At 46.3% G+C, this 72089-nt stretch overlaps 3 protein-coding genes and 2 pseudogenes across 3 annotated transcripts; 3 read left to right on the forward strand and 2 right to left on the reverse strand.

Moving 5' to 3' along the window:
* The first annotated feature begins 29124 nt into the window (after positions 1 to 29124).
* On the forward strand, positions 29125 to 30163 carry LOC136475287 (protein STRICTOSIDINE SYNTHASE-LIKE 10-like; annotated as a pseudogene).
* Positions 30164 to 35393: 5230 nt separating this feature from the next.
* Positions 35394 to 36803, reverse strand: LOC136470781 (RNA polymerase II C-terminal domain phosphatase-like 4). The gene has a single exon (XM_066468512.1). The coding sequence runs from the start codon at positions 36801 to 36803 to the stop codon at positions 35394 to 35396; it is 1410 nt and encodes a 469-aa protein (XP_066324609.1).
* Positions 36804 to 37071: 268 nt separating this feature from the next.
* LOC136475289 (DEAD-box ATP-dependent RNA helicase 1-like) lies at positions 37072 to 44406 on the forward strand (annotated as a pseudogene).
* A 1896-nt stretch (positions 44407 to 46302) lies between these two features.
* LOC136475290 (bHLH transcription factor RHL1-like) lies at positions 46303 to 50291 on the reverse strand. The gene is made up of 7 exons (XM_066472839.1): positions 49818 to 50291; positions 49644 to 49724; positions 49258 to 49434; positions 48823 to 48888; positions 47891 to 47956; positions 47698 to 47766; positions 46303 to 46865 (listed from the first exon to the last, which is right to left on the reverse strand). The coding sequence occupies exons 1-7, from the start codon at positions 50199 to 50201 to the stop codon at positions 46509 to 46511; spliced, it is 1200 nt and encodes a 399-aa protein (XP_066328936.1). The 5' UTR covers positions 50202 to 50291; the 3' UTR covers positions 46303 to 46508.
* A 3412-nt stretch (positions 50292 to 53703) lies between these two features.
* On the forward strand, positions 53704 to 54423 carry LOC136470782 (uncharacterized). The gene has a single exon (XM_066468513.1). It carries the CDS (start codon positions 53704 to 53706, stop codon positions 54421 to 54423), a length of 720 nt encoding a protein of 239 aa, XP_066324610.1.
* Positions 54424 to 72089: the final 17666 nt, after the last annotated feature.

Raw genomic sequence — 72089 nt, forward strand, 5'->3', positions numbered from 1 at the left:
CCCGATTCCTGAACCAGTCCGTTTCTCGCCCAGCCCGACAACTTGGGCATTGGCGCCAGGACGCCAATCCGCTAGGGCCATCTTAGCGCTGGGTGCCTGGGTCGGCTTCGTCCGTTAGATCACGTCTGGAGACGGCCTGATGAAAACCGTGAGTCGGCGGCCGGGAAGGCGGGAACCCAAACCAAGATCGTTTCTACTACCACAGGAGAGAGAGAAGAGAGAGAAGGATAAGGACGACGGCGCTGTCGAGCGCCGAGCGGCGGAGAAGAAGGTGGCGCCGCCGTGGCTCCTTTCGCCGGAGCACGCACGCGGCTTCAACCGCACGCGGCTCCGTCGAGCGGCGCCACGACGGTGCCTTTAACTACGGCACAAGCGCGGGTGGACCTCCACAGCGGCGATGATCCGACGTTGGATGCTGCGCGCACGTCGACGGTGGCGCCGCTGTGCACACTGTGATGGAAACGGTGAATTTAGATGATTGGCCCTGTTGTTGCCCGCTCTCATCTGCCTCCTTGTCCTTAATGCATCCAAATTCCCATCTAGGGATTTCCTTTATCTGCTAAAAAACACTTGTTTGGATCAATTTCTCTCCTTTCAGTGCACTTTATCGTTTTGCTGGTCTAAGTAATCCTTTTGCTGATCTACGTAATCAGATGCCCTTTGCCCCATCGGCCCACACGATTCAGTCCTGTCCATCCACTTTTCTGCTCTGGAGGTGTGGTATACTCTGTCTGAGATGCATGCTAAGTGTAAATCCAAGTTCCTCTATCCTAGGATTGCTAGGTTCTAAGGTTGTTGATGGGCATGCCTTAATGCACTATTTTAGAAAAGTGGTGAAAGAGGCCGAAAGGGGGATGGGCCGAAAGTACTATTACGTCAAATTCGGCAAAGTACTATTACCTCCAAAATGCAACCTCTAATTCGATCAAGCTAAATGTCGCTTCAGCAACATTCTCTGTTGTTTCTTCCACTGGGGCCTCAGCTAGTGGCGGACCTAGGATTTTAGAACAGGGTATGCAACCGAAAAAAGTTTTTATATAATTCGGTAAAAATATATTCTAATTTGGTAAAACCACATGCATTAAATACATTATAAATTCTAAATTCAAAGACTATGCGGTAAAACCACGCCGTAGCAGTTTAGGATCACCCATCATGGGTCGGCGGCTGCCGGTGACGAAGAGGGATCCCTAGGGTTGGTTGGAGTTTCCAACTTGCGTCGCTTCATCTCTGAGAACTCCAGATCAAGAATTCGAGATCGGGGTTTGTGAGCTGCTTCATCCATTCTAGGCAGAGTCCCATTTTCTACCCTAACAATTGCCTCAGCTCGTTTTGTTTTGCATCATAGGCAGTAAGGCAGCAAGGGAATTGGTAATATTTCAAGATTTTCTTGTTTCATAGGCAGTAAGGCAGCAAGGGATTTTACCCTAACAATTGACTCATCGTCAGAAAGTAAGGCAGCAAGGGAATTGGTAATATTTCAGATTTTCTTGAAACTCTGAGTTACGGTGTCTTTTTTGGTTTCATCATTCTTCAATTTCTGCTTACATTGTTGAATTATTGTTGCAGTGATGACTGTGGTTTTTACATGATGTTGTTCATTAAAGAAATGTCTACTCTGGGCCTCCCTGTGGAATTCGATGATGTTAGTTCTATGCCTTGAGAAAATGTAATTGTTTTGTTTCCTTATGCAAGTGACAGAACCTGTTATATTATAATGCAGGGAACGATACTGAAGTTCCGGAAAGAATTGGTGTGGTTACTCCTTAAAAATCCTGAGAATAAGCCATACATTGAGTGCCCGACACCTGATCTGAGACTTGGTTGCGATGAATTTTGCATGTAGACCAATTAATTGTGTTGTATCGACAACTTTAATAGAACGAGGAGAAGGAACTTTGCAGGCATTATAAGTAGACTTGTTTGTTTTCTTCATGTTTCATTTTCTTTTTTCATGAGTTTTTGACTTTACCCTCTTATATGACTCACTTTACCCTTGGTTTGCATGACTTTACCCTCATATGACTCATTTTACACTTGGTTTCCCATGAGTTTACCCTTTTGTATGACTTAGTTTACCCTTCATTGCATGACTTTACCCTCCTATGACTCACTTTACCCTTGGTATGCAATTGTTTTTGCATGACTTTACCCTATTGTATGATTTTACCCTGCCTAAGTCAGATTTTACCCTCCTTTTCCATGAGTTTATGATTTTACCCTCTTATGACTCACTTTACCATTGTTTAGCATGACTGTTTTTGCTTGACTAAGTCAGATTTTACCGTTGTGTTGTTGATAATGGAGGAACATAACGGGTTTATGATGAGATCCGCTTCTGCAGTGGTGGAGGAGGACTCGAGGTCGACTCCATCTTTCCTCACTACCTTCAAATACACATGTCGGTAAATCCGATTCTCATAAGTCGTCTCTGTACTTTTACCTGCGTGCATGGGCTCCGTCTCTGTCGCCACTCCTACAAGGTGAGCATTTTGCTCCCCGAATGTCGCTGCTAATGCTCAGCACTGAGCCTGCAAAAGGATGAAGATGAATCGAACTCTACTGATCTTGTAACAATGTATTTCTTTGAGCTGCTGAGCGCCATGGCGGAGCCGGACCTCTCATTCTCTCTGGGTGTAAATACATTGCCAACATACTGTCTCATTGTTGCTTACTGGATGATACGGGTACTTGGGACTCATTGTTGCTTACTGGATGATTTAGTGATTTTACTGGCTAGGATGCCTGATTGTACTGGTATTTGGATGGTTTTACTGGCTAAGTTCCATGATTTTACTGGATTAGATGCATGATTTTACGGGTACTTGGGATTTTACTGGCTGTGATCCATGGTTTTACAGGTGACAGGAGACTCCATAGTCATTAGTTTTCCCTCAATTACTGATTTGCTCAAGGATTGTGGGGGCAATGAGTGGAATTGTGGGGACAATGACAGGATTCTCTTAAGAGAGATGGATGAAGAGATGAGTCGTCAACGATCCACTATGATTGCAGAAGTTCAAAAACTGCAGAACCAATAGGAACAGAATATTGGAGACTTAAAGAAGATTATGGGAGAGCATATTGTCTTGTCTCAGCTATACAATCATATCATAGAGAAGGCCAAAATTGTAGATAAAGAATTGGTCAAACAGATGAAAAGCAAGGATGTAGTGGACATAGAGGGGAGCCAGCGTATTACCGAGTACTATTTTGTTCGATCCCTAGAACCATAGGGCGACTTATCTAACTTTATTGTGGATTCTCTCTGTTACATTTGGAACAAAGAATGGAAAAATAAGAAGATGATAACTTATTTAGCTGTGGTAAGTACCAATTAGCACTACTACTGCTTTCTAAATGTGATGTTTACTGATCTAATTGCACCATGGCATTTGTTTTTCTAGGAGCAATTGACCGCCGGGGGGGGGGGTCTATAAAGGTTATCTCGAAAGAGAGCTAAGCAAAGAAGTTTTGGAGCAAAACAACATTGTTTGTACTTTTTTCCTTTCTATTTATTTGTATTTGTATTTGTATTTCATCATAATTTGGTTGTTTCATTTTTATGCAGTTTTTTATCCCTGTACTTGAAGGTCGTCACTGGACATTGGTGGTGATAGAACTTAAGGAAGAAGTTATAACTTTTCTTGATTCCCTATCTACTACGGCGCCTAGAAATCATCACATGAGATTGGTTAGATTTTTTTCAACTTAAAATGCCTTGCAACGAGAATATATGAAACTGACCCGTATCCGTCTTGCAGATAAAGTCGTTGAGACAGCATGTTGGTTTAAAAGCTAACAGAGATGTTGAAACACCACCAGTTACAATGCAAAGAAACCTGTAAAATTTTTCACCTATTTGCTAATTTAAGTTGCTAATTTGCTAATTTCATCATAATTTGCTAATTTCATACTTTCACCTATTTGCTAATTTAAGTTGCTAATTTGCTAATTTCATCATAATTTGCTAATTTCATACCTTATTTTTGCAGACATGATTGTGGTTATCATATGATTCTGCACATGTTGAGATTTAAAAACAAAAATTTCAGCAACATTGGTGAGGTTAGTCCTGTAACTTTTCTGTAACTAGTACTTTAACATTCGTGTTTAGAAAATACGAATTTGTGGTTACGAAACATGAATTCGTATTTCGTAACCACAAATTCGTATTCTCTAAACACGAATACGTATTTCATAACCATAAATTCGTATTTTGTAAACACGAATTCGTATTTCTAGACATGAATTCGTCTTTTGTAAACATAAATTCATAATACGAATTCGTGTTTCGTAACCACAAATTCGTATTTTCTAAACATGAATTCGTATTTTTGTAGACACGAATTATTTAGTAAACACGAATTCATATTTTATAAACACGATACGAATTCGTGTTTCGTAACCACAAATTCTATTTTCTAAACACGAATTCGTATTTTCGTAAACACGAATTCGAATTTCGTAACCATAAATTTGTATTTTCTAAACACGAATTCACATTTTATACAAACGAATTCGTATTTCGTAACCACAAATTCGTATTTCTAGACACAAATTCGTCGTAAACATGAAATTCGTCTTTTGTAAACATAAATTCATATTTTGTAAACACGAATTCATATTTTGTAGACATGAATTATTTAGTAAACACGAATTCATATTTTCTAAACATGAATTATTTAGTAAACACGAATTCGTATTTTCTAAACACAAATTCATATTTTCTAAACATGAATTCGTATTTTTGTAAACACAAATTCGTATTTCGTAACCACAAATTCGTATTACGAAAATACGAATTCGCATTTTATACACACGAATTCATATTTTGTAACCACGAATTCGTATTCTCTGACCCATGCCTAGAGCTTCCCGCGTCGACTGCCCTGTTCCGGTAGGCGGGGGGTACATCCGCCGGCGTCGCTCGCGGCGGTGTTTTTGCTTCCATTCCAGGCCGGACGTGAGCAAATCAGCTTGTGTTCCATGCTGCTCCCATGGGCATTGTATACATAAAACTAGAATCTGACTCAGATAACAAGAATCCTTTGTCGAAATCAGGATGTTTTGATCAAAGCAGGTTTCTTACATCAAACAAGAATCCTGTAAATAAAACAAGAATTTTCTGTCTAAAACAGGAATCCTTTGATGAAAACACGTTTGTTTAACAAACAAGAACTCTACAAATAAAACAAGAATTGTGTATATATAACTAGAATCTCACTCAGATAATAGGAATCTTATAAAGTAAGGATTTTTGAAGAAAGCAAGTTTTTTACAACAAAAAAGAATCTTATAAAGTAAACAAGAATCTAACGCATAAAACGAGAATTTTATTTCTAAAACATATGATGAAAACACGTTTAAACGGGAATTGTGTACATAAATAATGAATCTGACTCATATAACAAGAATCCTTTGTCGAAATCAGGATTTTTGTAAACACGAATTCGTCCTCGTAACCACAAATTCGTATTTCTAACCACGAATTCGTATTTTTGTAGACACAGATTATTTATTAAACACGAATTATTTAGTAAACACGAATTCATATTTTATAAACACGAATTCGTCTTTTCTAAATACGAATTCATGTTTCGTAACCACAAATTCTATTTTCTAAACACGAATTCGTATTTTCGTAAAACGAGAATCTAACGCATACAACGAGAAATTTATGTCTAAAACAGGAATGCTATGATGAAAACACGTTTAAATGGGAATTGTGTACATAAATAATGAATCTGACTCATATAACAAGAATCCTTTATGGAAATCAGGATTTTTATAAACACGAATTCGTCCTCGTAACCACAAATTCGTATTTTCTAACCACAAATTCGTATTTTTGTAGACACGAATTATTTAGTAAACATGAATTCGTATTTTATAAACACGAATTTGACTTTTCTAAATACGAATTCGTGTTTCGTAACCACAAATTCTATTTTCTAAACATGAATTCGTATTTTCGTAAACACGAATTCGTATTTCATAAACATAAATTTGTATTTTCTAAACACGAATTCACATTTTATACAAACGAATTCGTATTTCGTAACCACAAATTCGTATTTCTAGACATGAATTCATCGTAAACATGAAATTCGTCTTTTGTAAACATAAATTCATATTTTGTAAACATGAATTCATATTTTGTAGACACGAATTCATATTTTCTAAACACGAATTATTTAGTAAACACGAATTCATATTTTCTAAACACAAATTTGTATTTTCTAAACATGAATTCGTATTTTCGTAAACACGAATTCGTATTTCGTAACCACAAATTCGTATTTTGTAAACACGAATTCGCATTTTATACACACGAATTCGTATTTCGTAACCACGAATTTGTATTCTCTAACCCATGCCTAGAGCTTCCTACGCCGACTGCCCTGTTCCAGCATGCGGGGGGTGCATCCGTCGGCGTCACTCGCGGCGGTGTTTTTGCTTCCATTCCAGTCCAGACGTGAGCAAATCAGCTTGTGTTCCCTGCTGCTCCCACGGGCATTGTATACATAAAACTAGAATCTGACTCAGATAACAAGAATCCATTGTAGAAATCAGGATGTTTTCATCAAAGCAGGTTTCTTACATCAAACAAGAATCCTATAAATAAAACAAGAATTTTCTGTCTAAAACATGAATCCTTTGATGAAAACACGTTTGTTTAACAAACAAGAACTCTACAAATAAAACAAGAATTGTGTATATAAAACTAGAATCTCACTCAGATAACAGGAATCTTATAAAGTAAGGATTTTTGAAGAAAGCAAGTTTTTTACAACAAAAAAGAATCTTATAAAGTAAACAAGAATCTAACGCATAAAACGAGAATTTTATGTCTAAAACATATGATGAAAACACGTTTAAACGGGAATTGTGTACATATATAATGAATCTGGCTCATATAACAAGAATCCTTTGTCGAAATCAGGATTTTTGTAAACACGAATTCGTCCTCGTAACCACAAATTCGTATTTTCTAACCACGAATTCGTATTTTTGTAGACACGAATTATTTAGTAAACATGAATTATTTAGTAAACACGAATTCGTATTTTATAAACACGAATTCGTGTTTCGTAACCACAAATTCTATTTTCTAAGCACGAATTCGTATTTTCATAAACAAGAATTCGTATTTCGTAAACACAAATTCATATTTCGTAAACACGAATTCGCATTTTATACACACGAATTCATATTTCGTAACCATGAATTCGTATTTCTAGACACGGATTCGTATTTTCGCACGAAAATACGAATTTGTGTTTAGAAAATACGAATTTGTATTTAGAAAATATGAATTTGTGGTTACAAAATACGAATTCGTATTTTCTAAATAAGAATTCGTGTTTCGTAACCACAAATTCATATTTTCTAAACACGAATACGTATTTTATAACCATAAATTCATATTTTGTAAACACGAATTCGCATTTTATACACACAAATTCGTATTTCGTAACCACGAATTCGTATTTCTAGACATGAATTCGTCGTAAACACGAATTCATCTTTTGTAAACATAAATTCATAATACGAATTCATGTTTCGTAACCACAAATTCGTATTTTCTAAACATGAATTCATATTTTCGTAGACATGAATTATTTAGTAAATACAAATTCGTATTTTATAAACACGAATTCGTAGAAAATACGAATTCGTGTTTCGTAACCACAAATTCTATTTTCTAAACACGAATTCGTATTTTCGTAAACACAAATTCGAATTTCACAACCATAAATTTGTATTTTCTAAACACAAATTCATGTTTTATACAAACGAATTCGTATTTCGTAACCACAAATTCGTATTTCTAGACACGAATTCATCGTAAACATGAAATTCGTCTTTTGTAAACATAAATTCATATTTTGTAAACACGAATTCATATTTTGTAGACATGAATTATTTAGTAAACACGAATTCGTATTTTCTAAACACGAATTATTTAGTAAACACGAATTCGTATTTTCTAAACACAAATTCGTATTTTCTAAACATGAATTCATATTTTTGTAAACACGAATTCGTATTTCATAACCACAAATTCGTATTTTGTAAAACACGAATTCGCATTTTATACACACGAATTCGTATTTCGTAACCACAAATTCGTATTCTCTAGACACGAATTAAGCGAGTGGTGGGTCGGGCCCCGAGTCCGAACGCAACCGCGGCGCCCTGTGGCGTCAAGGCCGCCGCGGACGCGAAGGTGGCGGCGGTGACCAACTAGCCGTCCCCGAACCCCCCCCCCACCAGATCGAGCAACAACAATGGCACGGATTTATGTCACTCCGCTGAAAACCCTCGCCATTGTTGTTGCTGCTCGATGTCAGAGGGCGTCATGGTCGATGTCAGAGGGCAGCACTGCTTCAGCTCTGTAGGCCAGGAAGAAGGGTGTGCACCCTGTGGATCAGTTTGGGGTCGTTCTTAGGCTCTAGAGGATCGTTGGGACATCTACAACCCATCACACGACGTACTTGTTGAGTCGGTCGAAGATGTGTGGCTTAAGTCCTTGGAGGACCATGCCATTGGCATGCTCGACCTGACCGTTGGTACGTGGATGTCTGACCGAGGCCCAGTTGATCCTGATGCCGTATCCATCACTGAAGTCCAGGAACTTCTTCCCAGTGAAGTTAGTTCCGTGGTCAGTGATGATACAGTTAGGAACGCTGAACCAGTAGATGATGTCGAGGAAGAACTTGACCACCTTCTCCGAGCGGATGTTGGTGATGGGCTTAGCCTCTATCCACTTGGTGAATTTGTCGACTGCTATGAGTAGGTGAGTGAAGCCGCCCAGGCCCTTTTTGAGGGGTCCTACCATGTCGAGGCCCCAGACCACGAATGGCCAGGTGATGGGGATAGTTTGAAGCTCTTGTGCTGGCAAATGGGTTTGCCAAGCGTAGAACTGACATCCTTCACACGTGCGGATGACCTCCTCTGCATCTCATAGCGTGGTGGGCTAGTAAAATCCTTACTGAAAGGCTTTTTCGACCAGCGACCTCTGGGCCGCGTGATGTCCATAGATTCTGGCATGAACCTCGATGAGGAGCTGCTTCCCTTTGTTGGTAGGGATGCACTCCATGAGTACCCCCGATGGACTTCGTTTGTAAAGTTCATCACCGAGCACGACGAAGGTCTTGGCACACTGAGCGATCCATCGTGCTTCAGTCCTCTCAAGCAAGAGAACCTCCTCGAGGTGGTAGGTGAGTAGCGGTGCTCGCCAGTCGGTTTGATCGAGTGCCACCATGGTGACGTCGGTGGGCGATGCCATCGTGGAGGCACTAGGGTCGGAGCCCCCGAGCACTGGGCTAGCATCGGGGTGTGTCTAGATTGGCCTTCCAGGATGTGGGCAAATGGGTTGTGAAGGTCATTGACGAAGACCCTGTCCGGAGATAGAACCCGCCTAGCAGCCAATTTCACAAGAAAATCGGCGGCGTCATTGTCCTTTCGGAGGACATGATGAAGCTCGATCCCCTAGAATTTGTCCTCAAGCTTGCATACCCCCTAGTAGTATGCTGCCATGAGGGGGCTTTTGCAGGAGGACTCCTTCATGACTTGGTCAACGACCAACTCTGAGTTGCCGCGAACGTAGAGTCACGTAGCCCCGAGCTCGATGGCGATGCGTAGTCCATTGATCAGGGCCTCATATTCCATGGCATTGTTTGAGGCCAAAAAATAGAGGTAGATGGCGTAGTGGAGCCTACTCCCGTCTGGGGAGATCAGAACCACTCTAACCCCCGAGCTGGGTGCCATTACGGACCTGTCGAAGTTCATCATCCAGTACTCGTGGGTGATGTCCGGGGTCGGTAGCTGGACCTCCGTCGATTCGACGACAAAATCCATGAGAGCCTAAGACTTAATAGCGGTACGAGGGATATACCTGATGTCATGGCCCATGAGTTCGAGTGCCCACTTGAAGATCTGTCCCACAGCATCGTGGTTGCGAACGATGTCTCCGAGCGGATATGAAGTGACGACCACGACTTCATGGTCGGTGAAGTAGTGCAGGAGCTTCTAGGTTGCCATCAGCATGGCATATAGAAGTTTTTGCACATGGGGGTACCGGACCTTGGGGTCGATGAGTACCTCCTCGATGAAGTATACGAGCCGCTGGACCTTAAGTTGGTGTCCTAGCTCCTCCCTTTCGACGATCAGGGCGGCGCTCACCACGTGGTTGCTTGCCACAACGTATAGAAGGAGGTGTTCTCCAACAAGGATTGGGGCCGACGTGAGTGACGCTTTGAGGCTCTCCAAAGCTTGTTGTGCTTCCTTAGTCCAGATGAAAGCGTCCATCTTTTTGAGAAGCTTGTAGAGAGGCATCCCTCGCTTGTTGAGCCAGGAGATGAACTGGCTCAGGGCAGCCAAACAGTCGATGAGCCTTTGTACGCCCTTGACATTGCGTATAGGGCCCATGTTGGAGATGGTCGTGATCTTTTCGGGGTTGGTCTCGATGCCGTGTTCGGACATGATGTATCTAAGAAGCTTCCTCTTTGGATCCCCGAAAACACATTTTTTGAGATTCAGTTTGATGTTGAACCTTTGGAGGTTTGCAAATGTCATGGCCAAGTTCACGATCAGGTCGCAAGCTTGAGCCATTTTGACCACTATGTCATCAACATAGACGGCGATGGTTGGTTTTGGCCGGTCGACCTGATCAGGTTGGTCGAGTGGGTCGATTTGGTCGGTGAAGCATTGCTGCATGCACCGTTGATAGGTGGCGCCCGCGTTCTTTAGGCCGAAAGGCATGGTTACATAGCAGTATGAACCATATGGGGTGATGAAGGAGGTTACGAGTTGATCGGACTCTTTCATCGCAATCTGGTGATAGCCTGTGTAGCCATCTAGAAAGGAGAGGATCTCGCATCCTAAGGTGGAGTCGACTATTTGGTCTATGCATGGCAAAGAAAAGTGATCCTTCGGACATGCTTTGTTGAGGCCAGTATAATCAACACACATTCTCCATTTCTCGATCTTCTTCTTAACAAGGACAAGATTAGCAAGCCAGTCGGAGTGGTATACCTCTTTGATGAATCCGGCCACCAGGAGTTTGGCGATCTCCTCACCTATGGCCCTACACCTCTCATCATCAAAGCGTCGCATGCACTGTTTGGCAGGCTTTGAGCCTTGTATGAGGCATAGTGCATGCTCGACGACCTCCCATGGTATGCCCGGTATGTCAGAAGGCTTCCATGCAAAGACATCACGATTGGCGCGCATGAAATCGATGAGCTCGCATTCCTATTTGGCCAGGAGCTGGGTCTCGATCCGCACTATCTTGGTTGGGTTAGTGGGGTCGATCCCCACCACCTTAGTTTCCTCATGTGGGTGGAAGGCTATCGAGGAGGCTGGGTTGTTGCAGTCCGAGACTGCTGGGGTAGACGAGTCCCCAAGCCATGTGAGCTCGGACGAGTTGATGACGAAAGTGGCGAGCTCGAAATGCTCGTGGTCACATGTGAAGGCGTGTGAGAAGGTGCTACCTACCGTGATGACACCATTCGGTCCTGGCATCTTCAGCTTAAGGTGGGTGTAGTTGTGGATCGCCATGAACTTGGCATAGCATGGCCGCCCTACGATGGTGTGGTAGGACCCTAGGAAGTCCACCACTTTAAAGGTGAGAACCTCCGAGCAGAAGTTAGCTCGGTTGCCAAATGTGATGGGTAGGTCGATCTGCCCGAGCGGGTATGCATGTGCTCCTGGGATCACGCTGTGGAAGGGAGAGCTTGCCGGTGGGAGCTTCGACCAGGGGATGCGCATGGCGTCGAGGGTGTCGACATAGAGGATGTTGAGGCCGCTACCTTCATCCATCAGCACCTTGGTGAGGCGCTTCTTGTGGACGATGGGGTCAACGATGAGCGGGTAGCGCCCTGGTCTGGCGATATGGGATAGATGGTCCCTTCAATCAAAAGTGATCGGAGAATCTGACCAGCGGAGGAAGGTGGGGACGGCCGTTTCAACGACGCACGCCTCTTTGTAGCGCACTTTGTGCTGGCGCTTGGAGTAGATGGCATCGGCTCCCCCAAAGATCATGATGCACTCCTCAGGGTCAGGAAAGCCATCCCCATCCTTGCCCACCTTGGCTCCTTTCTTGGCTGTTGTGTCCGTGCCCTTTCCTTCTTTTGGCACGCCGGCCTATCACAGGAAGCACTTGAGGAGCTCGCAGTCTTTGTAGAGGTGCTTGATGGGGTAGGCGTGGTTGGTGCACAGGCTCTCCATGAGCTTGTTGAAGTGGTCAGGTAGGCCCTACTGGGACTGCTTGCTCACGCGATCAGCCACGGTGACGAATGCGGAGTTGGCCGGTCGGCGACGATCCTTCTTGTTCTTCTTGCCCCTCTACGTGGAGGGGCCCTTGTCTTGATCCTCGTGCTTGGCCTTACCCTTGTCTTGGCCTCTGTTGAAGACCGCTCCGACTATCTCCTCACTAGAGGCGTGGTTTGTGGCGACGTCGAGCAGGTCGTGGGTGGTTCGGGGCTTTAGATAGCCCAGCTTATGGATCAGGGACTCGTAGGTTGTCTCGGAGAGAAATGCGCTGATGACGTCCGCATCGATGACATCAGGAAGGGAGTTGCATCGCTTTGAGAACCTACGGATGTAATCCCGTAGGGACTTGTTGGGCTCCTGCTGGTAGCTCTTGAGGTCCTAGGAGTTCCTAGGGTGGACGTATGTCCCCTAGAAATTCCTAACAAAGATCCTCTTGAGGTCCGCCCAGTCACAGATGCTGTTGTGTGGAAGGAATTCTAGCCACTCTCGAACATGTTCCCCCGTGCAGATGGGGAGGCACTGAATGATGAAGTGATCATCATCCACTCCCCGGCTCGACAGGCGAGCCGAAAGTCTTCGAGCCATATACTAGGATTTGTCTCCCCGGTATATTTGGTGATGTTGGTCGGTGGTCGGAAGCGCTATGGGAACGACGCTCTCTGGATGCGTCGGCCCAAGGACCATGGTACCGAGCCATCCGGGCTAGGGCTCTGGTCATCTGGCCGGCAACCATGCCTGGGGTGCGTTTCATCGACCCCCTCGATGGTTTGGCCGGGGTCCATGTTGCCTGCCCTCACTACCGATCAATGGATGTCATCATCATGCCAGGCCCGACACCGGTTGTTGATGACGCTGTGAGCGTCTCAGTTCGGCCCGAGCCATTTGTGCACAGGGGGTCAGTGTGGAGCAGGCGCCGGATCATGTCATAGTGCAACTACAACCTCCTGTGCAGCGCTCGGCGGCTATAGCGGTGAGCAAATGGAGTGATTCGTCTAGTGCGTCCCCACTCCCCTGGTGGGGAGAAAGGCCATGAGTCAGTGCCATGACGTGGAGCTCTCCGCCTATTGAATGGCGGTGGTTTCCACCAGCGCCCGGAGGTTCCGGTGGACCGCCCGCTCCTGGGGGTCGACGGGCTCCGGAACACCGCGTAGAAGCATTGCCGCAGCGGCGATGTTCTAGCCAGCCTGAGCAAACTGTGGGGCATCGTTCCCCCATCCATGATGTTGTGCTGGACCTGGCAAGCGTGTCCTGGGCACTACTCGCCGAGTTACGTGCACAGGACGCAGCGTGCGACACCGAGCGCGCCGGCGCAGGTGGTGGATGGTTCTGTCGCCTTTATCGTAGCTCCTTGCCATGCTCCCGCACACACGTGAGGGGTGTGGGTCTGTAGAGACTCCGCTACCACTAGCGGCTGCCCCAGGGCATCCGCCATAGTGCACTCCTAGGATAGAGGGTGGCTAGGTGCCACGACGTTGCCAATGTTGGAGTCGACGCTCTCAACATCATCATCCATGAGGTCGTGAAAAGAGGCGGGGGCATAGCCCGCCATCCCCATGAATTCAGATGCGAGAGGGGCAGCATCAGCATTTTCTAGAGCCCCCATGCATCCGTGTCCGTGAGGGACACGAGGCCATAGGGGAACCGGTCATATGGCGGTCGCGGTAAGGACAGCGGGGTCCCTCCAAAGAATCGGTGGAAGATAGTAAATAGCGAGTAAATAACAGTATGTACGTTACTCACAATGAGGTTTGAGCCTAGCATGGGCTCGGAGCGAAGCGCAGGCGCCTCGTCATTGAAGTCATCGGGAGTTCCGAAGCCGACAGAGGACGCCCCTCCGATGGGTGCCAGAACAAGTGCCTTCTCATGAAGGCACATCATGCTGAGCTGATCGAAGAGGAAGGTCTGGGATGGCTCGAAGACGGGTGGAACTCACATCCCAATAGGTGGGAGTGCAGGAAACTATAGCGAGCCAAAGCGAGTCGTATCGCTTGAGCCCGCCATGGCGAAGATGGCGGAAAAGTGGGCCATTCGATGACCAAAAGCGTGAACGTATGGTGTCTTCCCCACGGACGGCGCCAACTTCCAGTGCGAAAAGTGACCAACAAGTAAATCTTTATAGTTTTACCGTACATTGTGATCGGATGTGGCTTAGCACTCAATGACACATGGTTTATACTGGTTTAGGCAACGTGCCCTACGTCCAGTCTGAGTCGATCGATGACTTTATTCCTGAGCCCAGGTGCTTGAAGTTTGCTATGGGGTTACAAACGAGAGGGAGAAAGATAGGGGGTGCAAGAGGTTCGATCGGACTCCGGACCGAAGGGCCGAGAGTGACGGGAGCTCCCACGTGTGCTAAGTATTCGAGCATGTGCTCTGTGTAGCTTTAGAGTGTTCGAATCATCTAATGTGTGTTCAAGAGTTATCTGAATTGTTCTTATTGAGAGAGAGCGCATCCCCTTTTATAGATGAAGGGGACGACCTTACAAGTGAGAGAGAGAGTGTATGTATGCTACTAAGTCTTGTTGCCCACACCATCGGGTACAAGATGATTGTAGGCGCCCACAACACTATTGATGTCGGACGCATGTGAGAGGTTTCACCGTATTCACCATGTATGGCAAATGATGGCGCCCACAATACCGTTGATGCTCAGAGGTATGTGGGGGGTTTTACCATGTTCGCCTAGTAGGGGAATTGATGGCGCCCACAATACTGTAGGGCAAATGTCGGCAACCACAACACTGCTTGGGTTCTAACATGCCTGGAAGGTTGCATGGCACCCTTCTGACATGTTCTGTCGGTACCATCCTATAGGTGTGCATGGTATGGTTCTTGGTATTGCGGTTGACTTGAACGCCCTACCTTACTTGCTCCGTCTGTTTCATGGGTCCTCACCGAGCGGGCGTCCCGTGGTCAGTTGCTCCCAATCGACTTCGACTACGCTAGTCGGAGAAGAACTATAAGCAGAGGTTCAGTGCATCCCCGGTCAGAGACGTGGGTCGAAGGCGGAGGCAGTGTTGGCCAGGCCTTTTGGTCGAAGAAGTGGGTCAGAGTCATAAGCGAGCGTCGTTCCTCCTTGGCCAGGCCTTCTAGTCGAAGAGGCGGGCTAGAGTCGGAAGTGAGCGTCGTTCCTCCTTGTCTAGGCCTTTCGATTGGAGAGGCGGGCCGGAGTTGGAAGCGAGGCCTTCCAGTCAGAGAGGCGAGCCGAAGTCAGAAGCAAGGCCTTCTGGTCAGAGAGGCAGGCCGGAGTCAGAAGCGAGCGTCGTTCCTCCTTGGCCAGGCCTTTCGGTTGGAGACTGGATCGCCCTTCTGGCCTGTCGTTTAGATATTTTGGGTCGGCCCAGGAGTTGCGTCATTCGCAACATTGTTTGTTGGGCCAAGCTTTTGCTAGGAAGCAGGTCCATGAGGGACCCTGGGTTTATGAACCTAGCAGATAATCTTCATGGCTATTTATATTGCCCATGAATCATTGCAAAAACTACATAGACACCCAATGGTCATGCCCTTACATGGCTGAGTTATTCTCTGATACTATCATTTTTTATGAAACTAGAGGGGTTTTACCCCCTACAGAGCTTTGTACAAAAAACTATACATGGTTTAAGAAACAAAAAAGGAAGAGAGAAAAAATATGTAGAAGCAAAAAGGTAACAACAGATTTTGGATCCATAGACCAAAGGTTACTGAAAATCTTGACTTTGTCCTATAACTTAGCAGGGACAATTCCTTTTTAAAAAGATACTATCATGAATATATTAACTCTACGTACATTTTAACCCATTGTAATGCACAAGCATTTATCTAGTAATTAAAGAAAATGTGCAACATTTAGAATGGAACTTTTGCTTTAAATTACAACAAAAGCAGTTGCAGGCCTTCATGTCGTCCAAACAAGCTGCCGTGCAAGCCGTCGTAACCCCACTACAAAGCAGGAGTGGTAGGCTGGTAGTTGTATCTCCTTCTGAATGAACCATGAAAGTGAACCAGGCCATGGGGATTTTTTGCTTTGCAAATGGACTTCAAGAAAGAGAGTACAATATTTCTTTCACATTGCAATAAAAAAATCTAAAATCATGACTGAGGTAAGTTTGTAAGATAAAAAACTTGGTATCATAATCTCCTTGATAGTCTGATCATTCAATTCAAATTAGTTTGCACAATAAACTTCATAGCCTCGTCCACTCAAACTGTAGAAAAGCGAGTACACACAAGTGGGCAGAGAGCACCCGCATCCACGATTAATCCAAAAGGAACCAAATATGGGGATGGAGCAAGTAGCGAGGGATTGCAAACCTAGAAGCAGTGGCTAGGTCGTCTACCACCACCACGCTCCACAATTCAAGCATCTAGAAGATCCGCAGGTCAATGATGTTTCGCGATGGACTTGCTAACATTATCTATCTCTTGCAGGCATGGAAAATGTTTTTCTCTAAAAAAATTTTCATTTTTTTGAATTCTAGATTGATTAAAAACATATACATATTTAATACCTATATGATGATTACAATGAGTTCATTAATGAACTGGCTAGGGGCAGTCATCTGCTTCTTGTCTTGTTTTTTTGCTGCAAGCACATCTGCACAAAAAGATTTGGGTGTTGGATCTCCCAAGATAATACAAAATGGATATTATCATTCAAACAAATCAAGGCCCGATCTTCCAAAAGGTATGATAGCGTCGATTGGTGGAGACTCGACGTTCACGATCTAGGCTTCGAACCAAGACTGATTCGGACCCCCACAACCATTACACCACTGCTCCGTTGGTTATCAACCACGCGAACACGATTGACCTCATCGAGAAGGCTTTCCTACAAGCGAATCGAGAACACAAGCAAGAACGCGATGAGCACAATCTAAAATTGCAAATAAATATGAGGCTTATGATAACGAGAAGGAGTTTAAGTCTTTATTCGAAAGGACTAATCACCACAGGCGAACAAGATCAAGAACTGGGGCCCTGGTTCACAGCAAGCGGTCTTGGCGGCGATAGTTGCAGCAAAACAACATCTGTTTCACGAGAAAATCAAGAACTAAACAAAACCCAAACCCTAAGGAGAGTGACGGCTGCTATTTATAGAGTCTTGGGCGTCACCCCCCTGGACGCGCCCCCTAATGGGCCCAAACACGATACACGGTCCAACGGACCAAAAGACGGTGTCGCAGCACCCTGGCAGATTTTGGATGCTAACTTGTTTTGACAATTCCTGTTGATTTTGAAGGTCTTTTGATGTGAAACCACTTGGATTGGCTTCCTTATCAAATTATCTTTCCAACCATATGTGGATCGTCGAAAATGGAGTCTAGATGCGTCCTGGGTGACCAGTTTAAGCCAGACTGGTCCTAGAACCTAAGATGGGCTCCAACTTCAGTTGGACTTGGCTTCTACCATGAAAAAGATGAATTGGACGCCCATGCTAGACCTCCTCCTCTCCTTGGCTTATATGCGATGAAGTAGTGATGTCCTCATCACAACTTGCCTGTCTACGTCAATTAAAGAAAGCAAATATACAAGCAAAATGCCAACTTGCCTACATCAATTCACGCTTGTGAACGCCAGATCTATGGTTTGCGCTATGGACACTAATCTATTCATGCATGGTGGTGACACCAGGGCAGCACATACCTATTACTTGAGAATCCTTGACAAGGTCGACTGTGCAGGGAGAGGCGAGGCAGAAGACGCCCAAGCACGCAACACCCACGCGACAGCTCAGGCCCGCCGAGGCGTGAGTCCCATGCGGCGCTCGCCCTAGCCCCTATCTAGTGAGCGGTAGCCTGCCCATGTCCGTGTGGGTCACCGCGTCGGTGCTCGCCCACATGCCGAGCAATTTGCCTTCGCCCGATGTCTATCCGCTTGAACCACCGCCGCATTTACGCTGCATGCTATGTACCGCCGTGGAGGCCACCTTCGCGCGTGCCACAATGGAGGTCACCACCGTGCCGTCGATGCCTAGATGGAGAGAGCAGTCGTGACTGGAGGGCTGCAGCCGATTACTGCATGGAGGGAGCCGCAGGTACGTGGAGGAGGGAGCGGCAGGTATGGGATTTTAGAAGCGTAGCATACTTTTGAAAGGCAGGCACGCCGCACGCCAATCATGCATGCCTGATTGGCTGATTGAACGTGATCTTAGCAATCACAAGATCTGATCGAACCTTGCATGCAAGGTTCATGTGCACAGATGAGAGCAACGTGATCTGTTTTGGGAAGAGTCAGTTTACTACACAACTATATGTTTTATGCAGCTTTAACATATGAATTTTTTTGCACCATAGGATTAAAATCCAACAACTTCCACCCTTTTCTACCTCCATTCTTCTTCTACCTCCAGACAATTACAAATCATAAGATCATAGATCCACAGATCACAGATCACAAGAAATAATTTTTTCTATGGAAAAACAAATCACAGAGCACAGAGTAGGAGGAGAGGCCTACCTAGAGCCGGATCCGCTGCCACCGACGCCACCGCCACTGCCACTGCCATGGATGGCGCGGGCGTGGGGAGGCACACTGGGTGTAGGCGCGGGCACCGTGGCCGCCGCCACTGCCATGGCTGGCGCAGGCCCTAGATGTCATATATGGCCACGCGCAACGTGCGCCCCATGGCCGAGGCGTTCCATCCGGTGAGCACGGGTTAGATGGATAGAGTTGTATAAATAGATGGATAGAGTTATCTAGTTACTGTTACAGCCCTGTATGTTATCTAGTTACTGTTATAACATGTGCGCTATACTAGGACTAGATGGATAGAGTTGTATAAATAGACTACCACGGCAACTCAGTAAAGAAAGTTCGGATTTGCCATCTCCCATACAGGGCTTCGGCCAACGCTGGTGTCTTGTACTATGTGTGTATGCTCTGTTCTCCCTCTTCTTCAACCTCTAGCCATAGTGTGTGGGGACAAACAACGCTTGTTCGTGGTCGGCTTAGCTAGTGGGTGCTCGGCAAGACTGGTGAGTGGTTCACTCACCTGAGCCGGTGATCCTGTGGGCTAACAAGTGGTATCAGAGCCATACAAGCGTCGTCGCTAGACTAACCGCTGGCGATGACGGGTGGTTCGGAGATGGGCGATAGCAGTGGCACTGTTATGGCTGCCTAGCCACGACCGAAGGTTGTTGTTCACACGGTGCGGGAGGTCAGCGGCACCAGTTGGCCGACGTTGATTCGCACCAACTATGGAGAGTGGTCGATGACCATGAAGGTCAAGCTCAGAGCCCGACAGCTCTAGAATGTTGTTGACAAGAGCACCGATAATGAGGAAGATGACATGTCAGCGTTGGAGGCTATCCTCGTTGTTGTACCTGCGGAGTACAGGAAGCCGTTGGGGGTGAAGAGCTCGGCTAAGGAGGCGTGGGAGGCTATTGCGACGATGTGTGTTGGTTCCGACCACGCAAAGAAGATAATGGCCCAGCTTCTGAAGCAGGAGTACGCCAACCTCAAGTTCAAGGATGGTGAAATAGTGGAGGACTTCTCCCTCCGCCTGTAGACGCCCATCAGCAAGCTAAAGAGCCATGGCGTCACCATCGATGAAGAGGAGGCGGTCTCCAAGTACCTCCACTCTATGCCGGCAAAGTACATCCAGATCGCTCTCTCCATAGAGACGATGCTGGACTTGTCCACCCTCATCATTGAGGATGTGACAGGCCATCTATGGGCGGTGGATGAGCGCTTGGAGTAGGCGACAGCAATGAAGGATAGCGACAAACTGTTGTTGACAGAAGAGGAGTGGGCTGCTTAGAGGAACTTCGAGAAGGCATCCTCCTCCAGCCGCGGTCGCGATGGCAAGCATTGTGGCAAGGTTTCTTCGGAGAATAAGAAGCAGGTCGACCCCAATGCCTGCTGGTGCTATGGGAAGATGGGCCATTGGGCATGGGAGTGCCCAAATCGCAAGCAGGAGAAGAAGGCTGAGGCTCATCTGGCGTAAGCTGATGATGAGGATGAGGCCACTATCCTGATGGCAACATTCTATGTACTGCATGACATCGAGGCCGAGGAGAAGGAAGAGACGACGATGGTGGAAGGACCTAGGAAGTCCTTGAAGATTGTCAACCTTGACGAACCACGCGCCCAAGTCCACCTCAGACATGTGGGTGCCGACTAGGAGCAGTGGTGGTATCTGGACTCCGGTGCCAGCAACCACATGATGGGCTCCAAGGCATCCTTCTCTGAGCTCGACGATGATGTTACCGGTACGGTGAAGTTTGGTGACGGCTCAAGGGTGGCTATCCAAGGGCATAGCACCATCATCTTCAGGTGCTAGAACGGGGAGCACCACGCGCTAACGGATGTATATTACATCCCGCAGCTACGTTCTAGCATCATCAACATTGGTCAGCTAGATGAGCGTGGTAGCGAGGTACTGATCAAGGACGGAGTCCTTAGGATCAGGGACCAGGAGCAGCGACTTCTTGCCAAGGTTTAGAGGTCTCTGAACCAGTTGTACCTGCTCGACCTAAAGGTAGAGCAGCCGGTATGCCTGGCGGTAAGGCACTCTGAGGAACCATGTGTAACACCCTAGGTGTTAGCCTTGCACAATTTGACTTGCATAGCATGAGCATGAGCATCAACCATTCATATATAAACATTTACAATTGAAACATGAGATTGAAACATGTGCAACATTACTTGTTATTTTATGTTTCTTTGTATATATGCATATGATCATGAGTGAATACATGTAGATGGTTGATATGAGGCACAAAAACATATTAGCAACACTTAGGTTAGCAAATGGAACATTGTTCATGAAGGTCACCTTTCATGATCAAGCACTTAAGTAATGTTATATGTGTTGACCTGGATAGCCCTATGTGTGACCAATGCATGAAATGATTGTGTGACCTTGCAAATAGCTTAAACATGTTTAGAGTATCATTTTGAACAACTTTGGTATTCATGGTTAAGGGCAATTTGGTCACTAAGCCCTAGTTTGAATGTATACCATCTTTTGAATGTAGCATGTTTGACCAAGTTTGAACTATGTGCTAGAGACTTTGCATGTAGGTGGTCACTAAAGCAAAGTTGTAGTATTTGATATGGGGAACAACTTTTATTTTTGGGTCATGTGATGATAAGGTGCATAGCTTAGTCTTTTGGAGCTCACAAAAATCACAAATGCACTGTTTGCTACACTTAGAAAAATTTTCTAAGTCTGGGTTTTTAGATAGTCTGACGAGCTGACCTTGGGGAGGATTTAACTTAGTTTTGGTTGCGAGTTAGCACATGATTCTTGAAGAGAAAATGTAACTGGTACATAGAGCTACCACTTTTGTTTAGATTGCATGCACTAATACTACACGGTTTGAGAGATCGGGCTTCACAAAAACTCGCTGTCAGGCCGAAATTGGGTGCTCTGACAAACTGAAACGATCGGCGTCTGTGGCCGACCGCCTTTAGACGATGGCTGCCGCATGGAGCCGAGGCACGCTGCGCGTCGTCGGTGCCCTGCCTCGTGCGGCCAAGCCAGGCCAGAGCGCGCCTTATCACTCCCTGCCCTCGCCCGCTCAAGCCCTGCACAACCATTTTGTTTTTTTGCCCCTCCTTCACCGGCCGAAGCACCGCAGCAGCAGCCGAGCACTTCCCCACCTCCGCCGTCACCATAGCCAGCACAAGCTCATGCCTCATCGCCCAATTGCCACCGTAATAGCTCCTCCGTGATCCCGCCGTCACGCCACGCCTGCAATCGTTTCCCCTAGCCACGCTCGGTAAGCCATTTTGCCGTGCGGACCTCGCCGGAGCATCACCGCCGCGTCCATCACCGTGGATGGAGAGCCTCAGTCCACCTTTCTCCGCGTAATCTTGTGCGCTAGGTTTGCCAGGGTTAGTGGATGCTCGTTCGAGCTTTAGGTTGAGTCACCATGGCCACCGCCGGTGTAGCGCCGCTGTCCGGCTTCGTCGTGCCACCATGAATGCCGCCACCGTGCTTAGCTTCGACGATAGGCTCGGTCAAGTAGGTCAATAGGTCCGGGAGGTTGTGGGGGTCATGATGTGTAGATGCCATCGCCGGTGAAGCTCGCCGTCGACGAGCCATGGCCGCGCAGTATCAAGCAGCGCCGCTGCCCTATTCTGTGTCACTGACGCGTGGGGTCCCCTGTCAGGCGGGTCCCGCCTGTCATCGACTGAAAAGTATTAGGATAGCTCATTTAATCCCTGATTTCATGCGGTTTTGTAAATTTTATATCTCCAGTTGTGTAGATCCAAATTTGGTGATTCAAAATTTGTTAGGATCTTGGTGAAGTGTAGTATTTAGGAAAAATATGATATTAGCATTTTCAGTAGAGTTTTTGGAAGATTTAAATTGAAACTTGAAATGTGTTTTTGAATGCATGTAAACTTGTTTATTTTATATCTAGGGTTCCTGTGCTTCAAAAATTATGAAATTTTTGTGGCAAGCTGTTCTTGACATGTATGAGCTCTAGTAAAAATATGAGGGTCAGTGCATGTATAGATTGGTAGTTATAGATTTTTCTTTTATAATTAGGTAATCCTTGTATGAATTTTTATAAATTATTTATGGATCCAATATTCATGAAATTTGTTGGAGGTTGTCCTAGTACCATATGGATGCTAAGAAAAATATAAAATCTGTTGCTTGACACATTTCACTAGGGTTTTATATTTATGTTGTTTCAAGCCTTTCTGCCTTGTCATTTTTGCATAGGATTTTTTACTTGGTAGAATGGCATGAAACTTTTATAGTAGTCTTTTGGTAGCATTAGTAAGGCACTGTAAATTTTTGAGAATTTATGATACACATTTGGTATATGTTTATTATTTAACCTAAGTATCTAAATAAAAATAATAAAGGCATTTAAATAAATAGTTTGGGCTTTACGATTATGTTTTCTTGAGTGTATTTGGTATGCTTGAACTGTTGGTAGGCTTTGTGTTGTCAAAAATTTGAATGCTTACCTGATGTAAAAGTATTGTTGCTTTGTAATTCAAGATGGGAGGGTTTTCGGACAGATTTGGTAGTTTGGTGTGTTGCATAATGAAAATGATGTTTGCTGTAAACATGGTTAATAACAAAGTTGTAGATAACTTCTTCATGTATCTTGTGTTAAAATTTCAGGACCTTAGGCCAAAAGGTTTAGGAGTTATAGCTGTTTAAAGCTAGTATTTCTGAATTGCTTACTCTCTAGAATTTCTAGACAGCACTAGATTGCTTGTCTGTTTTGGTTAAGATAATTTGTGAATTAGCTTTTGGTTATTAAATAAGAGTTGTAGACAATTTTATAATCTTTCCAGAAAGTCCAAGATCACAGCATTTGGATAAGTATAACTTCAGTTATGAGTAAAATGAGTAGCTATTGTTTGGTGATATAGTAGATGCATTGTTGAAGTAGTTAATTAAATAATCAAGAAGAGATATGCACATACTCAGTAAAACACGATACACTTGTTATTACTTCAGCACCATGATGTTAAGAATACATACAAGAATGCATTCATCATGTATCATCATATTATACTTGTCATGCATACATTCGCAATACCTTATTCCATCTTCATGCATCTAGGATCGGAGGAAGAAATAACATTGCTGGAGTTCGACGAAGTAGAGGAAGGGGACCAGCCAGAGAATCCTCAAGCCACAGCTCCCGAAGGCGAGGAGCAGAACCCAGAAGAGCTTCTGGAGTGCCCTAATAACTGTCCCACGTCCTTTCTGAAAGGCAAGCCCCGGAGCATTCTAAGTCTCCTAGTATTTTACAAAATACTACTCAAGTTCTTATGATTGATGCATTAGGTTATAAGAGTTGAATGGAACCACTTGATGCATATAAATTCTTTGTCCAGATATATACACTGTTAACCCTATGTAGGTCTAGGATCGAATATATGCTTAGACATGCTTACACCGGTAGAAGTCGGGTGATTTCCTGTCACCTGCGAGATATAGGTGGATACCGGAGCATGGTTGGCTATATTTGCTATCGTGGAACAGAACCATGGGGTGATGTAAATTGAGACCGGGCGGAGTCTATGTGTAGGTTGACTCATGTGATTCCGTCTGTGCTAATTAAGGACCGTACCGTTGTTGGCGCTTCTGACAAGATTGAACGCATGCCTATCACTTAGCTGGCCGGATAACTCCTTCCGACCGCGAAGCCGAGTAGCTCAACTTAGGCTGGGTCCCATTCTGTTGTGTGCTCCTTGCAGGGAGCCAGACTGAGCCCAAGGGCAGGCTAGGCCTGAACGTCCTAGCATTTGGTGTCCCCGACTGTGCGGCGTGGTACGAACACGTGAAATGTGGACCTGAGTTGTACTAAAGGTGACCTAAGGTGACTAATGATCTGGTCTGTCTAGGTTTGTGTTAGGAATAAATTCCCAGCTGGTTGAAATTAATTCGAATCGCCGTCTCTCCTGGATAGTGAGAAACTTGGCTAGTACCAACATCGTAGTAACTGTGTTATGGAACATGATGGTTTGAATGAGTATGGAATTCCAATACCAGCTATGGTTACTATTGTATGCTTTTAAATGATATACCACATGGTTGGCATAGGTTAGTTTCTAATTTAGAGATGGATAGTTATAATCAACTTGATAACGGAATCATAATTGTATAACTGAGTTAATCGCTTTTATGCAAAATGTTGTCAAGCTATCTCCACTTATACAGCCTTGCATGATCCTTGGAGTTATTTTATTTATGGTTTACGATGGGTAAGTCTAGCTGAGTACCTTACCGTACTCAGGGTTTTATTTCCCATTGTTGCAGATGGCACTGTTTATCATGGTTATTGCAAGAGTTGCTTCTATCCCGCTATGGATGAGGAGTAAGCCTTGGGCAGGCTTCTTATTTAACCCTTCTACATGCTTTTGTGGATTGTGATCCTATCTTGGCACTGTATTAAACTATGTTGGCAAATGCTACTTCAAACTTAATTTGCTTCAGCTTTTATCTATCAAACTAGGTTTGTAATAACTTTGTTTCATACTCTGATGATGAAAATATATCTATGAACTTTATGTAATATGTGACATGTATGTTGAATCATGTATGATCTTGGTTGTTATAAATCATTTATCGAGACCCATCGTGGTACTCGATAGACTACCAGGTTTATATGGGTTCAAGTATGACAGTGCGACCGCTTGCGGGCTGTCATTGTACTTGTACTCTTATAAATTGGTCGGTTCTGCGACACCGTGGATGTGGCATGCCCAGTTCGGACATCTCAGCTTTGACGTGCTTGGTCGGCTGGAGAAGATAGTCTGAGGGCTACCCCACATCAAGCACGGAGGAGAGCTGTGTGACAGCTGCCTGGCCGAGAAGCAGAGGAGGCTACCATTCCCAAAGGCAGCCAAGTATCACACGAAGGATGCTCTTGAGCTCGTCCATGGCAACCTCTGTGGGCCGATCACGCCAGCTACAAACGGTGGTCAGTGGTACTTCCTCCTTCTCGTGGAAGATTGCAGTCGCTACATGTGGCTGCGACTCCTGACGGGCAAATATGAAGCGGCAACGACGATCAAGAAGTTCAAGATGCGCGTGGAGGCCAAGAGCGGTAAGAAGCTCCACGTGTTGAGAACTGATTGCGGTGACGAATTCACTTTGGTGGAGTTCGCTGCGTACTACGCAGATCAGGGTGTGGAGTGACACCACACCGCGCCATACTCGCCACAACAGAATGGCATGGTGGAGCGACGGAACCAGACGGTGGTCAGCATGGCCCGATCCATGATGAAGGCCAAAGGCATGCCGGCAAGGTTCTAGGGGGAGTCGGTGACCACGGTGGTGTTCATCCTCAACCGCGCTCCGACCAAAGCCCTGATGGGCAAGACGCCATTCGAAGCTTGGTATGGGCACAAGCCAAGCGTGTCCTTCCTCTGGACATTCGGCTACATCGGCCATGTTAGAAAGACGAAGCTAAACCTCACCAAGCTGGAGGATAGGAGCACACCCATGGTGTTCCTGGGCTACGCGGAGGGTACCAAGGCATACCGGCTCTACAACCCACACGGAGACAAGGTGCTTGTCTTGTGCGATGTCGTGTTCGATGAGGAGGCGGCTTGGGACTAGAGCAGTCCGAGCACGGGGGAAGCTGGTAGCTTCACTAGCACCTTCGTCGTCGAGCACTTGGTCATCCACGGTGGTGGAGATGCTAGGGAAGAGGTGCCGAGCACTCCAGTGGTAGAGCCAAGCACTCCTAGGACTGTGCCGAGCACTTCGGGAGGGATGCCGAGCACTCTAGAAGGAGTGCTGAGCACTCCTGGAGGGATGCCAAGCATGCCAGGAGTGGTGCCGAGAGGTTCTGTAGTGGTGGCGACCACTACAGGATGGGTGCCGAGCACTCTCGTGGCGGAGCTAAGACATCTTGTAGTAGTGCCAACCACTCCAAGAATGAGGCTGAGCACTCCTATAGTGTGGCCAAACACTACAGGAGTTATGACGAGAAGTCCAGAAGTAGTGCCGGGCACTGAACCTTGGGTGCCAAGCACTTTAGGTACTGTGCCGAGCACTCTAGTGGAATAGGGAACTCCATCAACGCTGATTGAGTTCGCCTCACCCCAAGTGACATCACTGAGTTCGTGGACGCCTACCACGAAGGTGAGGAGGTGCGGTTCCGCAGGCTGGATGACAACGTCGATGGCATAGGACCCTCAGGACTGGCTGGTTGGCTGCTCAATGACGCGGAGCTATTGCTCATCAGTGTAGAGGAACCACCCACATTCGCTCTAGCCGAGCAAGATGGAAACTGGCAACGGGCGATGCTGGAGGAGATGAAGTCGATTGAGGAAAACGAGACATGGCAGCTCGTCGATCCACCTCTAGGATGACATCTGATTAGGCTGAAGTGGGTGTATAAGGTCAAGCGGGACGAGCTCAGCATCATTGTCAAACACAAGGCGCACCTCATCGCCTGAGGCTTTATTCAGTGCGAGGGCATAGACTTCGAGGAGGTCTTTGCGCCAGTAGCGCGCATGGAGTCGGTTCGTTTGCTACTAGCCTTGGCAGTAGCAAAGGACTGGCGCATCCATCACTTGGACGTTAAATCGTCCTTCCTCAACGCTGAGCTAGCGGAGACGGTCTTCGTCAGACAACCTCTAGGTTTCGCCGTCAAGGGAGAGGAGCATATGGTGCTCTGACTACGCAAGGCGCTCTACGGGCTACGGTAGGCCCCATGAGCATGGAACGCCAAGCTTGATGCCACATTGGGTGAGCTTGGGTTTCAGAGGTGCCTAACCGAGCACGCGTTCTACACGCGGCAACGGGAGAAGAAGGAGCTCATCGTCGGCGTGTATGTGGACAATCTGATCATCACTAGTGCGCGCACAGAGGACATCAATGGCTTTAAGCGTGAGATGGTGGCTCGTTTTCGAATGAGCGATCTCGGAGCACTCTCCTACTACCTCAGCATTGTGGTGAGACAGGGGAAGGAGGAACTCATGCTCGGTCAGAGCGTGTATGCCTCCAAGCTATTGGAGAGGAGCAGCATGGCTGAGTGTAAGCCATGCGTGACTTCGATGGAGGAGCGGCTGAAGCTGACGAAGGCCAGCACCACGGCGAAGGTGGATACAACACTCTACCGGAGCATCATCGGTGGTCTACGCTATCTAGTCCACACGAGGCCGGACATTGCGTTCGTCGTGGGCTACGTTAGTCGCTTCATGGAGGATCCCAGAGAGGATCACTGGGCTGCGATGAAGCGACTACTACGCTACGTTAAAGGGACGGTGGATCAGGGGATCATCTTTCCCAAGATCAGCAGGAGTAGGCTGTAGCCCACTGTGTTCAGCGATGCAGACATGGCGGAGGATATTGATGGACGACGGAGCACCTCTAGCGTGCTCGTCTTCCTTGGATCGGGCCCAATTTCATGGCTATCGCTGAAACGGAAGGTGGTGGCGCTATCTACATGCGAGGCAGAGTACATAGCGGCGGGCACAGCGGCGGGCCAAGTTGTGTGGCTGCGCCAGCTGCTGGGCGAGCTAACCGGTGTGGAAGCTCACCCACCAGCACTAATGGTGGACAACTAGCCTACCATCGCCCTCACGAAGAATCCGGTTCTGCACGACCAGAGTAAACACATTGACGTGAAGTTTCACTTCCTCAGGGACTGTGTCGATGGAGGGCAGATCGTCATCGAGTTTGTCAAAACTGGTCGGCAACTCGCAGACGTCCTCACCAAGCCGCTCGGACGTCTTCGACTCACGGAGCTGAAGGAGATGATCGGCATAGAGGGGTGCAAGGGATAGCAGTAGGTTTAGGGAAAGAATTATTAGAATAAACTACTGCTTTTCTTGTGTGAACACAGTAACGGAAGGCGGCGCCGAAAAGGCCCCCTACTGTGATTCTATAGCCGCTGCAGGTGCAGGTGCAGGCGCCGCACGACTCACCTGCAACACTGTAGACACATGAAGACGCCAGCGCAGAGTCAGCCCTGTATGTTATCTAGTTACTGTTACAGCATGTGCGCTGTACTAGGACTAGATGGATAGAGTTGTATAAATAGACTACCATGGCAACTCAGTAAAGAGAGTTCAAATTTGTCATCTCCCATACAGGGCTTCGGTCAACGCTGGTGTCTTATACTGTGTGTGTATGCTCTGTTCTCCCTCTTCTTCAACCTCTAGCCATAGTGTGTGGGGACGAACAACGCTTATCCGTGGTCAGCTTAGCTAGTGGGTGCTCGACAACAATAGCGGATGTTCGATAAGACTGATGAGTGATTCACTCACTGAGCTAGTGATCCTATGGGCTGACATAGCCCAGGCCATGTGAAACGAGGAGGCACCCGGCGATTCTCTCAGCCAAACCAAAGCTTTCAGAGAACCAAAGCCTAGGTCGAAGTCACCAAGACCACGTAGACGGAAGAAACCATGGTGATCCGCATGGGGAACAAGCTTGCTCAGAAATTGGTGATCTGGTGCCTCGCCGACCTGCTGCTGCTCCTACCGTGCATAGCTCGCCCCATCTCGAAACGAGCACCATCGATGGCAGCCGGAGCAAGCACCTGCCGCTTCGGGGATCGATGCTGTGCGGTCCGGAGAGCGTGGCCTTCAACGGCGCTGGCGCCGGTCCTTACAGCAGGGTCTCCGACGGCCGCGTCCTCAAGTGGAACGGGTTCGCACGTGGCTGGTCGACGTACGCGTATAGCCCGGGCTACGACGCCGAGGCTTGCACTGTGCCTAGGGCTCAGCCGGCGGAGCTCACCGAGAGCAAGTGCGGCCGCCCGCTGGGCCTGCGGTTCCACCACCAGTCCAGCAACCTTTACATCGCAGACGCGTACAAGGGGCTGATGCGCGTAGGCCCAGGTGGCGGTGAGGCGACGGTGCTGGCCGCGGAGGTCGACGGCGTTCTGCTCCGCTTCACCAATGGGGTGGACATGTGGACCAGGTCACCGGGGACGTGTTCTTCACGGACAGCAGCATGAACTACCCGCGGTCGCAGCACGAGAGAGTGACTGCCACCGGGGACTCGTCCGACCACCTCATGAAGTACGACCCCAAGACGGGCCAAGTCACCATGCTGCAGACCGGCATCACATACCCCAATGGCCTCGCCATTAGCCCTGATAGGACACACCTCCTGATCATGCTCATCAGGCCATGCAAGCTGCTCAGGTACTGGATCAAGGGTCCCAAAGCGGGCATGTCTGAGCACCTCGCTGACTTGCCAGGCTACCCTGACAATGTGAGGGCCGATGACAGAGGAGGGTTTTGGGTGGCACTGCACCGAGAGAAGATGGAGCTGCCCTTTGGTTCGGACAGCCACCTGCTGGCGGTCAGGGTCAGGGCCGACGGGCAGGTGGTCCAGGTGATGAGAGGGCCCAAGAGCGTGAGGCCAACGGAGGTGATGGAGAGGGAAGGCGGAAAGCTGTACATGGGCTTCGTAGAACTACCATATGTCGCCGTTGTTAGGGAATACTAGTGACTTCGATTTGTAATTGTGTTTTCCGTTTGGAATTTATATGTCGTGTTATGTTTTAAGGGCATAATTTTTAAACTATGTGTTTTATGTAGTTTCAACACATGAATTTTTTTTCCATAGGATTAAGATCCAACAGCCTCCACCCTTCTTCTATATCCAGCCTCCACAGATCACAATTTTTTTCTATGGAAGGACAAATCACAGATCCGCTGCCGCCGCCACTGCCCACTACTGGAGACGCGCTCTTTGCCGAGTGCCTGGGGCACTCGGTAAAGGCCCTATTGCACTCGGCAAAGGCTTTGCCGAGTGCCACACTCAGCAAAGAGCAAACGGCAAAGCCGCATCCAGCGAAGGGTTCTTTGTCGAGTGCCGTTTGTCGGGCACTCGGCAAAGGCTTTGCCGAGTGCCAGGACGGCACTCAGCAAAGAAAATTGTCATCAGCCGTTGACGACGTCTTTGCCGAGTGCCGGGTCAGGAAGGCACTCGGTAAAGCTTTTCCTTTTTTTTTTGAAAAATCCTTTGCCGAGTGCCTTCCTGACTCAGCACTCGGCAAAGAAATTTTTTTTTTGAAAAATCCTTTGCCAAGTGCCTTCCTGACCCGGTACTCGGCAAAGAAAAAATGTTTTTTTAAAAAATCTTTGCCGAGTGCCTAGCTGAGACGGCACTCGGCAAAGAAAAAATATTTTTTTGGAAAATTCTTTGCCGAGTGCCAGAGCCCTGGCACTCGGCAAAGCTGTGAAACACATGGTAGTGTACACAGCTTTGCCGAGTGACAGGGTACTGGCACTCGGCAAAGAGACCTGGTAGTGTATTTTTTGGCAGCTTTGCGGAGTGCCAGGGCAAAAGGCACTCGGCAAAGTGACCAAATTTTTTTGTTTTTTTTGTTTTTTGCTTTTGATCACTGCAAACACAACATATGACATATATATCACATCCATCACATATATACCACATCCAACACCTTATATGTCACAATCCATCACACATACCACATGAATCACATCCGTTCACCACATGTCACAGTAATTCCATCCATTATTCGACACGATTCCACATCATTCAACAAGTAGTTCAAATCCATCACCACATGTCACAATAACACATGCATGACAACAACATTGTCTCGGACAGAAATCCATTGCGAAGAGAACAAGACATGAAACTACAAGCGCTACTCACTGAAGCGGCCCTTGATGTGGCCATCCTGCTGACGATGAGGAAGGAAACATCTGCTCATTCGGAGTGCCCTGAGCTGGGTTGTTCGAACCCGCCGACTGAGGCTGCACATAGGAGAAGAGATTGCATGAGACAAGATTAGTTGAATAGCGATTGTAGCAATTCCTTGCATGTGTGACATTACTCACTGGAGTAGCGGAGTGAGGAGGTTGAGGTGGACCCATTAACCCAGGAGGCATAGCAGCACCCGTCGTAGTTTGCATCCAGGCAATAATGTCCGCCAACCTTTTCTCCTGGGCGAGTTTGTCGGCCTCCCGCGCGCCCCGCTCGGCCACCAACCCCAGCTCCAGCTCTTGGGCCCTCCTATTTGCTTCTTCCACCTAGGCCTACAAATTGTTGCAAAGCTAATGTTACAATAATGCAAAGAAAATAGAGTTGTGTAAAGACCAATGTACGACGAGTTCAGGTTCCTCCTACACCGGAGGCTCCATGGTAGAACGAGCTCAGGTTCCTCTGCCGGCCACCCGGCATTTTTGTTCAGTCACCTGCAATTAAAAAGAAGAAAGAAGTAATTAGAAATAGATGCAAAATAAACAAAACAAAACAAAATTATAAAGTATTACATGTATGTTACAAAATAGATATCAACGAGTAACGTAACGATCAACTGCATCTACGTGGTGTTCCTACTATCTAATAGGTGAGGATAGGTTCTAATCCCACCCGCGGATGCGTAGACGAGGTTAGTTTCCATGGTCTACTCCGAGCCGAGACAGAATTTCGGCAGCACCTCCCCGCTGTTCTCTAGATACACGTCCTGGCAGGGAGAGTGTGTATCCGGAGAACAACATGGAGGTGATGCCAAAACTCTCTCGGATTGGAGCAGACCATGGAAACTAACCTCGTCTACGCATCCGCGGGCTGTCCAGAAAACGTGGACAATCCGAAACAGATACGGTTATACATATGCAAAGATCTGCATACTTCCAACCGTATCTCTTTCGGACGGGAGATGCCTAACTGGGTTACACCGATCTACGACAACGATAAGGAAGAGAGGTTATTTATACTTAGGGTGGCGGTGGAGTCAGGCTAGCGGGGCAGTGGCGAGTCGGTGCAGTGGCGAGGCGAGGCTGTGTAGGCAGGACCGTAGCACCGACGAAGATGATCAGGGTCGCCTAGGTACTACGGGTCCCCTCCGACAGGTCCTGCTCTGCAAAACAAGAAACACAATACTATAAGTTGAAAATTTCGGCAGAACCTCCCCTATACAGGGAGGTTTCCAAAACCTGCAAAAAATAACGGCACGAAGGCCGACATTCACAAGGGCACAAAGGCCGACATCCATGACATTCACAACGGCATGAAGGCCGACATTCACGGCACGAAGGCCGACATTCACAAAGGGACGGTGCATATACCTTGGGCGGTGGTGAGACGTGCACGCGCAGAAGAAGACGCCGAGAACTCCTCCTCCTTCCCCCTCCTTCTCCTTCTCTTCCCCTTCCTCCTTCTTCCTCCTTCCTCCTCTCCTTCTTCCCCTTCTTCTCTTCTTTTCCTCTTCTTCTCCTTCTCTTCCCCTTCCTCCTTCTCCTCTTCTCCTTCCTCCTACTTCACCTCTGCCTCCTCCCCTCCAAGAACCGACGACGAGGGGGGGCGGGCTGGGCGCGGCCCCCACGGGGAGGGGAGGTGAAGGCGGCCCTCCCTCTCCTTCTCCGGCGGCAGTGGGCCGCCGACGTTCAGCGGCGCCGGTGGGGGCGTGGGTGGGGCGTGGAGGGGAGGGGAGGGGAGGAGAGGCGGGCGTGCGGGTGGGGCAGGCAGGCCAGAGCGGCGGGGTCGGTGGCCGCCGGCGCGGCGTGGGCCCACAGCAGCGGGCGGCGGGGCGGCGGTGCTAGGGGCGTAGGGCGGGGACGCGGCTCGGGGATGGGGGCGCGGGGGTCGTCGGCGATGGCGGGGCTCGGCGGCGGGGGTGGGGCTCGGCGGCGGCGGGTCACAGAGACGAGTGCGGGGGCGTGTTGGTGTGTGTGTGGCCGATGGGGCTTCGGGGTGGGCCGGCCGTAGGACATTTCCTTTCCTTTGCCGAATGCCCACGAACTGGCACTCGGCAAAGGATTTTTAATTTTTTTTTTCAAATATCTTTGCCGAGTGCCGTAGATATGGCGCTCGGCAAAGAGTTTTCTTTTTTTTTAAAAGAAACAACCGTACTTAAAAGAAAAAAACTTACCTCTTTGCCGAGTGCCGCAGATCACACGTGAGATGTCTAGGTTTCTAACCAACCTACGTGACAACGTGCGTGAAATGTTCTCAAATTTTTACCATAGCCTCCACATGTGATGTAAAGATGTGTTACCAAGTTTCATGATTTTCGAACTTCGTTTGCATTTTATATAATTAAAAAACACTTCACCCGCAATTTTGTCGCCATGTTTCGTGCGTGAGATGTTTGAAACTTCGGGTGTGCTCCTGGAAACGGCCTCAAAATACAATAAGTAACACGAATATCATTTTTCCACTCGTCGAATTCCATGATTCGATGCACCTGCAGTTCAAACTTACATTTTCCGAAAAAATGCAATTAAATGAAATAAATTAAGGATATATAGCAAAAAGATCGAGAAATGTGCCAAATTTGAGGATGTACTTCAACTTAATGGGTAAGGGTTGAAGAAAAAGTTTTGAGGCAAAAAACAAAAAAAAACTTTGCCGAGTGCCCAACTCTGGCACTCGGCAAAGACTCTTTGCCGAGTGCCTAACGGGGGTACTCGGCGAAAGCTGACGGCAAGTACCCCGTTAGCTTTTTGCCGAGGGCCGTCCTTTGCCGAGTGCCCGGCACTCGGCAAAGAGGCTCTTTGCCGAGCGCCGGTCTTCGCCGAGTGCCGGTCTTCGCCGAGTGCCCGACATTTAGCACTCGGCAAAGCCGGCGACACTCGGCAAAGCCAGGCTCTCCCGTAGTGGCCACTGCCATGGCCGGCGCGGGCGTTGGGGCGAGCTCGCCGGTCACCGGCGCCGGTGGTCACCGGTGAGAAAGAGAGAAGGAGAGAGATACAAAAAAATCGATGTGTTTTTTTTTTGTGTTAAAACAAATGTGTGTTGTATAGCATTTCGGGTAAAAAAAAGTGACATCCTTGAATCAGGCAGAAAAATTCGAGTGAGGAAACTTTGAATCATATTTGAAGCATATCTGTCCAAAGCTTACGAATACACAGTCATCATCTAAGAATTTAACTGCGGTACATTGAGCCATACTAACGCAGGGATTTACAATGTACTAATACGTAGGCATGCCACACGCGTGATGTACTAGGTCATCATCAAAATATATGCATTCTAACAGAGATAGAAAGTGCACTGCATCATTAAAAGCGTCAGGATGATTTCATAGTTCAGACTCGTTGTTGGAATTGAACACCTGACAGTAACTGTACAGAATGACATTCCGCTGAAGTTACTGAACCGGGACAGTCACTACTACGGATTTTTCCAACAGTGATTGGCCGGAGTGAATCAACAAAGACTAGCCGCTGCAACAATTCTCAGCACCAGATTTGTATTGCAATTTGCAAGTACAACTTCAGTTATGCACTGTTCAAGGAAATTTGAAGCACATCAGAGTCAAAACCCGATGAGAATTTAACTGCAGCACACCAACGAAATTTGATCACACAAACATGCGGTCATCATCTCAAGAAAATTTAACTGCAGCACTGCAAGCCACGCTGAGGTTAACCGTGGGCATGTCAGTATGTCACATATGCCTCTCCTAGTACACATCATCAGAGTTTTTGCATTTTTAACAGTGACAGACAAAATGATCTCGTCGTTTCAAACTTCGGTGCTGCGAATTGAGATTGAACACCTGACAGTAACTGAACAGAATGACGTTCCGCTGAAAGCCTGAAACTACTGATTTTTCCAACAAAGATTGTCCGGAGTGATGAGTGAATCAACAAAGACTAGCATCGACGATCTGAAGCATTCAATTCTCTAAGGCACGAAGGTTAACAACGCCATTACCGCTAGCTGTAGGATCGGAAGCCGCACGACGTGACGCCGTTCAACTCTCACGGGCGGTCACCGGGAACCCTCGCTCGTCTACCCGGCGCCAGCGGAAACTCACCGCCTTGATCCACTCCGGGTTGACGAGAAACTTGCCGTGCTCCCGCGCCCACTGCGCCTTCTGGGTCCCCGGATCCTCCGCAACGACATGGGTGACCGTCTCGTCGACGTCTTTCTGGCAGGCGGCACCGAGCCGCTCGGCCAACGTCCTCATGAGGGTGTCCTCGGGGAAGTCCTCCATATATTCCTCCAGATAGCTGAACACCACCGTGCACTCGGACAGCACCTGGCGCCGCACCTCCCTGATCACATCCCTGACGTCCGCGCGGTCGCCATCGAAGAAGGCCTTGTGGATGCGCTCCAGGACGCCCAGCACCACGGCCAGCGAGCAGTCCTGCTCCCTCTCGTCCCGGCCCTGCTCCGCCAGGGAGGGGATGTCGTAGCCGAACTTGCGGCAAGTGGAGGCGAAGTAGTGGTACCTGTCCATGAGGATGAGGTTGTCCTGATGCCCCGGCCAGGCACCGTCCGTGTCGTCGAGGATCACCACCGCGGCGGGGTCGGCGTCCGGGATGACGTCGAGGCTCTTCATGTCCCGCTGGGTCGACTCCTTTCTGGACACGAACCTGCCGCCGAAGTAGACGCCGTCCGGGTCCAGAAGGTCGATGACCGACTTCGCGTAGCCCTGTCTTCCCAAGGTGTACACGTGCATCTCGAACATGGAGCTCGCCTGCTCCAGGAAGCCTCGCACGAACGGCCGCAGCTTGACGAGCATGCGAACGTTGTCGGAGTACTCCAGCCTGAAGAGTTCCATGTGGAGCTCGTCCCCGGTGTAGGGCGTGAACCCGTTGCGTTGCTCCTGGGCGGAAAGGTCTTGGAGCCTCGTCGAGTTGAGCAGCGTGTGGTCCAGGTCCAGGACGAGGATCAGCTTCCTCTCGCGCTTGAGGGTCGCCATGTCGGACGGGCTCGCAATGCTCGTCGCCGCCGCCAAAGCAGGCAGGACTTGGGCCTCGTCGATGTTCGCGACCGTGATTCCGGAGGCGCTTCCTCCCGCGTCCTCCTCCGTCGCCCCGCATCGGTAGCAGAGACCCAGGACGAACTCAGGGTGCGGGGGGCAGCGCGGGGCGTCGTCGTTGCCGTGGTCGTCGCCTTCTTCCTTCATCATCCCGTGCCCAACGGCGGCTCCGGGAGAACCTCCTTCCGTGTCCTCCTCCTTAACGCAGCGCGCTTCGTCGTCGTTGCCGTCGCCGTCTCCTCCTTGCTTCATCGTCTCGTGACCAACGGCGACTCCGGGAGCACCTCTTTCCGTTTCCTCCTTCTCCCCGCACAGGAAGCAGAGCCCGCCGACGAACCCAGGATGCGGGGGGCAGCGCGGGGCGTCGTCGTCGTTTCCTCCTTGCTTTTGCTTCATCTCGCTTTCAGCTCGCTCATGGCGGCGGCGGCGGGATTCTCCCGGCGAGCGGTGGTTGAGGAGGTGGTCGGTGAGCGGTGGCAAAATGAAATGGGCGCGGGTTGGGGCGGCGGGCGGCGTGCCTCCCCTGGTTTTGTACTCAGTACCTGGGAATTCCTTGTAACTGCCATCGCGTGGAAGCGTGGAACGGTCGAAGCCCAACTGAAGGCAGACCACCGGCCCACCAACCACGGCCCGTTCTGAGCCCTAGTTTTGCCGCAACGCCGCCACCAATTCGCAGCTCCAGCAAACGGATCGTCGCCGTTGCAGACTCGCAGCCACCTCCCCGCCCTCCCGCGCGCGCCGCCTCTCACCTGTGCTCCTCGCCGGCTTCGACTCCTCCTCCGATTTGTCATAGTCGCCTGAGGCGGGCTCAGTCGTTGATGGTGGCCATGGTGAGGAAGGACGAGGAAGAGGGGCCCGCGGACCACGTGCCGCACCTGCCGTGGATGCGGTACCCCGTCGAGATCGACACCTTCTCCGGCTGCTCCGTCACACAGCTCCCCCGCCTCGACCCGAGGTGCACTCCCATGCTCCAGCGTTGCCCTCGTGATCGCTTCAACTGGCGACTAACTAGTTTTGGTTGCTGCTCAGAAGCAACTGTCGCCCTTTTTTATTTTGCTGTTCGTAAGCGGGTGGGGAATTACAGTGCGGATACTTTTAGTTCTCTCTCGAGGAGTTAGATTTTTATGTTCTTGGAATTTAGCTTGCCTTACTTGGTTGCACGCAGAAACTGTAGTGTTGGATGGTGGCTATTGTTTCTGTGATTCGTTAGGTCTGAGGTACTCTTTCAAGTTTCAACTGTAGTGACACAATCAAATGTGTGTATGTCCTAGCATGACAAAAGAGCCTAAATAAACGGCAATGATAAAAATAAAGTGAGCATGAACAAAACTCAGGCGTCATTAGCTCGAGTGTTGATGGAAAACTAAATCAGTGCCGTTGCAAGGTGATCTGAAAAGGGAGGATGACGCCGCAGGGCAGCCAGTAGAGTAGTTTGTGGAGGGGTTGGATTCTGTAAATTAGAAATTGTTGACCCATATAGCTGCACCATGGAAACATTATTTTGAGGATTATCCTAGAAAAATATGTAGATCTAATCAGTCCCTATTTACTATATAGATTTGCTGCATGGAGCATGCCAAAATTATGACAGAGTATGTTTGTCTCTAGAAGAATAGTTGAAACGATCAAATTGAGTGCAATTATCCATATGCAAGGATTATGTCACTTCCTAATTTAGTAGGCTTGGTAGTACAAATCCACTTCATTGGAATCTTAGATAAAAGAACCCATACTCCACGTTAGCAGCAGAGCCATTGATCTGACCACTTCATTATAACAACATAGAAGTGATTTAGTTGTAGAATTTCAACACAGACCTTAAACGACCTAAAACTGGAGAGTAGCGGCTTCATAGCTCAACTAAAACCTAAATATAAACTGTCTCGAGACCTTGTCAAATGCATGCGGCCAGAACAGGATATCGCTGTAACAACATATCGTGAATCTGTACTTTTTTTTCTCGACTGTGCCACGAGGCACGTTTTTCATTAAGAGGAAGAGTTTTATGAGTTACAACAGTAATAGGGAGTTACCTCTCGAAAAACAAACTGAAGAGGAAAGCCGAAACACAGCAAACAAAGGTTAGCAACGGCACACGATCAAACCAGAAGCTGCAGCAACTTGTTGAGAATCGAACTGACAAGCAAGTTACTGAAAAACAACTCACATCCTTCCTTTTCTTTCTCCTCCCCCTTCAGGTTTTAATCTAGCCTTCCTTAATATATATACACTTGCAGTGCACATGGATATGAAATGTATGGCAGATGTTAACAAAGAATGGAGATTGTGTAGGAACAGGAAGTAAAGGCCATATAAACATAGTTGGTATATTTAGCTTCAGTTGAGATTGTGTATTAACAGGGAGACAATCAAATGAAACTATTGATATGCATAACTTCTTACAATCGCTTGCTCCTCCCTGATCACCACCTGTAGGTCCCCAGCCACTGGTGGCACATCACAATATCCTCCACATACCACAATATCCTCCGTAGGGAGCAACCTGCAATTGACATGACAATAAGATGAATCCATTCTTTCAAATCTCAACTGATGCAAAAACAAAAAAATGAGCAAGCACAACCAACAAATCTCACAAAACCGCAAAGGTCCATGAAATTGGCAGGAGAAAACAGAAATGAACAATGCAATGACACTGTTGATCAATCACCTGTTCCTCCCAAATCACCACCCACAAGCCATCAGACCTGGCTAATGCCCTGCCTGCTGCCAACAAACAATGCTGCACGTGCACAACCTGGCCATCGACAACCGACGTGAACCAACGCCAACTCACATCCTCTGCATCGCTACTGCCCACAGCAAACCACTGCCGCACCACAGCATCATCCATCAGGAACAGCTTGCAGTCTAGCATTGCTTAAGAACCCATCAATTCTCTGCATCTCATTTGACTGCAAAAATGAAGAGAGCAAGCACGAGAAACAGACCTGAGAAGAACAGTGAAGACAACAAATATAAAGGAGGAATTCTACTGCTGACCATGACCAACGGGAAGGGAACTGGGATTGGAGAGACATACCATGCTGAATAGCCAATAACTCATCCGCTGAGGAGTAGAGCGATGAGTGAGTGTGCTGCCGGCAAGGTCGTTGGACCTGCTGGCCACGCTGCCATCCCCATACATGCGCCGATGTTAGGGCAGCTCAGCGCTACCTCCCATGGCTGCATGCCAGGCCCTAAACCCCGCTGTGCATCCTGCACCTTCCCTAGCCCTACATAGCGTAGCACCGCTGTCTGTCCGCGCCTCTGCTTGGGCTGACGGGACGAGGCACAGATGTAGCGAGTGAGGGAAATAGGAGATCAGATAGAAAACAGGGTGCACATCGAAAAAATTGGTTTGTGCCGCCAGACACACCTCATGGTACCTTAGTATTTTGGTTCGCTCACTATAAATTTTCAAATGTATTTTCAGTGCAGTTAATTTATCAAGCTAGGAAAGTGTCTCTTCATTATGGTGATTTATTAGAAATAAGTAAGCTAGGAGAGTGTCTGATGGGTATGTTTTTACCATTGTAGACTGGCAGAGGCTTTGCAGAGAATGGGAATTGAATCGTTTTTCCCGGTTCAAGAAGCAGCTTGGCTGGAAACAATTGGTCCTGGCGCTTTTGAGAGGGATATCTGTATCAACTCCCCAACTGGATCTGGCAAAACTCTTGCTTATGCCCTACCTATTGTGCAAATGCTCTGCAAACGGAAAGTAAGGTGCTTACGAGCTTTGGTTGTGCTTCCTACATGGGATTTAGCCTTGCAGGTTTGTGCGATTTCAGTGCCTTTTTGAAATTTATCTTTCCTATAATCCATGCTTCAACATTTGAGTCAGACACTTATCCATTTCATTGTAGTCCATTTAACAAATTTAAGTACTGCCTTTTTCTTATTTCGATTTCAGGTTAAAGAGGTTTTTGATGCTATTGCTCCTGTGGTGGGCTTGTCAGTAGGTTCAGCAGTTGGTCAATCATCAATAGCAGATGAAGTTTCTAGTCTTGTCCGGAAGCCCAAACAAGAGTTTTACCCAACTATTGATGAAGAATATGTCCAAATGGAACCACGGACTAAAATTGATATATTGGTGGCAACCCCTGGAAGACTGATGGATCACATTAACATGACAAATGGTTTCAGTCTGGAGCATCTTCAGTACCTGGTAGGCTTATTGGAATTTTATTGCATAATTCATTCTACATCTCCTTAATGCTTTGCCTGCTTACATTGTGGATACTGCTTGTTTCCTCTGAATCTACTGCCCTCCTCCTTAATGGAATTGTCTGTTTAAGCCTTGAAAAATTGCTGTAGTATGTGCACGCTTAGTAGACTGTACACAAAAAATGTGAAAGGAACATGCCATGTAAATATTTAGTGAGATTATTCTCTGGAAGACTGGAACTCAATTTCGACCAGATTACCTCTTATTCTAGATCCTTGCTGTGTATGCCTTTTGGAACCATGCAACTTGCAACACAATATAACATATGCTGCCCTTGTTGTTTCCATGGAATTGTTGGACTTCAAATGCAGCAGTCTGTAGTATTTGTCTAAACATAAGTTTTGGCATTTATGAGACTGCTTGAACCTTATCATGACTATACTTTTCCAACTTACTAGCTCGTCATATTTCACTTATTATGGATTTAGGTCATTGATGAGACAGATAGAATGTTAAGAGAGGCTTATCAATCCTGGTTGCCAACAGTGATCCAGCTTACACACTCAACTGGCCAAGATCATTCCTGGCATGACATTGATGGGAAAACTCTACTTCATCCATTGACTGCTATTAGAAGATCGTAATTCCTAATCCTAATTAAATTCTTGTGTATTTTCCTCTTTTTGTAGTTTGTAATGATCACATTTCATACTCATAATCGCAATCCTGTCCTTCTCATATTAATAGTTTAAGGTAGGTGCACTATATTTTGGCCTAGGATTTAGTTAACCTACTATGTATCATGTAGGGGTGTGGAGCGTGGGTTTAAAGGTAAATGCTATCCAAGGTTGGTGAAGATAGTTTTGTCTGCTACACTGACTCAAGATCCTAGCAAGCTATCCCAACTCGAATTGCACCATCCCTTGTTGTTGAATAGTGGGAAGAAGCGTTATAGAATTCCTACAAAACTTGATTCCTACAAACTGGTCTGTCTCTTATGTCTTTGTAGCTCATTTACCTTAGGTGTAAAATTACTGTTGGAAACTCTGTGGTGCATAGTCACTCAGATTTGTTCTATGTTGCTATTGCAGATCTGTAAATCAAACTTAAAACCACTCTCTCATCGTTCTTCTCCAAGAACTGCAAGGGAATAAGTGCTTAGTTTTTACCTCATCTGTGGAATCAAGTCACAGACTAAGCACTTTACTGTGTTTTTTTTGAAAACTTACCCTTTAAATTCAGTGAATATTCACACTTGCAGCGTGAATCTACTCGAAGGTAAGCTATCCACATTACAATTCCATGCATATTCACGTTTGAGTTGTGGCCTTGTAGCTGTAGGTGAGTAGCAATATCAAGTTTTTTTTTTCCTGTTTGAACGCACAGAACTGCAGATATTAAGAGGAAAAGGAGTCCAAAATGATTCATACAGGCCACACACAAAGTAGCGTGTAGCGCCCACCAGGGCCACGCTAGTTACATGAGCAATCACCAGTAAAAATAAGGCCATGATCAAGATTACAAAATTAAAAGAATGGGGATGCCTCTTCATGGGTCTGCCTTAATTACTGTTGTGAGTTATAATTTTTTGGTTTACATGAATGTGAATTAGAATTATACTTTGAAGTTGAACTCATTCTCACCTTTAGACATTAATAGTTATGGGATGTTATAACCATGAGCTAGGCCCATGCGGATGGTTAAATTAAGAATAGGTCATGAATTAGGAACAAATCAGATAAAATAGTAGATTAGAAAAGTGATGGATTTTTTTAATTAAACTAGGGATAAATATCAAGTTTGTTTCTATAATAATAGAGATTAGTATCTTACGTGACCATTCTGATGCCATGATATTAGTTGAATCTCTCTTGCAGGAAGGCACTGGAGGCCTTCAAGGAAGGGAAAATCGATGTTCTAATTGGCACAGATAGAATGGCTCGTGGAATACATATTGATGGTTTAAGATATGTTATCAATTATGATATGCCACCATATGTGAAAACATACATACATCGAGCGGGTCGGACTGCTAGAGCAGGGGAATCTGGTTCCTGCTTCACCTTTTTAAGAAAGCATGAGGTAATGGCATAATGCTCTGCCGGACAATAATAGGTAGCTTTCCCATGCAAAAGTTGCAGTGAGTTGATTTATTAACATGCCTGTTATTATATATGTAAAAAAATCTGCAATCTTGTTCTCATCCCAGTACAGCCGTATCACTGGGGTTAGACACAAACACCAAGTTGAGTATTTGTTGCCCTGGTGAATGTCAGTTTAGTATCATATGATTTGGAGTAGAAAGATGTTACTGGGCCACTGCTCTGTACTAACTACTAACTACTAAACACGGGGACTTCCGGATTTACCTTAGGACTTAAGAATACATAAAACACTTTGATGTCCATTATAGGGTGAAACATAACTATGTAGTGGACACTACCAGATGCCTCCTTTTCATTACCAAAAGAACACCCAAATTGGATCATACCCAAAACACCTCCAATTAGAATATCCAGCATGAATGTTTTATGTCTATCTCGGTTGCTGAATCAAATAATTTGTAGGTTAAAACTTTTGACAAAATGCTCAAGAAGGCAGACAATGCTAGCTGCAGTCTTCATTCATTGCCTGAGGAATCAATAGAATTCTGTACTTGGGATATGCTGCCTTTTAGTTACCTGTCATCCATTTTAATGCTACACCCATTCTAACTGTTTTTATCTTCTTGTTCGGTTGTTAAAAGCTCTGAGGAAACTGGAAGAATCACTGGAATTGGAAGCAGCGAAGAAATCTAATTTAGGAGATAAAATGCCAGGTGCTTCTAAACGGAAGAGATCAAATCAGTAATGAAAGCAATAGTGCTTTAGTTCTAACGTCTTGACGTTACACCTGCATTTTCTACAAAGTTTCGGTGAGACCTACTTTCTGAGATGTCGTGCATTTTTTTTCTTCCACAGTACCATTTTTTCCTGTTATGTTCAGTGTCATGATGCTGGCATACATATGTTTGCCCTTCAATTAATAAGATGATCCATCAACAGGGAAGAAATGTGAGGAGGCAATTGATTCCCAGTTCAAAGCATGAGCTAGAATGGGGCATGTTAAACCTACAATTTGAAGTATGCTTGGCTTTTGTTAGTCAAATTTGAGCCTGGTTATTCTGTCTTGGGCTTGAAAATTTGAGCCAAATATTTGTTCAACCATTTAGCTTGTTAATTGAACCAACCCCTTAGATCAAATAGAGTTCTGTTAATTTTCTGCTTTCTTCATTTGTTTTCTCTCTTATAAGGTCGTACAGTTCAGACATTTTATTCTCCACTAACAAAAGATGGTTTTATATGGTACTACTTGACTGAAGTCACGCTCCACTGTCTCGAAAGCTTTTGAATTCACAAATATAATGAGAGTGAATCCATGAATATTGTGTAGAAATAGCTTCCAGTTGTGCGAGGAAAATTTTACAATCAGCATAACTAATGAGAAATGAAAAATATCCAGCATCTTTTCTTTAATTATACTCATCCGGCTGATGGTTTCTGCGGCAGACAAGCCGGCTAAAGCTGATTTGTTATAAGAGAAAAACATTGTTCCATGGCTGATAAGTTCAAGCGAACAGGCTGCTAGTAGTCAGCACTGACTTGTTTAGCTATTCAGATTTGAGAATGAAACCTTGAAGGATCCTACCTGTTCAGAAGTTCTAATGTTGAGTGTAGTAGTTTTACAAGCATGGTCATCTACTGCTACGATTTATACTTCTCTTTCTGGCTGCCAGCATATATAGCTTGTCGATTATCTTACTGGTCCCAAGTTTTCTAAGATGCCCGTGATCCTCTAAGGTTGTTCTCAGCCCCAACAATTCTGCAGCCGGCTCATGGTCCATCATGGATACCCAAAGTTAAGGGCGATGATTTCATACGTCTGCTGTTCATTGTGCTGTCCCATCTCCAAACAGCTTTCGCCATGCCAGCAACAGGCCGATCCATTTTGATGAATGACACAGTAAATTTCTCGGCCTTGGACAGTTGGAAAAGTACCTTATCTTCCTTGTGTGGTGTTCATCATTCACTGTGCATTTATGGCTGCAAGGAGGCCACCCAAAAGAAAAGTTGGCTGCATTCACCTCAATATATCGGCACTCTCATGGCCTTTCAGTTATGCTTTACGCTTGGCATATCCCTTTTCTGTCTTTGTCAGGCCCGTGGTTTTCACTCAATTATTTAGCGACATTGATTGGGAAATGCCCGTGGTTTTCTAATGGATTCAGGCCGGAGCATGTGGGCTAGGTGCGCTGGTGCAGGGCTAGGACGTCGTCAAGATAGCCATGGATTAGGCTGGTGCAGGGCTAGGACGTCGTCAAGATAGCCATGGATTAGGAACGTTGTTTTTCATAATGTAGCGTACACAAAAACTAACGGCCGGCAGCGGAACTCTTGTATTATAAACTCTTTCTTCTAATACAATGATATGCACACTCATGCGTATTCGAGAAAAGACATTGATTGGGAAATGTCAAAGTAACAGATAACTCGACTGGAAACCCTATTTTTCTTTGTTCCAACTTTGTTTCCCCTGAGGGAGGAGATCTCATCTGCATGCATCATTGCAAATTTTGCAGTCCTGTGGTCCAATTCTACCTTGTACCTTTTCTTTCTATGGCCCTTGTTCGCTAGAGCTGTCACAAGAAGTTTTTGTTTTCTTAAACCACGGCGAAAGATACCCTTCATTTACTTCACCAACGTGGGTGCATCTCCTGCTGGGATCCTTCAATCGGTTGGACGTATCTGGTAAATACGCCCATGAGCCATGATCTTGGCTTCCCGATTTGTTTACTTGCAGCCAGCCCATCGCGACGTGCGGATTGAAGGCAGGGAGGGAATATTGCCACTCAGTAGCCTCGCGTACCATCCAACCGTCTGTCGTGATCGTCGCCTGCGCATCAATCAGCAATCGCTAATGCTGCATCATCCCAGTTTTTGGAGGTGGTTAGAGGAAACTACCTGTATGATCTCTTTGCCGTCTGATAGGATACATGATCCTTCCCAAACAGACTGAAACAAGATAAAGAAAATCTCATGTTCCGAAGGGGTCTTAATTTCAAATTATTCACTGTTTCTTATATTAAGCATTCCCCACGAGTGAGTATTTGTGCAACTGCAACTACATGTATGCTTGCAAATGGAGCATTGCATATGTGTTTTCGAGTAGAGCATTCAAGGTTTCAAACCATTAGGCACTCGCAAACACCTGTCTAGCACCGTACATCTGTCTAGTAGACACGCGCTACAAAAGAAGCACCTTATCTGTCCTTCCCTCTATAGTATTACATCAGGGAAGACTTTATGTGTGCTTAGCTTTAAACTACACGCTCTTATATATCTAAGGTTATCTGGTGGTCCGAGAAGCACCTAATTTCAGCAGTGGAGAGGAAACTTTGCAGCTCATCATCATCTGTGACTGTGATGAAGCAGCTCATTTGATAATCCTCAACATAATGTTTCATTTTGTTGACCAGTTTTGCACTTGATACCACCCTAATCTCGTTTGATAAACTGGTATATGAATATGATCCCTTCGGACCAATAATTTCGATTCCTCCTCACCTCCACGGCCACCACCTAACAAGAGCAGACACGACAGCTTCGCGACAAATTTAACAGAAAAGAAAAGCTACGGATCACAGGAGCAGCTCAGTCATCAGGCCCAAAAGGAAAAGGAGAGGAGGGGAGAGGTAAAGAGGCCAGGAAAGCTATTTTACAAGAACATGAAAAGATGGAGCTAAAGGTTGCATGATTAAACATCATTTCTTATAAACAAACAAAAGGGGGGCAGGAAAGGTGGAGTGGGAAAAGCCCTGCTGGGCCACTTGACAATTCCAACCCTACAAGACCTCCCTTCTGAACACACAACCTCTCAAGACAAGAGCACTGCCTTCACTGCTTACCGCCGGCACCAGCATCCTTGATGGTCCTGGAATCATCGCCACCGTTCACCAGTGGCGGCGACGCAGGGCTACCGCCGTCGTGCAGGGGACCTCTAGCGCCTCCCATTGCACCCATGGAGGGTCGGGATAGGAGGGACGACGATGTGGCGGAGGAGATGGCCGAGGCTAGAGATATTGGCATCAGGCAGAGCCCCTTGCCCTGCAAGTACTGCATGGCAGTGCCCATGTCCTCCTCCATCAACCTGGCCACCTGTTGCTCCGTCACCTGCAGACTGCCACCACCATTCTCGCCGTTGGCGGCATTGCCATTTCCGCTGTCGCTTGTGCCATTTCCGTTCCCATTACCCTGCAACAAGGATTTGAATTTGATTCCATTGGCGATTTGGCTGATGCGCAGGATAATAAAAACTGATGTGCATGGGAGCCTCCGGCACTGGGTCTGCCCTTTTTAGTTTGCTACTCATCAAGATTATAAAGATTATTTATGGGAATTTTGTCGGATTTGATTTGGTTGACCTTATAGCAGCGGGGGCATGTTCAGGAGTTGGGGATTCTCCTTAGTGGGTTAGTAGCTCCTACAGCTTAAATGCTTGATCAGTACCATGTAATCACTTTTCAGGCGTGTTTTCCCCTTTTTGGCTCCAGTCCTTAACAACAAAGATTCCTACATACTTTTTTCCTTTGTGTTGGCCACTAATGCTTGATAAGTTCCTTAAGCAAAGTTATGCATGGGACATATCTCCGTTTGATTTCGTGCAAATCTGTGAGCATGCTGTTTGGTTTTAGTAGCTCTTTTGGGTGGCGTTTTAGTCCTCGAATACTAAAGCTAGAATCTGAAATAAGATCTCTATATATTTATTTGCTATTGGATAGACTTGATCAGGGATCAACTTTAGACCAATATAAACAACAATTTTGGATGGCCCAAATGATGGTTAAATTGTTCGGAATAGCAACTTTCAAGATGACAAAAGTATGGGTACCTATTTGCACCTAACCAATGGACAATGGTCAAAAGGATAACCTTTTCCCCGATCGCTTTGTGCTTCAGTGAACATCATTACAGCATTTCAGGGTTCAACATACTTGGCCCACAAAGTTTAGTTGTATCAAATGATGGGTCGTTGCTAGCACTTTAATTTTCGAAACAGAAGAGCATATGACGCAACAATAGGTACCTCTGATGCCATGCTAGCAACTAGAGGGCCGACGGCTGTAGCTCCGCCTAATCGGCTCATGCTAAGAACCTGCAAGAATGGGGAACATCTGAGGAGTCATGAATTTGGACAAGTTTTTGAGTGCCCAAATTATGAGAAGAATTTAGGAACTCATCCCACAGTAATCTAGCTAGGTGTAGGAAAGCAGAAATACCTTGACTTGGAGCTGGAGGAACTTCACATAATCAATGATCTCGTCAAGCATCGATGCCTTGTCGGTCTGCAAACAAAATTCCATATGGTATATGATAATTTCAGCGACAGTGATCTTATGTCCACTATTAGTTTGTGCTATGGACTATCGACTAAGACATGACGAGCGATGTTTTTATTCCAAAGGGCAGCAGAACAACGTTCATTGTAGCTTCATGATACTCTAACAGTGACCGCAAGTTGTTCCAAAAAGGATATCCGATGTGCCAGTAGGGGCTTCCGGAACAACCGTGGCACATGGTGTTTGTGGGGAACAGAAGAAGCAGGCGTGTTAGACAAATGCCCATGTCTCCAGCTATAGTGTTTTGCAAGGTATATCTGGAAGTTCATGCGTAGCTCTGTATTTTATACCAAAGCCTAGTTAATCTGTCGAACCCTCCTGAGCTAAACTAATTCAGGAATCATCTTGTGTCTTCCAATGATCGACATCCCCAAGATAATGTCATATGTTAGCTATTTCACATGCTGTTGCACTAGCTGTTCATCGGCAGCGGAACTTTTAGTAAAAAACAAAAGTCCAAAACCTCCAATGGAGGTCCGACACATCGAGTCCACCAAATTAGTAAATTGGGCAATGCACAACATGCCCCAGTTACCATGTTTTCCTATTTTATGATGAGGCACTCATCATTCTACCAATCTTATCTTACGTATAGGAGAGCACAGCACGTTATACTAAAAGAAAACAAGTCAAGATAGCGTATCACCAAAGACTGAATTTAAGGGAAAATGCACCCATACAGCACGCAAACAGTGCAAAAAAGAAGGAATGCATCCTCACCACATTTCAGGGAAAGCTTCCTGCTACTTTGTTCAAAAGAAAGGGCAAAGGGAGGAAAAAGAAGGGAGAAAAGAGAGGAAAATCTGGCATACCTTGTTGGCGTTAGGGACCAGCTCCTGCAACGCCTTCATCCTCTCCGCTATCCTCTCCCTCCGGAGCTGCAAAAAACGCGTGGCGAGCCTGAGCGTGAGCGAGAAGACACTACTGAAAGTATGGAACTGAATCCGGCAAAGGTCCAAGACAGTTCGTCAGATAGGAGATAGCTCATCTCTCATTCTAATCTCTGCTGTATCTGAACATTGAACCGCAATTCAATTTGGGGGCCAAAGTTTGCAGTTCCAATTGGAGCAATGGAATTGAGGTCTGTGGCTGTGGCTGGCAGGTCAAACTACAAGGTCCAAGAGTTGTGGAGCTCCAGGTACAAGAACACCACAGGCCACAGCACAGAGGAGACATACATGTACACAGTGATGCAGAGGCATTAAAAAACGGGAGAAGGGAAAGGTGGTGGAGGGAGAGTGGCGTACACGTTCGGCGATGCTGTGAGGATCAGTGGCCTGCCCCCTCCTAGCCCGCTGGCGCTGCTGCCGCGGCGGCGCGGCCCCTCCTCCGCCCGACGCCGCTCCGGCTGCCGGTGCCGGTGCCGGCCCACCACCCGCGGCCGCGCCTCCCCCGAAGCTCTGCGCCGCCGGCATTGACCCGCCCTTTCACCAGTCACCACACGAGGAGAAGAAGGCACGGTTTTTTTCAGTCCGATTGATTTATCAGCCAAGACAAGACAGAAATCGAACTGAATAAACAGTAGCTTTGCCGCCTGTTTGGCGCCATGAATGGAAGAGCAATCACAGTGCAAGTTTTTTTTCCCTGATGAACCGGACGCGGGCACTGGTTAGTGGCCGGTCCAGCGGCGTACCTGCCCGAACGGCGGCTGATGCACGGCGGCGGCATGCATCCCAGCGGCTCCGAACCCGTTGTACAGCGCCTGGTCGGCTCCCTGCAAAACGCGGGACACGTCAACGGTACGCGGGCAAAACCGGGAGCTCTGGAGGCGAGAGCAGGCGCGCGGCGCGGAGCAGAAGGATCTCACGGCGGCATTGGGGGACTTGAAGGCGGCGTCCATGTCGTCCCTGGCTCGGTCGGTGAAGAGAGGCAGCGGCATGAACCCCGCGTCGTCGCCGCCTCCTCCCCCGGAGCCGGCGCCGATGCCGTGCAGGTCTCTGAGGTGGAGCATGAGGGGCTTCTCCCCGCCGCCGATCTGGTGGTGGCGGAGGCGCGAGGCGAGGAGCGCGGCCTCATCGAACGCGGCGGCGTCTTCGGAGACGGCCCCCGCCCCCGCGGGGAGCTCCCAGGGCGACTTGCCGGAGCCGAGGTCGGACCACGCGGCCGGCAGCGTGGACAGCATCTGGTCGAAGAAGTCGTCCTGCCCACCGCCCCCGCCGCCGCCCTGCATTTCGCGGCCGCTCGGCTGCATGGGTGGCCTTCGGCTGTGGCGAGGTGGCTCCCTTCCCCTTGCTGGCGAGAGACCTTGTTGATGCGCGGAGAGGGAGAGCGAGCGAGGAGTTGGAACTTGGGAGAGAAGAGGAGGGGCTTGGCTTGGAGTGTGGCGGGGTTTTATAATCGCGCTTTACGTGCCAAATAATGGTGTCGTAACTGACGGCGTCGACGTCGGAGAAGACGGAAGCGAGGAAGGCCCCTTGGGTTCTCTCTCTTCCTTCCCCTGGCCAGTTTTGAATTTTGGCTATATAAGGCCCTGTTTAGATTCCAAAAATTTTCAACCCAAAGTGTCACATCAAATCTTGCGGTACATGCATGGAGTACTAATGTAGATAAAAAACAAAACTAATTGCACAGTTAGGTGAGAAATCGCGAGACAAAACTTTCGAACCTAATTAGTCCATAATTAGATACTAATTACCAAATACAAACGAAAGTGCTACGGTAGCCAAACAGTAGCTAAACCCAAAAAAAAATTTGAGAACTAAACGCTCCCTAAGTAAAGTAATTCACTCTGTAAAGATGGATCCAATTGCAAAGTGCAAAGATCCATCCAATCCTGTCCAAGAGGCCAACACACGCAACGGAACAGGAGTTGCTGGCATTGGACACAGCTGGAGCGTACTACTAGCTGCTACTGCTAGTGCGTTTGTTTTGTTGTTGCCAGCAATCACATCACACGATCATCACACCCATGGGACTGAACAAGCTGACGTCAAGTCATCAGGTGAGAGTGAGAGACTTGAGTGAGTGATGAGTGTGAGGTTATTGGCACGCTGTCAGGTCTCCACTGTCGCTCTGAATTCTAACGATGTCTCCCGGCCCTCCCACCACTGCTACAACGATGAAGTTGTCCGGTGCTGTTGGTTTCGGCTTATTCACTCGTATCTGGTTTATAATTCACGACTTGAACAACGTTTTTCTCTTAAATCGGAGTACTTTTAGTCATGGCTTAAGCCGGCCGAAACGAACGTGCCGCTACAAGTGATTCCACCGATCTCGGAGAGTCGAAAACAAATCGCCCAGCGGGCATCGGAATAAAGTGATGGTTGACGAATGACAGCGAGAGCAGCCAAGCCAGGTGTTGCTGCTGCCACCCTACCAGGCATAGGGATAGGGCGCACAGCCTAGTCTACTCTACTGGGCGCAGGAGCAGCACATGTACTGCCACATCCATCCCGGACAACAGCGCGCCTTGGGCCTTGGCTTGGCTTTCCCCTCCACTGCAACTCTCCACACGACCATGTTCCATTCCATCCCTGAGAAACGGAGAATGGAGAAGACCTGCCTGTGCCTGCAAGGGCTGCGGCTTCCTTTGGAGCGTCGTCTCCCCATTCCACCTGTCGGACCTGCTGACTCGTTCATCACTGGGTCTGGGTGTGCACAGCACAGGGACAACCTCTTGCCGTGCCAACACGTCCCCGCCGGGCTCCTTTCTTTGCTGCTTGCGTGCTCGCACAAAATTAAGGGTCTGTTTTATCATTTACAAATAAAGTTTATGTGGACTAAAATTTAGGGCATGTTCGCTTGAACTTATCAGCTAGAATCTATAGAATTTTTCTCTCATAACAAAACAGCTTCAGCCGGCTTTAATACTAGCCGAACATGCCCTAAGTTAAAATAAAGTTTAGGTGGATGAAGTTTACTTAGAGTGTTATTTGAATGCATGGATTGAAGGTGGGTAGCTATACTCCGTTGCTAAAAATGGTTTTTGCTAGACAAAGAAAGACTCATATTCCCTCACATTTGCCAACTAATGAACTAATTCCTAGTTAGGTTTGAAACTAAAATATAGTCCACTTTTAATTTCACTTGTTTGGATACCTAAAGTTTAGCCCAGCCAGATTTAAACCAGGTTAACTTTTTCTAAGCTTGATTAAATTTGAGTTAATCCGATTTCACAAAGTATGCTACGTACCGTCGTCTATCACAATCTCATGACGCGATCGAAACATGTCATCATTTCCATGGTTTGCCTTTTAAAAAGATACTACTAAGAGAGAAGCATGGCATGATCCTTGGACGTACCCTGGGGGCCAGGTGCCCACGACTTTCACGTGCGTGTACGCTTCTCCTGCTGCTCTCCTGCTTTGTAACGCTTAGGCTAGTGCTAGTTCTTTCAGGCTGGTTTACAAAACGTGTGTATGTATAAGTAACTTATAAGCAAGTTTGGAGTGAACCAGTTTCATTTTTGGAGCCAGCGTGAATTTAGCGGTCAGTTTCTTGTGATTTCTATAATACTAGTCATTTAATCCTTGTATCCTACTCACTCTGGTCCATATGATGTGTTTGGCTCTTTCTGAAAAATGCTTCTGCTGCTAAAAAAACAGAATGCCAACCAAACAAGTCGAATCTAAAACTACATTTTCATAAACAACTGCTTTCACGTAGTAAAATTTTCGCAACATTTTGGATCCTGCTTTTGGCTTTCGATTTTCTACTTTTCCAAATGGGTGGAAATAGAGAGAGATGATTCCCGGTTGAAGGGAGATAGAGAGAGGAGATAGGTTTCATAAATGTTTCAACCAAACAACTTACAACATTTTCACAACAGATGACTTACAACAACTTTTTCAGAGCTCATAGTTATTTATAGATCACAATAGTTTTCCACGGCTCACAATTGAACCAAACAAACCCATAGTATTATCGCGACATTTTAGGCTAACTCTAATGCACTTTTATGCTCTATGTTCTTCATTTCGACCACCACTTAAATGTACACTAGCAAACTATTGCAACTATTCTTTATTTCTACCACTACTTAAATGTACACTAGAAAATTAATGCAACTTATCTTAGACCCCATTTGGATCTCCTAAGAAAAATGAGAATGAGGTGGGAAAATGAGAATGAGATCCAAACACTTGGATTCTAGAGTAAGATTTTATGAACCTTACTATCTACCTCTAACCTACTATTTGGAGATTTTTATATGCAAAGACAATGATCACTATGTGAGTGAAATCCAAGCATTCCTCATTTTTAATCCAAAATTCAGATTCTATATTCACTATCTCAAATCCGAATTCTTATTATGAGAATGAGATCAAACAGGCCTTTACTCTATCGATGATCGATAAGCAATATTACCATTATGGTACCACTCAACTCAATTCTCGTGGCCGAGTCCAAATAAGTTTATACTACCTTTGACCCAAAATACAGCTACTTTTGGGTTTATCCCAAATCAAATTATTTAGCTTAATGTTTTCTCCTATATCTTTTTGTCAAACCTAAGTACATGACATATATAGCGTTGACTTAGGACAAACCTAAAAGTAGATATATTATGGGACTGAAGTTGCTATTAATATGTCACTCCAAAGGTAGAAGAAGCAAATAGCAAGGTGGTCAAGTAATCGCCACTTAAAAGTAATCCGCAAAGCCACAATATTTAGGGTATCCCACGTCTCCCTCCGTCATATATATGCCCTTGAGAGGGTATGTGACCTCGAGCCGCTTCTGGCTCCCTCCCCATGGCCCGCAGCAGTAGGCGCTGGGCCCCCGCCACACAGCAGCCCACGCCGCCGACGGCGACATCGGGACCCGGCGCCGCAGTAGTCAGCGAGTCCAACGCTGACGGATCCGCCGCTCCATCTTGGTCCTCGCCACCATCGAAGCCAGGACCTGCCACAGTGGCAACCAGCTGCAGCTCCCCGTCCCCGTCCCCGCCAACGGCGCCGCCGGGCGCCGCTGCCGCGGCCTCCACGCCCGGATCCGCGGCTGTGGTCGCCCCAGGGACGCGCGTGGACGTCGGATCTGACGGCCACGAGTCTCGGCCACCTCCGGTGGCTTCTGGCACGGACGTCGTCAGGCTGGAAGACGGTGAGCCCTTCACGCTGCTGTCCCTAACGGCCACGGAGGCCCCCGCGGAGCCCTGCTCGCCGCCGCCGCAGCAGCCGGTGCCAGCCTCCGCCATCGCTGCACAGCGCACCGAAGCCGGAGCAGGGGCGAGCGCTGCCCCCGCTGCCTCCGACCTCGAGGCCTTCCTCCTTCACCTGTCCATCCCCGCTCTGAGCCCGTCGTCCACCTTATCACCGGAAGCCGCCCCCTTCCATCCTGGGGGTAGCGCGGTAGGACGCTCCAAGGCCCGTCGTTGGGCGGATGACGACGACCTCCTCGACGACTCCGATGCAGAAGCGATGCCAACCACCTCCATGACCCCCTACCTAGACGCGGTTCATCGGAAGCCGTAGCCGCCGGGGACGTTGACGCTGCCTGTGATGTCCCTACCGCGCGCCCAACCTCTGACGTCAGGCCATGGTGCTGCGGCGACGGGTCGTCAGGGTGCTGGGCGAGGGCGGGGGAAATGCAGTCAGCTGCGCCCACAGCTGTTGTTTGGCATGCCGGCTCGGCCAGCAGAGGGCCGCATTCTGGCTCGCCAGCGCCTCGGACGTCACGGACGGGTCTCCACCCCCAACGCCGATGGATGGCGGGAGATCCTCCACTAGCAGGAGACACGACCTGTGGCCGCCTTGCCTGAGCCACGAGGGCTAGTAGGCGGAGGCCAGCCAGCAAGTCGTCGACCACCGAGGCGCATCCCGGCAGATCTCCTCGGCAATTGCCTCAATTGCCTCTCCTCCGCGCATCGGGTGGCAACCTGCAAGCTGCCTCAATGATGTCTGCGGTGCAGGGGATTTTGACATATTGCGCGCGATTGTAAGCGGCCAAGGCGCTTGGGCTCTCGGAGCTCGAGCGATGCAAGAGCCATGGGTCGCCAACCGTAACGCCCTCTTCGTGGTACCCGTAACACAGGCTCCACTGGGCCAGCGGACCATGATGGTTCGCAAGACTCTGGTGGGGTCAAGTCGGGCAGCGCCGTTCCTGTCATCGGCGAGCACTGGCGCCGAAGATGGAGGCGTCATAGGCGGTCGGCAAGGGCAGCACTAACAGCATCGACCTTCACCTCGATTGCTGCTGAAGCTCATCCTAGGCACGGTGAGCTGTCCAGCGAGACAGGCATTGTCCAGCCTGACCCGTTGACGCTGACGCTGTACCCGGACGCTACGCATGGTCGCGACATCACGGAGGACCCAATGTTGGAGGAGTTCGCTGCCTCGCTCGCCAGTTGTTGGATCGTCGCTTGGCCTTCTCTTTAGCGCCTGTTGTCACCACCGGTGGTCCCCCAACCACAAGATGAGGCCCCGGTAGTGGCAGCCACCCAGCTGGAGGATGAGGACCCAGCGGCAGTGGTGTCCGGTGCGTTGCGTACACCACTTTCGTGCCCCATTCACTGGGCGGTGGACTCACCCCTCCCAGCTCACCGCCGGTGGATACCCACCCGACTGAGGACAACGCCGACTCCGCCAAACGCCGCCTCTATAGCTTCATCAACGAAGTGACGCGTAAGAGGGACTCTCCACTGATTCGTGAGCCTCCAATGCAGCCTCCTACTAAGCCAATAATACCGCGGCGGAGCAGGTGGTTGGAGGCTCAGCCCCTCTCTCGAGTACCTGCTTCCAAGCAAGGTGAGGTGCTGATCATGTAGCGCATGGGCTTCTCTAAGGGTCCATCAGCGCCATCCGCGTCGGAGCTGGAGGCCTATGAGAAGCTCTTCGGCGGCGACCTGACTGCGTCCGAGGCCGAAGCGCTTGATGAGCTCTTCCCGGCTGTGTCTAGGCAGCCGCGAAGACGCAAGGCCATCTCCTAGGTCGCACCGTTGTGTAGGTATTGGTTGCTTCCTTTAATGTAATATCGAGTCTAGAGGTCTCTTGCTAGGACGGTCCGGCTACGGCTGTGTTAGGTTGACCTCCTACGGCGCTCGATACAAGCGCGTTGTATGTTTGCCTAAATTCTTCTACCTAATACAATGATACGCAAAGCTTTTGCGTATTCGAGAAAAAAATATATATGCCCTTGCCATTATTTAATATAAACTAGAATATATAATGACTTTACTACCAAAATAACAAAGCTCTGTTCTAATATATCTAAGGTTCTCTAGCTTTATTTTCTAAAATATGGTAGAGTATCTACCACATGGTTATCTATCTATGACAAATTAAACTCACTAGCAGCAGTGACAACTAAAAGAAGGTTCTTTTTGCCTTCATTTAGGCGGGACCTATAGGCCGACGACTCAACTCAGATTCCTCGATCGAAAAAAGCATACGTGACAAGGCCTCACGACCAATAACAAAGCTGAGCACAGCGAGAGAGACTGTTTAATTAATAGAGTGCTAGCTACACCTCTCTATTCATTCGTTTTCAACTTTACATCTGATAAGAAAGAAGCTAAATATATAGTTATCGAAAGGCAAGATTTTTTTTCACTGCAGCATGTATATCTACAAGGGGAAAAAATGCATATGCGTCACTCTCAGAGCTAGCTTTATTTTACTAGCAAAAACTTGGAGATTATCAAACAAATGAATACTACATTAATTATTATATATATACAACTAAAATCCATGCATGGTGCATATTGACACGTCACTGGAATTGCACTTGATGGAGACCTGGACACTGCCCGGGTATATAAAATTCGGAGACACCAGACATGACACCGGGAGGAATCAAAGGAGCACATCCGCTCGTGCATTATTCCACTGTATAATCGCCGGTTCACTGGTTAGTTTTTGACTGATAAGTCTGATGCTAGTTTGTTGTAAGAAGAAAATACTATTGATTGACTAATAAGCTCTGGCTGAAACCAACAAACGAACAGGCTCAATATCGTACTCCCTCTGTCCCAGTTTAATTGTCGTTTCCGGTTTTCGTGCCACAAGTTTGACTCGATTTGTAGAAAATACTAGCAACATTTGTATCTCCAAATAAATTTATTAAAAAACTAGATTCAAAGATCTTTCCGATGATACTAATTATGTACCATAAATAATAATATTTTTTAATATATATTTTGTTAAAGTTGTTTCTCGGGAAGCGAGAACGACAGATATTCTGGGACGGAGGGAGTATGTAATGATGCGCTAATTATAGTATAATAATAGTACGCCAAAAGAGATGTTTATGAGACGATGTGATTTAAAAAACGCACCAGAAGGCGAAAGCCAGCATGATCATGGCGGTGGCAGTAATTGCAACGACACATCATCGTACTCCCTTCGTATTTAAAAATAAAGTCGTTTTGGATAAAGTTTAGATCAAATATTAAAAATATAAATTATGAATAACTTTTAAGTTGTTGGGTTTGAAAATGTAAAAACCATATGTATAGATTTGTCTTAAAAATACTTTCAAAAAAATTTACATATATCATTTTTTGATAAATATCTTTATAAAAATAAGTAGTCAAAGTTATGCTTTGGAGACCGTATCGCTGTCTAAAACGACTTTATTTTTGAGTATGAAGAGAGTACAGTCTTCTTGCTGGTGTAAACACAACTAGTACAGAAGCGGCGAGCAAGCAGGTCGGGAGGTTGAAGAAGGTGCAGACTTAGGTCCTGTTCGCGTGTCTTTAAATCCGACTTGATTCGTTTCTTTTTTCATCCGAAATAGTGTTTTTCTCTTACAAATTCCTTCAGCATTCCTCTAAACCATCCAAATTTCTCTAGAATTTCTCCAAGCGAACAGGCCCTTAATGGCGTCCGATCGTGAGTGCGCGCGTGTCAAATCAGAACTTCTTGTACCATAATATCCATCAGTATCTAATGGCCTCACACTGATGATTAGTTAAACATGCATGTCGCAACTGAATTTCTATCCCAGGCCATGTTTAGTTGGCCACGATTTGGCGACGCCGAATTTCTGGATATTGTAGCGCACTGTAGCATTTCATTGTATTCGATAATAATTGTCCAATCGTTGATTAATTAGGCTCAAAACGTTCGTCTCGTAAAGTACAACCAAACTGTACAATTAGTTTTTGATTTCGTCAACATTTAGTACTCCATACATGTACCGCAAGTTTGATGTGACGGGGAATCTTCTTTTTGCATAGTGCCAAAATTTGGATTTGGGGTGAACTAAACATGACCTCAGCACCCCTCTTGACTCTTTTTTTTTGGCACCGGGCCGCCTGCTGCTGGCAGAGTGGTTTAGGCCCGGTTTAGTTCCAAAAATTTTTGGCTTTTGGCTACTGTAGCACTTTCGTTTTTATTTGGCAAAAATTGTCCAATTATGGACTAATTAGGCTTAAAAGATTCGTCTCACGATTTCTCGGCTAACTGTGCAATTAGTTTTTTTTCGTCTACATTTAGTACTACATGCATGTGTCGCAAGATTTGATGTGACAGGTATTATGCAAAAAAATTTGGTTTTTGGCTTCAACTAAACGAGGCCTTATTGGAGCTGAGAACCCTCTGACATGTGTGATGCTTATATATGTCAGAGAAGAAGACGTACAGTGGCCATTGAGATCAGAATTTGTATGCGAAGGTAGAAGCCAAGGATCGGAGAAAATGAGTGAAAATCTTTCAGCATCCTCGTCAGCAGTCACAATCGTATTTCCTTGTTTTAATTTCTGTCAAAGTGTCAAGTAGTAGCGAGCACTTGGCGTTTAACTTTAAGCTCGGAGCAAAAGTAGCACAAGTAGATCGATCAGGATCCCGAACAAAAGGTTAGATAACAAAGTATACATACTATAGCTACCACTTTGAGAAAGAAGTTTGACAAAGGCAAAAAGGAGGCTGTTGGACAAAAGAAAAAGCTTTGCCCAAAGACCTATTTCGGATTTCTAGCTAGCCTCGACAAAGAAAAATCGTATGCACGACAAGGACCTTGCAGCTAGAAATAGTTGGGCAGAAAGAGACGGGAAGATCATAATAATACATCTTTATTGTTCATCCTTCACTGTTTTTTATTTATGAATTATTGAAAAGAATTTATCACAGTCGCATAAGATGAACTGAAATTCCAGAAAAGGATATTTGAATTTCACGCCCATCCAACAGACGAACTAGAGCCCAACCGCCCAAGGCCTCCAGGGCTCTCCGTATGAAACGTCATTTGGGCCGAAGCCCCTTACTGCCCTCCGTAAGAAGTCCACCACAGTAGAGCCCAAACAAAAGGTTAATGGGCTGGTTTGGCTTATAAGCCATGGCTGAAAGTACCGTCGGCTAGTTTGGTGTGAGAGAAAAATACTGTTCGTTGGCTGATAATGTGGCAGAACCTCCTAAATTATAGGACCCACATGCACTTGTCACTGTCCAACGACCTTTGACAACAATGCATATGTTCCTGATAACTTAAGAAGTCTGTCGGGTGTCCTCGGGGAACCCCGAATCATCCACGATTTCCGAGCAGGATCACGTTACAGAGTCAATGCAGTATTACAACATTTATTCAAATAACAGTACCAGAGTAAAAACAGCGGAAGTCTTACGATAACATAGTTTACAAACCAGTTGTTTCAAACCTTACAAACTAAGTTCGATAATTATTACAAACCATAGTAGTAGTGGAGTGGCATAATTAATATATACATAACACACAAAATAAACATCCTGCCCAAGAATCACACATTTACTTCTCATCGTCAGAACGAACGATAGTCATGCAGCACGATCCAAAACAGATCTGCTCATGAGGCTCACCTGCAACAAGGGTCAACGAACCCTGAGTATTCATCCCACTTAGTGGAATAGTTAAGGACACAACACCTTAACATATCTTCAAGTACTTGATTAACTCTTTCAGTCTGTCCATCAGTCTGTGGATGATAAGCTGTACTATACAGAAGTTTGGTACCCAATGAAGAATGCAATTGTCTCCAAAAATTGGAGACAAACTGTGTACCCCTATCTAACACAATAGTCTTGGGTACTCCATGGAGACTCATGATTCTTGCTAAATACATCTTGGCATATTGGATCGTAGGATATATTGTCTTGACTGGAAGAAAATATGCTGACTTAGTGAGTCGATCTACAATAACACATACTGAGTCAAATCCCTTTGATGTCTTGGGTAGACCAATAATAAAGTCCATACTTATGTCCTCCCACTTCTAAGATGGAATAGGTAATGGTTGTAACTCGCCAGCAGACCTCAAATGTATAGCTTTCACCTTTTGACAAGTATTACACTTTGCTATATATCTAGCAATCTCTATTTTCATTTTAGTCCACCAGAATCTTTGCTTCAAGTCATGGTACATCTTGTTACTTCTCGGATGGATTGATAACCTAGTAGCATGTGCCTCATCTAAAATTGACTGCCGCAACTCAGGAACTTTTGGTACCACCAGGCGATCCTTGAACCATAACACATCTTCATCATCTATGCTAAAGCACTCTGCCTTTCCATTCTTGACTCTTTCCTTGATATGGGCTATACCCTTGTTTTCCTTCTGAGCAGCAATAACTTGATCTCGAATAGTGGCTTCAACAATTATGTTGGTCAAACTTCCTTGTTGAATTACTTCTATATTCAACTTTTCCATTTCTTGACATAAATTCAAACACATTGTTCTTACTGTTAGACAATTGTAATAACTTTTGCGACTGAAGGCATCTGTAACTACATTTGCTTTACCAGGGTGATAATGTACTTCCAAATCATAATCCTTAATCAGTTCTAACCATCTTCTTTGTCGCATGTTCAACTCTGACTGAGTGAAGATATACTTTAAGCTTTTGTGGTCTGTATACATATGACACGTATTACCAAGCAGGTAATGCCACCAAATCTTCAGAGCATGAACCACAGCTGCTAACTCAAAGTCATAAGTCGGATAGTGTTCTTCATATTGCTTAAGTTGCCTAGATGCATAGGCAATGACTCGACCTTCTTGCATCAACACACATCCAATACCAATACCGGAAGCATCACAATAAACATCAAATGGCTTCTCGATATCAGGTTGGGCTAACACTGGTGCAGTAGTCAACAATCTTTTCAAAGTCTGGAAAGCCTCCTCATAATCTGATGACTAGACAAACTTAACTTGGTTCTTCAATAGCTCAGTTATGGACTTTGATATTTTTGAGAAATCTGAAATAAACCGACGGTAATACCCCGCCAATCCTAGAAAACTCCGAACTTGATGAACTGTGGCTGGCGGTTTCCAATCAAGCACATCCTTCACTTTGCTAGGATCAACTGCAACTCCTTCGGCTGACAAGACATGTCCAAGAAATTGCACTTCCTTAAGCCAAAAATCACACTTGCTGAACTTGGCATATAGTTGATGTTCTCTCAAGTGGGTCAGAATAATTCTGAGATGTTCTGCATGTTCTTTCTTAGTCTTGGAATATACTAAAATGTCATCAATAAACACTACTACAAACTTGTCTAACTCAGGCATGAATACTAAGTTTATTAGATACATGAAATGAGCTGGAGCATTTGTCAAACCAAAAGACATTATCAAGTATTCATATAACCCATATCTTGTGGTAAATGCCATTTTGGGAATATCTTCAGGCTTTATCTTGATTTGGTGATATCCTGATCTCAAATCTATCTTGGAGAAAACTTTGGCTCCGGTCAATTGATCAAAAAGCAAATCTATCTAAGGTAATGGATACTTATTCTTGATGGTCACTTCATTCAATGGACGATAGTCAACACATAACCTCAGGGTCTCATCTTTCTTTTTCACAAAAATTGTCGGACATCCCCAAGGTGAGGAACTAGGTTGGATAAACCCTTTCTCAATCAATTCTTGTAACTGAGTCTTCAACTCGGCCAATTCCTTAGGTGGCATCCTATAAGCTCTCCGAGAAATCAGAGCTGTTCCAGGTTGTAACTCTATATTGAACTGTACATCCCTATCGGGTGGTAGACCGGATAAATCTTCAGGAAACACATCCAGAAATTCACACACTACCGGAATATCTCTAATCTCTTTGACAACAGTTGCACAAATCTTGCCCACTGATCTTCTTAGGGTTGGAAGTTGGATGAGAAGTTGAGAAGTACTATCAGGCAAACTCACTCTTAAGGTCCTATTCAAAGCATCTATAACAGCCTTATGCTGATACATCCAATTCATTCTCAAAATTACATCTATATCCTGATCCTTAAGGATAATCATGGTAGTGGGAAAAATATGCCCGCCCAGGTTTACGGGTACCTGGTATACCATTTCCTTAGTACATAGACGTCCCCTGGGCGACTGTATAAAGAAACTTTCCTTTGTTGCCCTAATTGAAATTTCATGCTCCACGACAAATGTTCTATTAATGAATGAATGTGATGCGCCAGAATCAAAAAGTATAACTGCAGGGTGATTGGCAACAGGAAACATACCCATCATCACTGGCTCCCCTTCTGGAATTTCTCCAGCTTGAATATAGAACACCCGTCCTGTCTTCCTCTCATCTTTGCTCTGCTGAACATTCTGATTAGGGTTCTTGTTTGGTGCCTGACCCTGTTGTTGATTGGCAGGGGCCTTCTGATAATTTTGATTAGCCTACCTAGGATATGGACATTCCCTGGAGAAATGATCAGTCCTTCCACAATTGTAGCACGGGTAGTTGTGACCCTAGGATGTTAGAGCATTGCCACCTAGAGCATTGGTTGACTGTGAATTCGGATAGGCTATAGCAGGACGGACATTTGACTGTTGCCCGGCTTGGAACTGCGGTGGACGATAAAGAGGACGATTATGATGTACTGGATGATAAATCACCCTCTGCCTCTTCTAATTTCCCCCAAAAGATCCAGACGGCACACTCTTTTTCTTTTTGAGCTCCTTATGCTGCCGATACTTTGACTCGGAAGCGATTGCAATATTTACTGCCTCATAATAAGTAACATTGGTGCAAGTGGTCATCATAGTCTGCAACTTGGTATTCAGGCCTCTCATAAATCACTTCTTCTTCTTGACATCAATATTGACATGTTCGGATGCATATTGGGACAGATGATTAAATCTTCCCACATACTGCATCACGGTTTGATCTCCTTGTTTTAAAGCAAGGAATTCATCTAGCTTCATAGCCATCACTCCTTCAGGGATATAGTGGGCTCTGAAGGCTGTACGAAACTCAGCCCAAGTAATTGGAATGCCAACTGGTTGCATAGCCACTAAGTTTGCCCACCAAGCACTTGCTGCTCCTCTAAGTTGCTGGGCGGCAAACGCAGGTTTCTAATACTCTGTACATGGAATAAGGTCAAATTTCTGTTCCATGATTCGAAGCCAGTCATCAGCCTCCAATGGTTCATCTGCCTTGGTGAACACCGGGGGTCTTGTGTCTGTGAAATCAACATATGTAGCCTCCTGTCTGTTATGGTGGCGTCCATGGTTTCTGTGCATCTGATTCTGATTACTCTGAGCCATCTCATGAAGCAAACGAGAATTTTCGGCCATCACATTGACAAGTGCGGTTATAGCATCAGCTAAATTTGTTGGAACTGATGGTGGATCTGGAATACCATCCTCATCTTGCGAAGTTCCAGGAACATACGAACCCCGCGTACGACGTATCTGCTCATAACAAACCAAACTTTATTCACATGTCTTTATTGAATTGTACCAAAGCTTACTCTAGACACATTACATCGAGTTTACTAATGTACAAACAAACCCACGAGTACGACAACAAAACTACGTAACTTAACTAGAGCTACTATTATACAACTCTACTCTTTTCCTCAATTTCTTCAAACTTCAAGCTCGGTATCCATTCCGGAATTATTACCGCCTTCATCATCACTTTCATCAATCATTACTAATTCTTCAGGATCTTCTTCCTCTTCCTCTCCTGGTTCATCATCATCGGCAAGGATGACACCGGGGTCCATGGCATTAGCTTGAGGCTCATGATTCGGATTTAGTAGATTGCTAAGCCTATGAACTTCCTCATGTAGATAAGTATTATGTTCTTCTAAATCTTCTACATAGAATTCTAGCTCATGAGTTCTAGCTCTAGCTACATTTTCCCTATGCCAAGCCTCATTTCGTTCCTCCACTATACGAACTAACATGCTTTCACAGTTTCTGTGTGCGGTAGTGAGATGCCTCAATTGACCCTGTAATTCTCCTATTTGTATAACATCCAAAGCCCTATCTCTAGTAGATTGTGCTAACTCCATAGAAACCCTCAGTATCTCTACCTGAGGATCAGGCCTAGTACTGCTACTGCTAGCACCATCATTTCTAGGGGCAAGTTGGTGACGAGGAACTCCTTTGGGTCCGGTGGACTTACGGGGCGTCATCTTGGCACGAGCCATACTGTAGGAAAACCAATTTAATCTAAGTAAGACCCTTTGATCAAAATCCAAAAAGTAGCTAAGATGGATTACATTCCTCAAACCAGACTCACTACTCAACTCCAAACTAAGAGGTGAAGGAAGTAACAAGTGAATTATTCATGATGCATGAATCGTTCTTATGAACAAAAACATCAAAGTTAATAACGCACATAAATAACATTTATTTTTATATAGGGCATAGTGATATTACTACTCCACCACACAAAACCTTTTTAATCAAATATGGAATGGTGAGAAAGAAACAAGATAAGTCAGAAGCAATTTGGACCAAATTATCAAGTTAAATTTAGTCATCCCAAATCATTTTGAAGTTTTTGTAAAACAATACAACAAAAACCTTGTAACGATCGCTCTGATACCATTCTGTGGCAGAACCTCCTAAATTATAGGATCCACATGCACTTGTCACTATCCAACGACCTTTGACAACAATGCATATGTTCCTGGTAACTTAAGAAGTCTGTCGGGTGTCCTCGGGGAACCCCGAATCATCCACGATTTCTGAGCAGGATCACATTACAGAGTCAATGCAGTATTACAACATTTATTCAAATAACAGTACCAGAGTAAAAACAGCAGAAGTCTTACAATAACATAGTTTATAAACCAGTTGTTTTAAACCTTACAAACTAAGTTTGATAATTATTACAAACCATAGTAGTAGTGGAGTGGCATAATTAATATATACATAACACACAAAATAAACATTCTGCCCAAGAATCACACATTTACTTTTCATCGTCAGAACGAACGATAGTCATGCAGCACGATCCAAAACAGATCTGCTCATGAGGCTCACCTGCAACAAGGGTCAACGAACCCTGAGTACAAAAGTACTCAACAAGACTTAACCGAAATAAAAACTGATAACCTAGGAATGCAGGCTCAGGGATTCAAGGTATAGCTTTAACAATGATCAAAGTTCTTTTGCATAAAAGCTCTTTTAACAAAATTCTTTATATAGAAAACTTCATAAGAATTATATACAAAGCTGACACGATCCGTGCTGAGATCATGAAACTTCATATCCAACACCTTCACAAGCCTTATTCAAGTTTCAGTTATTAATTCTACGATGATGAACAGTGAGTTGAGTCTCCATAACCGAGGAGCAACAACGATTCGAACCGATTAAACAACCCAGCTGGGGATTCCAGACCACACGACATATGTAGGTTCCTGACCTACATATACCAACCTATTCTCAGATCCTCTAAAATAAGAACGGGTCCGCGCCACCCGAGATACAGTACTCCACCATTCCAGCCCATGGCCACGTGGGTACACGCTATTCCCGCCATCTCTCCACTCCCAGTGCGCGAGTAGCCATTCTCATAATAGAATAGCCGAGTAAAGGCTTACCGGAGTATGTGGTTAGTACTACAAATTCTCACCTCATGCAATTCAACAACGGATGTGCCTTAATCGACACAGGCGGAAAGATCCCGCTCACAAGACCTCCATGTCTGGTGGCTCACACTCACCGAGTTCGTCCGGTCTAGATTTATTACTCCACATTCCCATATCACATGCTAACATAATTAACCAATGTTCCATTTAAAACTTGCAGGTGGCAGGTAGTCATCCGACTTTCATCGTTCTACGCATAGTTAAGCAAAACTAGGCATATACGAGTTTAAAACTGGTAATATGGTAAATATGGAATAACAAGGGTGGTAATGCACCAATTAGGCTCTTACTTAACTCCTAATCACTTAATGCAGTAACGGAAAGCAAAAGCGAAATTAATTTATAAAACACAAGGTAGGGTTGTATGCATCCGGGGCTTGCCTTCGTTGACGGAAAAATCCAGTTCTTGCGACGTTTCACAAGTATTCGATCCGACCTCAACAGACGGATTAACTTCCTCAATCACTTGATTAACTACCACGTGTTCACCTTCGTTCACTACACGTAATAACAATGCCATGTTTAACATGATGCGGAATACGAAACATGATGCTCGATGATGGATATAAAATTAACAATTTGAATACAACTTTCCTTCGCGGTACAGTTGCAAGTCAAACAACTAAATCTTTTTTGTAACACATACATCAATTGCCAAGGATCATTATCAACAAATAACCCAAGGTTATCACTCAATCCAAAATTTCAACAAAACCTAAATCATTAAGGTTACTATTTACTTTTATGAATTAATTATTTAATTCAAAATTATGAAATAAATCAACTTATTCTAATTGAGTTCAAAATTTTTGTAAATGTTCATTACATGATAAGTAAGTGACAAAACAAATTTCATAATTTTTGGACAATTAAATAAGCCTAGAAAAATCATGGAAATCCATTTGTTAATAAATTGAGCATTTTTTTATTACATTTAAAAAGTACTGAAAAACATTATTTAATATTTTTATTAAATACTATACATCACAGAGAAGTCACACAAAAATTTTCATAATTTTTGGAGCTTTAAATAAATCTACACAAAAATAACAAAAACAAACACTATTCATTCAAATCTGAAAATAGAAAAATCCATTTGAACGCTGAGTCACTGACAAACCGACCCCACCTGTCATCCCTAACCTCGCGCGCTGACCACGACGGCGACGGCGCTGACCGACGATATCTCGACGACGGCGAGAGCAACGGCGACGGCGAATGCACTAACATGATTACTACACCACGGCGCACCGATTTGTGGCACAAACGCGACCAATTACTGCCTGGACCGAGCACTACGCCGGCCATGGCGGCTGTGGTGGCACGGCGACACAACGCCGGTGAAACGAAGCCGAAAATGGGGAAACAGAGGGAATGGGAAGGTCTAGTAGCTCACCACGAACACGTTGGAACACAGAACGAGACCGAATAAGCTACGATGACATGGGTCGACGTTGACAGCGGTCACGGCGGAGCGATCTTCGACGACGGCGATGCTCCGGTAGCTGTGGTGGTCAAAATGAGAAATCAATGGGTCACAAAGCACTACATCATTGCGGCAAAGCCGAAGCAAGACTCGGCAAGGGCAGAGACTCACCGTAGCGCGCTGGCCACGGCGACGCGGGCTTGACGGCGGGGCTGCCGGCCATGGAGAAGAAACACGACGAGTGGCGGTTCCCAGCGAAATTAAGCTGAATTGATGGGTTGGCTGAGCGTGTAAGGATAAGGCAGAGCTAATGGATGCTTTGCTGCAACGGCAGAGGCACTGGTTCGATGATGAGGGCTCACCGGAGATGATCGGCAACGTCGGGAAAAACAGAGGGCGAAGGAAGAACAACGACGACGGCGTCGGAGCTTTATAGGGCGGCCAAGGAAGTAAGGAGAAGCCACGGCGACGCCTTTCCCACGCCAGCGTGAAGCCAAGGACGGCCACGACGCGCCTGGAACGCCGAAGAAGGTCGCCGGCGGTGTAGCTTCGGCGGTGAACACTGTTCACAGTATTTACAAGTTTGTCATTCGCCAAAATTCACAAATTACTCCCAAATTTTCATAACAACTCAAAAATCTCCAAAAACAAAAGTTGTTCAAAATCAAAAGTTCTACAACTTTTCTTTTATAATCATCTCCTAATTCGGTCTAGATTTTGAAATGATCTTTTAAATTCAAATAGGGGATATTTAACGAATTACGCCTTTTTGAATTACTCCAATTTTTTCTAAACAACTTGAAAAACTCCAAAAATAAACTTTGTATAACTTGTTAAGCTCTACACTTTTGCTTTTGGACCCAACCACAAAATATGCTTAGATTTTTAAATGAATTTTTAGGGTAGGATTTAAATGCTGAAAAGCGGGGTTTTCTCGAAAAAATCAAAACCCAGACAAACTTTGAACTTGAGTCAAACAATACAATTCAACACTCATTACACAAATGTAAACTTGTTTTAGTAAATGCATATCAAAGTTTTCACCAAATGCCAAATGCTTTGCAATACATATGATGACATGTCAGATTTTAATATTTAAACACCCGAGGTGTTACAGATAAGTCATGGCTTATAAGCCAAATACGACCAAGCGAACAGGCTGAATATCAAAGTTATCACACATACGGTAAGCCCAAAGCTAAGCGTGACACGACCACGTGCACAAAAGGAATGGTCCATTGCTGATTGAAAACGGTAATGCTAGGTCAGGGCGTCTAGACGCACGGATGCGGCTCCCTAAAAATTTCCCCACTCGCTACCGAGCCGTCTGAAACATCCTCAATTTTCCGCGAAGGGAAAATCCACAGAATGAATTATAATATGATAAAACCAAGAACTGATTCCATCATATTATCATATTTCAGTCGATGTCACAGTCATACATCGTAAGATTACAAGAATACAAGATATTACATCACTGGGGAACACACCTATTACAGAGTTAATCTAGCGGAAGACCATCGAGTGAAGGCTCCTCCTTCACGGGCATCATCAGAGTTGGCGTAGTGCAGCGTAGATTCCATCTCCGAACCAAACTTGAGCGTAGGCACGAGACCTTCTAATCCTTCTAAAGTCAGCATCTCTGAGAACAAGAAATCTGCACACCGCCAGATGTGTGCAGGCCATGGTCAGCACGATGAGCTTTAGTGGAAAAGATAAACAAGGGATCTGGCGATCCTAATATTTGGCTATGGTTTGCATCCTTAGCGCATGAGAAGTAAATAACATTAGTAATATATTAATAATATCCAATTTTTAACACATTCACCACCACACCATCCATATCCATCCGTCAACCATCCATCCCAAACCATCCCCACACCTCCACACCTTATCTCATCTCACATACTCGGGTCGACAGGCCAACTCCCTCTCGGCCTTGTCTCAATGGCCCGCAGCCCCCAAGGCTCATGACCGGAAAATACCCCAACCCTAGAGGGAGAAAAGAAGAACTCATCTCCTCTCTAGTTTAAGCGAAACCCAGGAAAGGTCTATAGCCAACAAGTCGGCATATGTATCGATCGATCAACCAAACACTCTGCAGAGGTTTTACATACCCACAAGATAGCCATCCTCGATGGTGCCCCGTCTAGGCAGATTTCGGCCGCTTGCTAGCCTAGAACGATGCCACCCTACCTCTTAGCCCTAGAACATCCCAAGTCTAGTCTGGGATGGCTGATACTATGAGTCGTAGACAGAGCCAGGGCCCTCCAGATGTCAAGAGCTCGGTCCACAAGGCCTCCTAAAGTCTCGGAAGGGTGTGGGGGAAACCGCGCGCCTCGTACCTCCTTGCACACGTCCGCCTAGCAGTAGTGGCATTGTTCTACCAAGTAGTCCGACCGTCTCACACCATATAGGGCGAGTGGGATGTAAAGGATTCCTGGTGAGTCTGAGTACTAGTAAGTCCTTAGGGATTGACCAAGCCAGGATGTCTTCATCAGGGTTTCCATTTTATGTGCCACCACAGCACCTCTACCCCGGGCTCCACCTCTCCGAGGTTCACACCCAAGGACACCTCCAATTACCATTTACCCACCACAAGTACTCCATATCCAAGTGCCTAGGTAGCACTACATGGCAAGACTCGCCCTAGGCTCGTCGTTATTCCAGCTCGGTCGACACAACCCTCACTCTCCACACACCCAAGACACACGCAGCATGCTCACACACCACCAAGTCCGGTTCCCATAGCCAAACCATTCCCAGGGGTTCACCACCAGCATCACATCCCCGATATAATGCGAAGTGGAGTTAATAATAAGTATAGTGTGTAATATGCAAGCAAGCAGGCAAGTAAGCATATATAAGCGAGCGAATGCGCAAAGCAGGGTGACGTAGTAGAGTGGGTTGCATCAGGGTAATAATGGCTCAGGTAGTAGCATACTTCAAAGTACTATCAAAGGAATAATTATAAAGCGCTAGCAGTTCTAGATATTATGCAATGTTTAATAGGATTCTCTAAAAGAGGGTGCTGCCATGACACCTGCGATGTAGAGGTAGTAGTGGTACAATTCTCCATCTGTTGGTGTTCAATCAGCGGGGTCATCTCCTCCTAAGTCGACTCTGGTCCACAGTCCTTGTCGTCGTTTTCGTTCTCTTAATTCAATCACTAGCTACTCCGTGAAGCAACACGCAAGGCTAGAGAACACACAACACTCGAAAAGACGACAAGACGCAAGAAGATCCAATAACACCAATGGCACACTAAAGGATTCACAGCTTAGCCCTCTCGGCGGTTGTCTGATTTCCTTGGGCCAATAAACACAAGTGATGGTTTGCTTATGCACAAGCTTATGCCATGGCCAAGCCAGTACGGCTTTACGATAAACGGTTTAAGCCAGAGCTCATTCATAGCAAACATCACGGCTCACGTCCCTCGATCCGGGTGTCATGGAGAGGACAGGAATCGGGAGACGGGCCCATTGAAGGAAGGACGACGGGGTTTGGCTCTTAGTCTTATCCCGCAAGTCACAATTGATCATGAGTAGCATACAAGAATGATTAACACTATTGTGACTTGGCTCCAACGTACTTCGGCTCACCCACTATGGTAGAATGTGGTAGCGCAAGGAGATTGGACAGCAATGGGTTTTCTTGATCCTTACAACATAATAACGTCAGGAGCCGAGAAGAGAGTTGCTCAGCAAAACAAAAGAAGCGAGGGTTAGCTAGGCACATCCATGTCATGTTCTCAGACACATCTTTGGGAAATATGGTTTTAGACGGTCGATCGGGTCGACACGCACGGGTCCAAGGTACGACATAGACTATAGCTTCGCTAGCTAAAAGAGATAGTCCGGTCTTTGATCCAATCGCCATGGACAAGGCGGAATCGAACAGAGTGGGCTAACGGTGCAACAAGAGCAAGAACAACAAGGGACAAGGTCTACTTCTCCCAACACTCGCGCCACGACGAAAGACGGGCATTGGAAGGAAGCGACAAGCACCAAGTGCGCAAACCACTCGTAGGGCACCTGACTTAGGTGCACTGGCACTAAGACATCTCTCTTATTCATAGCGGTGTGGTTGTCACCGTGGGAATCAAAGAAATGCGATGGTCATACAAGGTACAAACATACGGGGGTTTGAGCACGAAGAGGCAAGTAAAAGCAAAAGAGTGGCGTAGCTCCATGGTCATGGCGAGGCGAACTCACGGCCACAAGCTACACCAACGAGTTGGCATCCATCGTTCCATGATTGTTATCTCCCAGGTCATCTCCCATAGGACTTCGTCATGGAGGGCTCAAGGCGTGCGGGTGATATCCGCATCGATGTTAGTATCGACATCGAATCCATCACGACCATGTTCCAGGGCCAAAGACAAGTGCTAACACTCATGGTACTATGAAGTCAACTAAAAAGCAAGGGGTCGAGTTACACTCGGCATCACGGTCATGGCGAGACAGATCCCGCGATCGTAACGTCCGAACGAGGTACGATCCCTAAGCCGGCTCGAAGGCTCGGCACACAGGCAACAACACCAACAATCAGCGATAAGAACCAAACACGACCGAAGACGCAACAACTCAACATGACTGAGGAGTAGCACATTCCATAGTTGGGGATAGGCAGACCTGCACAAGGGCATGGTGTAGATAGATATAGATAGATCAAGATCATGTATTGTAAGTGGACGAACGAGTATAAGAATGAGCAGGAAGGGGCTTTTGTCGGTGGTCAGAGATGTCACCGAGGTGGTCGGTGAGATCACTGTCGTGGTCAGAAGGCTGGCCGAGGTGGTCGGAAGGCTGGCCGAGGTGGTCAGAGAGCTTTGCCGACGTGGTCGGTGAGATCACAGAGGTGGTCGGAGTGATCATCAACATGGTCGGTGAGATTGCCAAAGTG

This window comes from Miscanthus floridulus, chromosome 8 (genome assembly GCF_019320115.1).
Source record: "Miscanthus floridulus cultivar M001 chromosome 8, ASM1932011v1, whole genome shotgun sequence".
Lineage (NCBI taxonomy): Eukaryota > Viridiplantae > Streptophyta > Magnoliopsida > Poales > Poaceae > Miscanthus > Miscanthus floridulus.

What these genes read in the sequence shown, in the direction of transcription:
- LOC136470782 (XM_066468513.1), top strand. Translation starts at nt 53,704, where the DNA reads ATGGCCCGCAGCAGTAGGCGCTGGGCCCCCGCCACACAGCAGCCCACG.
- LOC136470781 (XM_066468512.1), bottom strand. Translation starts at nt 36,803, where the DNA reads ATGAAGCAAAAGCAAGGAGGAAACGACGACGACGCCCCGCGCTGCCCC.
- LOC136475290 (XM_066472839.1), bottom strand. Translation starts at nt 50,201, where the DNA reads ATGCAGCCGAGCGGCCGCGAAATGCAGGGCGGCGGCGGGGGCGGTGGG. An exon ending in CTCACAGCATCGCCGAACGT is followed by an intron (nt 48,889 to 49,257) that starts GTACGCCACTCT and finishes CGTTTTTTGCAG; the next exon opens with CTCCGGAGGGAGAGGATAGC. An exon ending in TTGCTAGCATGGCATCAGAG is followed by an intron (nt 46,866 to 47,697) that starts GTACCTATTGTT and finishes TCCTTGTTGCAG; the next exon opens with GGTAATGGGAACGGAAATGG.